Here is a 66,365-nt window from a genome sequence, read left to right as displayed (position 1 = left end):
TGTAAGGGGGCTGGTGATGGGACACTCTGATGTAAGGGGGCTGGTGATGGGACACTCTGATGTAAGGGGGCTGGTGATGGGACACTCTGATGTAAGGGGGCTGGTGATGGGACACTCTGATGTAAGGGGGCTGGTGATGGGACACTCTGATGTAAGGGGGCTGCTGATGGGACACTCTGATGTAAGTGGGTGCTGATGGGACACTCAAAATGTAAGTGGGCCGGTCTTGATGAAGTCCAGGGCCAAATTTCTATCCCAGTCCAGCCCTGTGTATGAAGAGCTGAACTTTGTTTGGCATTATTTGGTTTCCTGTTACTGATATCTCTACAGCACTTCTGCTTGCTTACCAGTAAAGCTGAAGACTAACAAATAAACTTGTTTCATACAACTGTTCTAAATGCTACGTATGAACTTCTCCTGAAGAAGCGCTGACTAAGCACGAAACATGTCGAGCTTTTTCGTCAATTAAAATAAAGCCTGGACCCATACGCCTTATCCCATTCCGGTGGAACTTTGAATAATCCTCTGCTACCGAATACCAAATTATTGGCTTTGTATCTTTAATTTTTGTATTAGATGTTATACAACAAGCCTCACTGGATAAAAATATTGATTAGGCAGTCTGGGTCACAGTGATATTAAAAAAATCTTTCATGTAAACAATTGTTGTACCATATCTATGTGAAAGTGTAATTATATTTATATTTGTAATAAAACTGTTTTATAGATAGAGTACTCATGTGCCTTACAAAGTCCATTCAATACTCATTTTCTTCTCCGTAATTCATATTGGGATGATGGCACATTAAATTAGGTGTGTTCGCAGTTGTCACCCTGCGATACATACGTCTTTCCAACACATTCTCTAATTTCCATATTTGAAAAGCAATCCTAATGTAATGACGGAACGACTGATCTCATTTCTTGCCAGGGCAGTGCAAGTACCCCCCAAAGGACCCTTTTTTTGTAGACAGTCCGATGTATTTAGTAAGAGGCATGGCAAGTTTTTTTGAAATTTTAACTTAATGTCACAATTTTTTAACCAAACTAGGCCACATGCCCTCAACATGGGGGGGGGGTGCTTTGCCCCCTTACCCCAAAGCACCTTGTCCCCTTGACAGGGACAAGGACCTCATCCCCACAGCCCTGGGCTGTAGTTGTGGGTGGTCTACAGGCAGAGGGTTTATCTAAATTTGGAAGACCCCTTTAAAAAGGGGGCCCCCAGATCCCGCCCCTCCCCCCATGAGAATGAGTATGGGGTACATAGGACTGCTACTCATTCATCCAAAAAGTGTCAAAAAGTAATAAAAACACAGAGACAGCTTTTGACAACTCCTATATTTAAAAAATAAAAAACAGTGTTCCCCTCGATGTAGCTCCATCATCAATCACGCCACCGACGCACCCGGAAAAAAAATTGCTCCATTCTCAACTAAGGCAAACCGCTGAAGGCCTGGCTTGCCGTTTGACAGTTCTTATATAGGTATGGGCGGGGGGGCACCTGGTGACATCACCAGGTGGCACCGCCAACCCAGCATCCCATCCACCGGTCTGCAACAGCACAAGGAGGGCAGTGCCACTACGTGACGTCGCCAGATGGCTCCGCTTCTTACCTATATAAGAAGTGTCAAACGGCAAGCCAGACATTCAGTGGCTTGCCTTAGTTGACAGCGGAGCAATTTTTTTTTCTTTTTTCAGGTCTGACGGAGGCAATGGCATCATGATTGACAATGGATCTACATTGGGGGACAATATATCTATATCTTTTTTTTAAATAAAGAAATTGTCGAAACTGTCTCTGTGTTTTTATTACTTTTTGGCACTTTTATGATGAATGTATACGGGTACTATGTACCGATCTGGGGGCCCCCTTCTTTAAGGGTACTTCCAGATTCTGCCTGAAGACCCCCACAACCCTGCGCTAGGTGGCCCTTGTCCCTATCAACAAGGTGCTTTGGGGCTCTTTCCCCCTGCCCCAAAGCGCACCCTACCTGTTGAGGGCATGTGGCCTGGTATGGTTCAGGAGAAGGGGCACTCGCTCATTGCCCCTGTTTCCTGGCCTGCTAGGCTGTGTGCTCGGATAAAGGTCTGGTATGGATCTTGTGTAGTGGTAGTGCTCTGCCCCCCCCCCCCCCCCCCCGAGCCCACCCACTTGTGACATTAGTAAATCAATATATGCATTATTGTCTTCTACCTTCTCCTCCTGACCAATCGGCACAAGTGGCAGGTCTTAAGACTGGATTGGCCGGGGGGAGACGCTGGGGAAGCTGTGACCTGGATGGGGTAAGTGCGGACCTGGCAGGGGGGTGTGGTTTGTTTGCCACTCTTTTCCCCAAAAATGGAGCATTAGCCACCATTACCTATGAGTAGGCTGACTAACTTAATATTGATTGGACCCTGGGCAAAACTTTTCTTGAGGGCCCCCCCCCCCCGTGCACTTTTTCTCTCCACCTGCTCTGAGACATACAATAAATAGCAGCTAGACTCAAAATAAGTTTACTGAATCAGATCAGGCAGCTATTGCAATTGGTTGCCAGAGGTTAGAGGGTATCATTACCGCTCACTGACTGGTTGCTAGAGGTTACAGCACACATTATGGCTCACTGATTAGTTGCTAAAGGTTACAGCACATGAATTCTGCTTGTTGATTGGTTGCTAGAGATTACTGTGGATATGACCCCAGGGCAGTGGCGGAACTACCGCCATAGCAACCCATGCAAGCGCTATGGGGCCCGCAGCCGAGTGGGGGCTGCGGGGCCCGGCAGTGGCATCTCTCTAATTAGACAATTAGGCTACTTGAAGAGCCGCCTCTGCTGAAAAATGTCGCCGCGGCGTGAAGCTCCGGCCAGCAGCAGGTTGCCTGTGATCTCCACAGCCAAGCAGTGGAGAGAGGGATCGGAGCGTGGCTGTCTTGGGGAGGAGGCGGGGCCAGCGCTGTGTTGTCTTAGGGAGGAGATTTCAGCAGTCTGGGCACAATTCCTTCACAGATCGCGCCCCCCCTCCCCAGCCATCAACCCCCACCACTGCAGGTGCTCAGCGGAGCGCTCCTCGCACACCCCGGAGGAGGCATCTGGCTGAAAAGGAGAGGAAGGTACCGCGCAGGGGGCCTCACGAGCGCTGTATGGAGCCGATCTGACAGAAGGGAAGGTAGGAAAGAAGAGACGTCTGGGCGGCCCCTCTCTGGGGCTGCCAATTAGTGCTGGTAGGGGGGGGGGGATAAGGGGCTCCAGCTGCAGAGAGCGGCAAAGCTACCACCATACCACAACCTTTTCTGCAGCCAGCGACCACCATTTTTTTTTATTAGAGAGAGCCACCCCCCCCATACATTTTCCTGCAGCATCCCTCAGCCACAGCCAGACTGATCTTTATATCCATCCCTGCCCCACCCCCCCCCCCCCCCCCCCCACTCCATTCCTCCTGATCATGTGTCATTAAAGCGGAGGTCCACCCTAAAATGGACCTCCGCTCATCGGAATCCCCCCCCTCCGGCGCCACAATCGGCACCTTTCAGGGGGGAGGGGGTGCAGTTACCTGGATAATCCAGGTAACTGCACCCACTTCCGGGCTAGCTCTCTGCGGAACGGGGCGTACGTTACGCCCCCGTTCCGCAAGCGCCCGCCCCCTTCAGCAAGTGCCCCGCTGCCTGCTGGGAAACACACAGCTCCCAGAGGCAGCGGGGACCGTCCGGATTGCGCCGCGCGGCTCGCGCATGCGCAGTAGGGAACCGGGAAATGAAGCCGAAAGGCTCCATTTCCTGATTCCCATACCCAAGATGGCGGCGGGACCCGGCAGCCGAGCGAGCGATCGGCTTCGGGTGCCGACATCGCGGGCGCGCTGGACAGGTAAGTGTCACTATTTAAAAGTCAGCAGCTGCAGTATTTGTAGCTGCTGGCTTTTAAAAAAAAAAAAAAAAAACGCGGAGTCCCGGTGGACTCCCGCTTTAACAGTAAGGACAGCTCAGTCTTGTGTCAGTGTCCCAGTATGTCCACCTGTGATTGGCAGCCCCTGACCCCTCCCTTCACCCTGCCTTTAACCATGCCCTTACCCCTGCCTATGCAAGACTCCACTGGGGGTGGATTGGGACGGATGCTCCGCATCCTGTGCTGGCACTGCCTGCTGATTGGCTTCTCCGCTGCTACCTCCCACACTGACACCAGCACCAAGATAGAGAGCACCAACACCAGCACTGAGATAGAGAGCACTGACACCAGCACCAAGATACAGAATGCTGTCACCAGCAAAAAGATAACTAGCCCTGACACCAGCACCGAGATACAGAGCATGGACACCAGCACCGAGATAGAGAACACCGGCACCAGCACTGAGATAGAGAGCACTGACACTAGCACTGAAATAGAGAGTACTGACACTAGCACTGAGATAGAGAGTACTGACACCAGCACCGAGATAGAGAGCACTGACCCCAGTACTGAGATAGAGGACACTGACACCAGCACTGAGATAGAGAGCACTGACACCAGCACTGAGAGAGTGCACTGACACCAGCACCGAGATAGAGTGCACTGTCACCAGCACCGAGATAGAGAGCACTGACCGCAGTACTGACATAGGGAGCACTGACACCAGCACTGAGATAGAGAGCACTGACACCAGCACTGAGATAGAGGGCACTGACACCAGCACTAAGATAAGGGAGCACTGACACCAGCTACGAGATAGAGAACACTGACACCAGCTACGAGATAGAGAACACTGACACCAGCACCGAGATAGAGAACACTGACACCAGCACCGAGATAGAGAACACTGACACCAGCACCGAGATAGAGAGCACCGACACCAGCACCGAGATAGAGAACACCAACACCAGTACCGAGATAGAGAGCACTGACACCAGCACCGAGATAGAGAGCACTGACTCCAGCATTGAGATAAGGGAGCTCTGACACCAGCACTTTAAAGCTCTTAATATATGTAATTTATACAGTTTTTTTTTTTTTTATCGCTTGAATTATTTTTCCCATTATGGACGTGAGTAGGGCCTCATGTCTAGGTTTTGCCTAAGGCCTCACAAAGCCTAGAGCCGCCTCTGGGGCCTGGTGAGGATGAGGAATGTAAATTTACTGTTAAGCCTCCTGGGCCCCGCGAGTCCAGCCGTGTCCCGACACACGCAGCCACATGCAGCAGAGAGCAGAGTGGGCGGGGCAGAATGCTCAAGTGCGCCTGTGAAGGGGCATCATTTTCGGCCCATGAGGAGGGTCTGGAGTCTGGAGAGGTGGTAGGAAGGGAGGGGGAGACTATATTTTTTCATTAGGATAATTTCGGCACAAAGAGAGGGGGAGCAATGCCAGGTTCAAGGGTGCAGAATTCTGAGACTTTTTTTTAGAGAGATTTAACATCACTTTCTGCCCTGCTGAAGAAATTTTTACAGACAGGAAGTGCAGGGAAATTATTTGAATGGAGCCTGGATTGACATACAAACCTAACCGAAGTTCTTATCCTTCCCTAATCCATGCAAAACTTTTTTGATTTTTTTTACACTACATTGTACTGAATGTAACCGGTAGATTTTATTGACAGTGTTTTTGTTTTGTTGTTCGAAATTAATATAAGCTGTTGCCTGGGTACTGTGCCACATGAGTGTGGTAATCTGTTGTTCAATGGCATTAGTTCATTTTTTTTGGGGGGGGGGGCCCATACAACATTTTGCTATGGGGCCCTGTGATTTCTAGTTACGCCCCTGCCCCAGGGGGCATGATATACATATCAATGCCGCCAGTCGCCCCTATTTACATATGAATGCCGGTAATTTACATGTAAACACAGGGTCTGAAGGTGAGTCATCTTTACACAACAATAAGGCAGAGCTGGGCAGCATTAGTAGCAGCACTTCACACTGAGATATCGGGACACAGCACAGGACTAAAACCTCAAGGGATGAGGGAATTTAAACCAGGATAGTTAGCAAGTACGAAGCAGCTGCTATGGGCCCCCCAACAATGACAGGGCCCAGGGCAGCTGCCCCTTTTGCCCTGCCTTAAAAACGGCCCTGATGGCACCCCACCGGTGCCAATGCTCTGGGCATGGTTAGAGGGGGATGATAGTCTCCTCACACCAGTTATATCAGCTGCCCAGGAACCAGAGATGTGGGATCACATGACCGCTACAAAAAAAGGTATTAACACTGCTATTTATTATAAACGTTCTGCATTATTATTAAAGTAGCAAACATTTTAATTGAAGCCACACTGCTAAGAGGTCAAGATACAACTGAATTTCAATAAAAGTCAGGGGGACAATCCAAAAAGCAGCCAATGCATTTTGGCGTCTAAAAGCGCCCCCCCCATAATCAAGGTTAGAGGGAACCTAAGACATCTCCATATCAACACAAAATCCTCTATATAAAACTAAATAGCCAATAGTATTGGAAGTATTGGGAGTTTCACAATTTTAATTCAAATGCAACATTTTAAGGACATGGCCTAAAACTACAATACTAACTTCAAAGATATTGAATGAAATATTAGTTATTGTTTGTGGTGGATGGCGAGCAGAGGTAGGGAGTCAGTCAGCAGTAGGAGAAATTAATCATGTCTGGGGCAAGCATGGATCTGTACTCATAAGGGTTAAAAAAAAAAAAAAAGGGGGAAGAGCCAATGTCACTTTCGTTTCTTTGTGCACGGAAGTAGCCAGACGACACATGCAGAGCATTTCTCAGTAAGTTTTTGCTTTAATATAAAAGTTTTCTTAGCTCTTAAAAGTTAAGCGATCAATATACAGAAGGCTGCATGATAGATCATATATGAAGTGTTATGCCCTGTACACGCAGTCGGACTTTCCGACGGAAAATGTGCGATCGGATCGTGTTGTCGGAAAATCCGTTCGTGTGTGGGGCTCCATTTGACTTTTTCTGTTGGAATTTCCGACAAACAAAGTTTGAGAGAAGGATCTAAAATTTTCTGATAACAAAATCCGATCGTTTAAATTCCGATCGTGTGTAGACAATTCCGACGGACAAAGTGCCACACATGCTCAGAATAAATTACGAGATGAAAGCTATTGGCTACTGCCCTCTTTATAGTCCCGTCGTACGTGTTCTACGACACCGCGTTCTGAACGATCTGATTTTCTGACAACTTTGTGCAGCTGTGTGTATGAGGCACAAGTTTGGGCGAAAATCCGTCAGAAAAAATCCAATGGATTTTTGTTGTCGGAATGTCCGACCGTGTGTATGGGGCATTAGAGTTAAGAAAGATTTGATGGGACAATACTTTTATGTAGAGCAGGGGCCTTCAAACTGCTCAGTACGAGGGCCACATTGTTTTTTATCTACAAATATTTGCAGGCCAAAAACAATCTCCATCAGACTACTTGCTTAAATCAGGGTCCTCATCAGAGTTTTCCTTCAATAAGGGGTCTCCATCAAAGTCCCTTTACATTAGGGCCCCCAACAAAGTACCTTTTTACATCAGGGTCCCCATCAGCGTCCCCTCACATCACAGCCCCCTGTATATCAGAGTCCCCCCTTACATCAGGGTCCCCCCCTACATTACCATCCCCATCAGAATCCAAGCTTACCCTAGATTTACGCTTATATCATGGTCCCCATCACAGTCCCTCTTACCTCAGAGACCCCCCTTAGATCAGGGTCGCCATGAGAGTCCACCTTGCATCAGCATATCCATCAGCGCCCCCTACATCAGGGTCCCCATCAGAGCCCCCTTACATCAGGATCCCCATCAGAGCCCCCTTACATCAGGATCCCCCCTTACATCAGAATCCCCATTAGAGCCCCCCTTACATCCAGATACCCATCAGAGCCCCCCTTACATCAGACTCCCCATTAGAGCCCTCCTTACATCCATATCCCCATCAGAGCCCCCCTTACATCAGGATCCCCCCTTACATTAGGATCCCCACCAGAGCCCTCCTTACATCCAGATCCCCATCAGAGCCCCCCTTACATCAGGATTCCCATCAGAGCCCCCCTTACATCAGGATTCCCATCAGAGCCCTCCTTACATCAGGATCCCCATCAGAGCCCCCCTTACATCAGGATCCTCATCAGAGCCCCCTTAAATAAAGCGACAATTCTCCCGCTCTACAAGACTCTGGTCCGGCCGCACCTGGAGTATGCTGTCCAGTTCTGGGCACCAGTCCTCAGGAAGGATGTGCTGGAAATGGAGCGAGTACAAAGAAGGGCAACAAAGCTAATAAAGGGTCTGGAGGATATTAGTTATGAGGAAAGGTTGTGAGCTCTGAACTTATTCTCTCTGGAGAAGAGACGCCTGAGAGGGGATATGATTTCATTATATAAATACCGTACTAGTGACCCCACAATGGGGATAAAACTTTTTCACAAAAGGGAGTTTAACAAGACTCGTGGCCACTCATTAAAATTAGAAGAAAAAAGGTTTAACCTTAAACAACGTAGAGGGTTCTTTACAGTAAGAGCGGCAAAGATGTGGAATTCCCTTCCACAGGCGGTGGTCTCAACGGGGAGCATCAATAGTTTCAAGAAACTATTAGATAAGCACCTGAACGACTGCAACATACAGGGATATACAATGTAATACTGACATATAATCACACACATAGGTTGGACTTGATGGACTTGTGTCTTTTTTCAACCTCACCCACTATGTAAATATGTAACATCATGATTACATAGTAGGTGAGGTTGAAATCAGGATCCCCATCAGAGCCCCCCGTACCTCAGGGTCCCCATCAGAGCCCCCTTTACATCAGGTTCCCCATCAGAGCCCCCTTTACATCAGGTTCCCCATCAGAGCCCCCTTTACATCAGGTTCCCCATCAGAACCCCCTTTACATCAGGGTCCCCATCAGAGCCCCCCTTTACATCAGGGTCCCCATCAGAGCCCCCCGTACATCAGGGTCACCATCAAAGCCCCCCGTATCCCCATCAGAGCCCCCCTTACATCAGGGCCCCCATCGGAATATCCCTCACATCAGGATCCCTATCAGAACCCCTCTTACTAAGTTACATAGATAGTGAGGTTGACTAAAGACACGTCACCAGTCCAGTTCAGATTGATTTAGCAAATAACACGAAATATGTGCTAGACAGCACTTGCAAAACAAAACAATTGCTGAAATATTAAATATTAAGGCTAGGTTCACCCAGCAGCTTTGTTCACCAGTGTGATTCAGGTGAAAATTATTACTTGAACCCTAAATCGCCCATGGCTCATTTAAAAAAACAGACTGCGGCCACCCCAGACATGTGTGAACAGCTCCATTTCAAGCCGATCCATTTCAAAACGCATTCCGATGCGCATATACGGTATGAGAACCAAGCTTAACAAAGATTGTGTAAATTACCACTTATAGACCACCCACCGTACATTAACTGCGGCAGGGTGGCCGCTCCGTTCCAGATCTCGTACCTAGTATGTGATCTGACATTTACGGTCTGGAGTGCTCGCCGCCACCGACCCACTCCCGCTATCATTATACATATTGGTAGCCCAGTGGCGGGTACCGCGGACTCGATGTCCGCTGGCGCCCACCAATCACACAGGATGCAGGCAGAGCGACAATCTGCCTATGTAAACAAGGCAGATTGTCGTTCTGTCAGAAGGGACTTCACTGATCCTGTGTTTCTGCTATGAAACACCCCCACACGCAGCGAGTAAGCGCAACTTATGCCGCGTACACACGACCGGACTTTCCGGCAGACTAGGATCGAAGGGATTAGTCCGTCGCAACAATCTGAACGTGTGTGGGCTAGTCCGATCGTTTTTTGAGGAAAAAAAAAAAATCAGACGGACCTAGAAATAGAACATGTTTCAAATCTATCTGACGGACTCAATTCCGACGGACTAAAATTGGAAAAAACGTTCGTCTGTGTGTTGGTCTGACGGACCAAATAAGACGCAAAGGGCAGCTATTGGCTACTGGCTATTGAACTTCCTTGTTTAGTCCCATTTACGTCATCACGTTCAAAATGAACGGACTTTCAAACGGACTTAGTCTGGTCGTGTGTGGCCAAGTCCGTCAGAAAGTCCGTCGGAACTCCGACGAAAGTCCGTCGGGAAGTCCGTCGGACCTAGTCTGCCGGAAAAGTCCTGGTCATGTGTACGCGGTATTAGGCATACATTCAACCCTTTGAGCGCCCGCCATGTTTACTCCCTTCACGGTCAGTGTCATTAGTACACACGTTGCGAAAATCGGACGGAAAAAATTTGTACGACGAGCTGTCTGACGATTTTCAGGATCGTTAGAGCGGTGCTTTCGACAGATGTGAACTCAACGTCCAATTTTTGTTTCATGGGTATGGTTTTTGTGCGACAAAAAAAAACGTAAAAAGCAAGACTACGCATGCTCAGAAACTAAAGAATACATACAAAATTATTCAACACATTACGTTAGGGGATGGATTTATGGCATTTTTATTAGTAATTTTTTTTATTAGTAATAGCGGATATCTGCGATTTTTTTTATCGTGACTGCGACATTATGGCGGACACATCTGACACTTTTGGCACCATTTTGGGACCACTGTCATTTATACAGCGATCAGTGCTATAAAAGTGCACTTATTACTGTGTAAATGACACTGACAGGGAAGGGGTTTAACACTAGGGGGCGATGAAGGGGTTAAGTGTGTCCTAGGGAGTGATTCCAACTGTAGAGGGGGCTGGGCTACAAGTGACACGACAGTGATCACTGCTCCCGATGACAGGGAGCAGTACATTACTATCCTGTCACTAGGCAGAACAGGCTAATGCCTTGTTTACATAGGCACCTCTCTGTTCTGCAGCTCCGTGACACGATCGCACCCCCCCCCCCCCAGGCTGACACAGAGCTTGCGGCAGGCACACGCGTCCACTAGGCATTGCCATTCTGCCAACCTATATGTATGTGAGGCAGACGGCAAGTGGTTAAGAACACCATCTGTAGCTGGTGTCTCGTGTCTTGATTGTATAGATCAAGATCTGTAGATCTACGTCACCTTGTTCAGAACGATCGGATTTTCCAACAAATTTGTGGAACCGTGTGTGTATGCAACACAAGTTTGGGCCAAAATCCGTCGGAAAAAAAAATTAGATGGATTTTGTCGTCGGAATGTCCGACTGTGTGTACGGGGCATTAGAAAGACCGCTGCACAAATACAGTGCGACATAAAATATTGCAACGACTGCCATTTAATTCTCTTGGGTCTCTGCTAAAAAATATATATATATATATATATATATATATATATATATATATATATATATATATATTAACAAGTGTCAGAAAAAGGCCTGGTCTTCAAGTGGTTAAACATTCCTGTGGCAAGCCTAGATCTCAGACAATAAGGTTCAAAGGGAGAAAAGTCCACTTTTCTACTTTTCTTTATACAAGGAAGTAGTTGTGACGCGGAGTGTCGTTTCTCGGTAAGTCTTTGCTTTAGTATTAAAGTTCTCTTAGCTCTTAAAAGACGAGAAATCAATATACAGAAAGGCTTGGTAACAGATCACATATTAAGGGCAGAGTTAGGAAAGGATTTGGTGGGACAAGACTTTACGTAGATGTTTCGTGTATATCAGGGGCCTTCAACCTTGTCACTACGAGGGCCATATTGTTTATTTTACAAATATTTTCATGCAGAAAACAATCTCCGTTATGGAGGCCCTACATCAGAGTCCCCCCTTACATAACGATCCCCATTAGAATACCCCTTACATCAGATTCCCGTTTACATCAGGGTCCCCATCAGAGTTCTCCCTTAAATTAGAGTTGCTATCAGAGTTCCCTTACATCACAACCCCCATACACCAGAATCTCCCCTTATTGTTATTGTCAGGGTCCCTATCAGAGTCATCTCTTACATCAGGATCCCCATCACAGTTTCCCCTACATCAGGATCCCCATCACAGTTTCCCCTACATCAGGATCCCCATCACAGTTTCCCCTACATCAGGGTCCCCATCACCGTTTCCCTTACATCAGGGTCCCCATCACAGTTTCCCCTACATCAGGGTCCCCATCACAGTTTCCCTTACATCAGGATCCCCATCACAGTTTCCCCTACATCAGGGTCCCATCACAGTTTCCCTTACATCAGGGTCCCCATCACAGTTTCCCCTACATCAGGGTCCCCATCACAGTTTCCCCTACATCAGGATCCCCATCACAGTTTTCCTTACATCAGGGTCCCCATCACCGTTTCCCTTACATCAGGTTCCCCATCACAGTTTCCCCTACATCAGGATCCCCATCACAGTTTTCCTTACATCAGGGTCCCCATCACCGTTTCCCTTACATCAGGATCCCCATCACAGTTTCCCCTACATCAGGGTCCCCATCACAGTTTCCCTTACATCAGGCTCCCCATCACAGTTTCCCCTACATCAGGGTCCCCATCAGAGCCCCCCTTATATCATGGTCTTGATTGAGAGCAGGTTCTCAATTTTTTGGTCGGAAAAGTTCAGATCGTTTGTACCAGTTCCGACATGCAAAATTCCTAGGCATGGTCGGAAAAAATTTGACGCATGCTCGGAAGCATTGAACTTCATATACTCGGCTCGTCGTAGTGTTGTACGTCACCGCGTTCTTGACAGTCAAAAGTTCAGAGAACTTTTGTGTGACCCGTGTGTATTCAAGTAAAATTGAGCGGAATTCCGTCAGAAGAACCATCCAAGATTTTTGCGACCGAAATTCCGCTCGTGTGTTTTTGCATTCAGCACAGCAGGCTGAATGAAAAAAACTAACAAAAAAAACTGACAGTCAGATTGCTGTACTAAGAAAAGTCATGTTAGTACAGCAATATGCTTGCTGTGCTATTGTGTTCTGATAAGGGATTCCCCCCCCCCCACCAGAACACACCGATCAGCGCTCGCATTGTCCATGCCAAATGGTTTCTGTTGAATTGGCCGATACCGGGGGATATTCGGCCCTGGTACAAGCTTTTAGATCCTCATTAGATTAACCCTAACAATAGAGTCCCCCTTACATCAGAGCCCCCCCTTTTATCGGGGGCCCCATCAGAGTCACACATCACACTTCCCCCTTTCATCAGAGTCCCACTACCCTGGGGGTACTGAAGCGAAGTCCATAGTCAGCCATCTGTGCACATGGAGGATACCCCACTGACCTTAGATGTGGCCCAGATAAAATACTAAAGTGGGTCGGATATGGCCCATGGGCCTTAGTTTGGAGACCCAGATGTAGAGGATATACTGTAAATGTTTTGCTCCATATTTCAGGATAAAACAATAATGATTTCATTCTGGCCATTAATTTGTTTCTAAATTATCCACATGCCGACCGGCTCTTGTAGATATACGTGGGCAGAATGGCACGGCTGGGCAAAGTAACGTATCCGTACATTACTTTGAATTTCCTGCCGTGCACGCGCACGCACGTGCGTCTGCCGTGAACTCCATGCCCGCAACACCCGCAGACTCGATGTCCGCGGGGATACCCACGATCGTGTCACGGAGCTGAAGAATGGGGAGATGCCGATGTAAACACAGCATCTCCCCATTCTGCCTAGTGACAGGACACCAGTCGTCTGCTCCCTGTCATCGGGAGCAGCGATCAGTGTCGTGTCACTGCTAGCCCATCCCCCAGACAGTTAGAATCACTCCCAAGGACACACTTAACCCCTCAACCACCTCCTTAGTGGTTAACCCCTTCACTGCCAGTACCATTTTTACAGTAATCAATGCAATTTTACAGCATTGATCGCTGTATAAATGACAATGGTCCCAAAAATGTGTCAAAATTGTCCGATGGGTCCAACGTAATGTCGCAGTCACGATAAAAATCGCTGATCGCTGCCATTACTAGTAAAAAAAATGCCACAAAACTATCCCCTATTTTGTAGACGCTTTAAACTTTTGCGCAAACCAATCAATAAAAGCTTATTGCATTTTTTTTTTAGTTTTTTTTACAAAAAATATGTAGAAGAATACGTATTGGCCTAAAATGAGGGAAAAAAATGTTTTTTTTTTTTATATATTTTTGGGGGATATTTATTATATCAAAAAGTAAAAATAATGTGTTTTTTTCAAAATTGACGCTTTTTTTTGTTTATAGCGCAAAAAATAAAAAGCACAGAGGTGATCAAATACCACCAAAAAAAAGCTCTATTTGTGGGGAAAAAAGGACGTCAATTTTCTTTGGGAGCCACGTCGCACGACCACCGCGCAATTGTCAGTTAAAGCGACGCAGTGCCGAATCGCAAAAAAAGTGCTCTTGTCTTTGGCCAGCAAAATGGTCCGGGGCTGAAGCGGCTAAATGGGTGCAGGCTGTTAAAGTGGAAATAAACAGTGAATACCTCCTAGTAAACTATAGGAAGACTAAGGCCGCGAACACACGGGCGGATTATCCGCCCAACTTAGTTCGTCAGACAGTCTGACAGACAGTCCGTCCAACTTTTGAATGAACGGACTTGACCACACACGATGAACGAACAGTCCGCTGAAAACTTGCGCGATGACGTGTACAGCACGTACGACGGGACTAGAAATTCGACGTCCAATACACTACAATGCAACCTTCGCCGTCGAAATCCTTTCTGAGCATGCGCCATACTTAGTCCGTCCAACTTGCCTACTGACGAGCAGGCTGTCCGCTGAAACCAAGTTTGGACGGACAATATTACGGAAATTCCGTAAGACTTTGTTCGTCAGACAGTCCTCTGAAAAAGTCCGCTGAAGCCCACACACCAGCGGATTGTCCGCTGAAACACGGTTCAGCGGACTAAGTTGGGCGGACAATCCTCTCGTGTGTACGCGGCCTATTGTGCAAAACCAAAGTGAACAGCTAAAGCAAATCCACGCAGACCGACAGAAGCTGCAAAACATAAAAAAGTGTTCCCACACAAAAAGCAATCAAATAAAAATAAATATGTGGCACTAAGGTAAGGTGAGTGGTCAAGCTGAATAAAATAAATAAACAAAAGAATCAGCAGTGTAACATCACCAGACTGACTAAATCCATATGATAAAAGAAACCAATAATCAAACATAACCAATATAGGCTGCTATGGCCATTTATACTCCAAAATTAAGGTGTGGTCTCATCATTTTAGAAGGGTAAGAAATGGGGATGTTGGAGTACAAGTGGTATAGCAGTAAGAGGCAGGTTGGGTACCTCTGAACTACACTGGTCATGTTTAGGAGATATTTACACAACATGCAGCCGGTGACGTACACGGTGCATGCACTCTGAAGGGTCGTCATACCACGCAAGCCCTGGAGTGACGTCATTGCAGCCCCAGCCACTCAGAAGGAAGATTGGGTGAAGATGGCAGTGCCAGGGATAGCGCTACACTGGGGGGCTCCATGTGCAGGTTTGTCTGTCATAATGTGCTAGTATGCGGTGCATACTAGTACATTAAGACTTAAACCTGCAGAAGGGCCCATTGTTTTTTTTGGGTTTTTTGGTTGTCTTCTGTAGGTTTACTACCGCTTTAATTGTTTTGTGAGTGTAATATTTCAACTAAAAAAAAAAATTATTTCTATTATGCGAATGGATGAATTATGAAGAAAGCTGCAGGAATTGTCTGACATATGAACTGCACGTTATCAGCAGCTCACTGTTATATTATTATATTGCTTAGGCAGCCCATACATTTAACATTTTTCCATTCAACCAGTGAGTTGAAGGTAAAAAAAAAAAAATATTTAATTTCCCACAATTTCCCACATTCACACATTTAATGGGGGTGGGGGTATCCTCCCTGCTGTGATATGCCCCATACACACGATCAGACATTCCGACAACAAAATCCATGGGATTTTTTCTGAAGGATGTTGGCTCAAACTTGTCTTGCATACATCTTGTCGGAAATTCTGAACGCGGTGACGTACAACACGTACGACGAGCCGAGAAAAATTAAAGTTCAATAGCCAGTGCAGCTCTTCTGCTTGATTCCGATCATGCGTGGAACTTTGTGGGTCGGAATTGTGTACACACGATCGGAATTTCCGACAACGGATTTTGTTGTGGGGAAAAATTGGAGATCCAGATCTCAAATTTTGTGCGACGGAAATTCCGATGGAAAATGTCCAATGGAGCCTACACACGGTTGGAATTTCCAACAACAAGCTCCCATCGAACATTTTCCGTCTGAAAATTCAACCGCGTGTACGCGGCATAATTGTGCTCTGATGGCAAGATGCCTTAGCCCTTGTACACACGGTCGGAGATTCCGACTACCAAATCCGTTGGAGTAATTCCGACGGATTAATTCCAGAAGAGGTCCGAAAGTGATGTTGCATACACACGGTCGGACTAAGTTGTCGGAAAATCCGATTGTACATAACGTGATGACGTTATTTTGTTAGACAGGACTACTTTCAGGCTAGTGGCCAATAGCTTTGGTCTAGGAATTTGATCTGAGCATGCTTGGCACTTTGTCCATCGGAGTAGGCTACACATGATCGGAGTATGTCCGATAGGAGCATTTTGTCGGAAAATTTTACCGGCAAGTTGAAAAACTTGGCCCGTCGGATATTCCGACGGAAACAGTTCGATGGAGACCACACACAGTCTGAATATCCGACAAAACGGTCCGATAGGACACATTCCGTCGGGATCTCCGACCGTGTGTACAAGGGCTAAGAATACTTTTGATCAGAGTTGCTGGCTATAGCCGGCAGCACTGATCGATCGGGAAAAACTTACCAGGCTAGTTGTAAAGAAGTCAAACCAGGGGGGGGCCTATACAGTGCATGGGTCGAAATTTGGCCAGTCCCTGCTGAACAGTCCAAATTTCAATGTATGGCCAGTTTAAAGGAATAGTGCCCCATCATTGGTATTATTTGGAGGATTAGTGCCCAACATTGGTATATAGTTGGAGGTATAGTGTCTGTCACTGGTAGTAGTTGGAAGTATAGTGCCCATCATTGGTATGAGTTGGAGGAATAGTGGCCCAAAATTGGTATTAGTTGGGGGAATAGCGCCTCATCAGTAGTATCAGCTGCAGGAATTATGCTCCACTGTTGGTGCCCAGTGGGAGGAATAGTATCCCAAGGGCCAGATTAGGGCAATCAAAGGGCCATAGTTTGGAGCCCTTTGATTGGAGGACTAGTGCCCCATCATTGATATTAGTTGGGAGAATAGTGTCCCATTGATGCTATCAATAGAAAAGTGCCCCATCAGTAGTATCAGCTGCAGGAATTATGCTCCACTGTTGGTGCCCAGTGGGAGGAATGGTATCCCAAGAGCCAGATTAGGGCAATCAAAGGGCCATAGTTTGGAGCCCACTGTTATATAGGAATAAGCATGAACTCTCCACCCTAAACTCTGTACAACAAATGTGCTGCATTATTTAATGTTGAGCAATTTTTTTCCAGTGCTTCAAATTATAGATTTTTTTTTTTTTTTGTGAGTTCCCCTAACACCAGACTCTCTATCGGGTCTAATCAGTATGCTCCAGCTCCACTGTTGGAAGGAATTGGGCCTTGTAGCAGTGGGAGGAATGGTGTCCCAAGGGCCAGATAGGGGCAATCAAAGGGCCGAAGTTTGGAGACCACTGCAATATAGGAACAATCATGAACTCTCCACTGTAAATTTTGTAGAATGAGCACCCTTACATTTGTACAATGTGCTGCATCTTTTAATGTTGGGCCTCTTTTTCCAGTGCTTTATAATTATAGATTGTTTCTGGGGCTTTTTTTCTTTCAGTGATGGCGGCTGCTGAACTGAAGCCCGAGGTGAGGTGTTCCATCTGTACGGACATTTTTACAGATCCCGTCACCCTGATATGTGGACACAGCTTCTGCCAAGTTTGCATCGCAAGGACATTTGACTCTCAACAGGACGGGGAATACTTCTGTCCAGAATGCATAAAGAAATTTGGGAGACGTCCAGAATTAGAGAAGAATCCGAGATTATCCAACATCGCCAACTATTTCCATTCGGTGGAACCAAAGGGAGACCAACCTGAGAATGTCTGCAATTATTGTGTTGACTGTCCTGTACCCGCTGTTACATTGTGTCTACCCTGTGAAGCTTTTCTTTGTGATGTGCATCAACAGGAACACAGCAAGTCACCAGAACACGTCCTCGTCAATCCCACCACTTCCCTGGAGGACAGAAAGTGTCCCGTCCACAAGAAGGTCCTGGAGTATTGCTGCATTGATGATGGTACGTGTATCTGTGCTCACTGCATGACCACAGACCACGATGGGCACAAAGTGAACACAATAAGTGAATTTTTGCAGCAACAAATAAAAAATCTAAACCCGATTCTGGAGAAATTGTCCTCTAAGCAAGAGGAAAGTGAAGCAATGCTCCAGAGTCTGCAGGATCACAAGATGAAGATAGATAAAGAGGCAGATGGCGTAGTTGGGAAAGTCAATGCCATAATGAAAGACATCAGGATAAAAGAAGAGGATCTAGAGAAGAGAGTACTGACTGAGGTCTCCAAGCAACAAAAACAGATTTCCCTCTCAGTCTCCAATGATATCCAGCAACTAGAAAACGAAAAGTTTAAAATAGAAGAGAAGATCACTCAAATTGAGGAGCTGAGTAGAAATACCAACCCAATATCTGCCTTACGGACTGCAGGAGTTTTGCTTTGTGTCTCAGAGGAGGAATATAATTTGGACGCAGGGATGGGTAGAGAGATGGTCCATGAAGCAGGTGATCTGGATGAGCATGTGATCTTAGAGACTTTGCATTCTGGGCTATCAAACATTGTGGTGGGAGCTGGAAAAGATGTCCACATGAAGGATGTTCTGAAAGTTTTACACATAGGAAGTAGTAGTGATTCCAATGAGCGTCAGATAGAAGTGCCACTCGTTTTGGGCCAAGGAAACAAAGCTAGTACCCCTTTGCTCATCTTTGATTACATGGATAATCACTATGATAATGATTATGATGATGATAATGATTATGATAACGACTATGATAGAGATGATGATTATGATAATGACTATGATAATGATTACAATAATGACTATGATAGAGATGATGATTATGATAACGACTATGATAATGATTACGATAATGACTATGATAGAGATGATGATTATGATAATGATAACGACTATGATAATGATTATGATAATGACTATGATAGAGATGATGACTATGATAGAGATGATGATTATGATAATGATTACGATAATGACTATGATAGAGATAATGATTATGATAATGACTATGATAATGATAATTACTTTAATAATGACATTGATAATAACATTGCTAATAACTTGGGTAATAACATGGCTAATGACATTCATAATGACATTGATATGACTTGGAAAATTACATTGATAACGACATTGATAATAACGTTGATTATGACATTCGTGATGACATTCATGACGAGATAGAAAATGACATCTATGGTGACGTTGCCTGGTGATTACGGTGTATGCATTCTAGATTTTTAGTAATTAAAAACATTGAGAAAAAAAAAAAGATAATCCACAATCCTTCTGAGAGAATAAAAATGGAATTGGGGGAGACTTGTTCATTCATTCATTCATTCATTCACTGGTAGCCTTCATTTTTACGGCAGCCAGAATAGCAATTCCCAAATCATGGAAGACACCCGCAATCCCTTTCGACTTGGTTAGAAATAAGTTGACATGGATCATGGTAAATGAACGCCTTTCGGCGATCCTACAGGACAAACAAGCTCAATTTGACAAAGTGTGGGAACCCTGGATAAGATATTTGTCAGACCCCCTGTGAGATATCAGGGATTCCCTAAACCAGGGTTTCTCAACCAGAGTTCCCTTGGGTTCCTCTAGAGGTTGCTAGGGGTTCCCTGAGCAATGGTTAATTCCTGCCTCTCAGGTAAGTTCTCAAGGACACCATTGATCTTTTTAGTAATTCTTCCCAATAACCGCAAGTGTAAGAAACATCCTTTGCATTGATCATCACACTAATGTATGATGAGTTGTAGATTTTCCATTTTTAGCAGGGGTTCCCCAGGACCGGGGAATTATTTCCAGGGTTCCTCTGTGTTGAAAAGGTTGAGAAAGGCTGCCCTAAACCAACCTAAGGGAGTAAACTTCTCTTTTCTCTCTAAAATTTCTTTTTTCTTACTTCTATTCTTTCCCTTTTTCTTCCTCTGGAATTATTTATGGTCTTGGCAATCCCCCCCCCCCCACTGGGGTGAGGGGAAATTGGGGGACCGGGTGATAATTACCTCCTAGATTACAGAAATGTTAATTGGTTGCTTTATGCCCCGTACACACGGTCCGACATCAAAATCCATCAGATTTTTTTCCGACTGATTTTGTCCCAAACTTGTCTTACATAGTTTAGTAAGGTTGAATAAAGACACCAGTCCATCCAGTTCAACCTGAGTGAGTGTCTACAATTGTCCCTATCCCTGTACATTGCACACTCACATCGGTCCCTGCCCTCAATGAGCCCACAATCCAAGGTCCCCATTCATATCCTAGGGCCAATTTTGGACAGAAGCCAATTAACCTACCTGCATGTCTTTGGAGTGTGGGAGGAAACCGGAGTACCCGGAGGAAACCCATGCAGGCACAGGGAGAACATGCAAACTGCAGGCAGGTGGTGTCATGGTTGGGATTCGAACCAGCGACCCTTTTTGCTGATGGGCGAGAGTGCTAACCACCACACCACTGTGCCGCCCCGTCTTGCATACACATGGTCGGACAAAGTTGTCGGAAAATCCGATCGTTCTTAACGAGGTGACATACCACACGTACTTCGGGACTATAAACGGGCCAGTAGCCAATAGCTGTGGTCTCTTAATTTATTCTGAGCATGCACGGCACTTTGTCTGTCGGAAATTGTCTACACACGGTCAGAATTTAAATGATCGGATTTTGTTGTCGGAAAATTTAAGATCCAGCCCTCAAATTCCAAAGTAAAAAAGTCCGATGGAGCCCACACACGATCGGACTTTCCGACAACACGATCCGATCGCACATTTTCCGTCGGAAAGTCAGACCGTGTGTACATGGGCATTAGTGTTTAGTTCTTTCCGGAATTGCAATAATATAATAACAGATGTGCTAGCCGGAAATAAATAATTCACTTTTCTGTAACGATTTTGTTGTATACTTATACTGAGATATGGCAAACAATTTATGCCAACATGTCAAACATGTTTTGCAACTTTCAATAAAAACCATTGAAATATAAAAATGGAATTGGATTATAAAGTGGGGCAGTTGAACATCTATGATATAGGTGTCCCCATACAACACTAACACACTTTCACTCAGCCCCTGCATCTTATAATCAAATGTAAAATTTAAACTGGGTCTTAAAAATCCCTTCACAGGATTTATTTTACCCCGGCCCGATTGGCAGGGATATTTTCATCTTGCTCTGCAGAGTACTGATGTGTACATTCCCCTGCCAATTTTGACCATGTTTTCTTGCGCTGCCCACGTTGAACCATGACTTTTGGATGGAAGTCAGGAAGTCATTATTATTAATGATTTATATAGCGCCAACAGTTTACACAGCGCTTTACAATGTATAGGGGAGACAACACAATTACAGTACAATACAAAAGGTACAGGAGGAGGAGAAGTCATGAAATGTATTGCATAGTTCTTAGCCCCCCCCCCCCCGTTCCAATTACAGTTTCTGTATGCCTACTCGGCCTAGTAGAGGAGGTGGTTCCGACCAATGCCCATAGAACCCTACTCAACATATTATTGTTTTATGCTATTAACCCCCCCTAGCGGTAATCCCGAGTCTGGCTCGGGTTGGAAATTTACTGACAGGAGCGGTAACCCCGAGCCAGACTCGGGATCGCTTCGCTCGATGCAGGGGAGGACACAGGGAGAGTTACTTACCTTGTCCCCTGGATCCAGAGATGTCCTCCACGCTGTGTGATCGAGTTGTCCTCCGCTCGATTCACAGTGCCGAATGCCGCCGAGCTCAGTTCCCTGCGACGTTACGGCAAATTCAAAAAAGTAAAAACACACAAAACACACACAGTACTGTAATCTTACAGATTATAGTGCTGTATTACAAAATACACAACCCCTTTGTCCCTAGTGGTCTGTGCAGTGCCCTGCATGCACTTTTATATTATAAATACTGTTTTTTCTGCCTGGAATTTGGAGATTGTCCATAGCAAACAAAACGTGTCCCTTTTTCAGTGTTTTAGGATTTGATTACATTATTGAATAATTTTTATTATTAGTTATTATATTATAAACTTTATCATACCCGGGATGTTTGCTAGACTCTGGTTTGAAGAGATTTAAGAGCGTTATTCCTAAGAATTACAGGACTACAAAATAAAACGCCAGATTTCCATGCAAAATAATTGTACCCCTTTCAGCACCTAATTCCAGACTGAATCATACCGCCAGGGAGGTTAAAGCTTTTATTTTACAGTGGAAGAAACCCACCGCCCCACGTGGTCCTTCTGGAAAGGCCTAGTAAACTCCATGATACTGTTCTATAGGGCCACCTATCTTTCCAGAGGGGGTGAAAAGAAGTTTTAATTTTAGTAGGTTTAGTTGGTCTGTGTTATTATTACCAGATTTTAGCTCAGATATAAGCAGGTTATTTATTAAAGGAAAATACACTTTGCACTGCAAGTGCACTTGGAAGTGGAGTCGCTGTAGATCCGAGGGGGACATGCCAGAAAAAGCTTGCACATGATTGGATGGTAACATCAGCAGAGCTTCCACTCATTTCAGATACTCCCCTTATGCCACGTACACACGAGCGGACTTTCCGGTGGACTTGGTCCGGTGGACCAGAGTCCGTCGGACAATTCGATCATGTGTGGGCTCCAGCGGACTTTTTCTTCCCAAAAGCCTGGCGGACCTAGAAATAAGACTGGCTTCAAATTCGTCCGCCGAACTTGGCTTTTAGCGGACAATCCGTTCGTCTGTGTGCTAGTCCAACGGACTAAAACCAACGCTAGGGTAGCTATTGGCTACTGGCTATGAACTTCCTTATTCTACGTTATCACGTTCAGATCCGTCTGACTTTTGCAGTGATCGTGTGTGGCCAAGTCCATTCGTTTTGAAAGTCCGGCGGACCTCAGCTGCAAAGTCCGTCGAAAAGTCCGGTTGTGTGTACGCGGCATAAGATTTAGAGCTGCTGAACTTCCAAGTGCACTTTCAGTGCAAAGTGGATTTGCCTTTCGTAAATAACCCCCCCAATGTATATCTTTGTCCGGCCCTGCGTGGCCTTAATTTTTCATGGCAGCGCTCTGTGATGTGCTGTCTGTCTGTGTACTTGTACTTGTGGAAAATGTGTACTAAAAATAATTTCTAAAAATAACTTAAACTGAGTTAAAATTGTAAAGCAGACCTTATATTTAAATTCAAAAGTCCCTTTTGTGTAAAATAAAATACATCTCCTGAGTTCCCTCATTTGGCCTTAAGTCTAGAAAAAAAATGAACACATGATCTGCCGGTGTTCTGCCAAAAACTGTCCTCCCCTCGGATAGTGTCTGCCTCGTACTGCACAGGCGCAGTTCTTGCGCAGTACAGAGGACAAGGAGATTCCGAAAGTCTCCGAAGATGAACAGTGCCTGCGCACTGAGTCCAGGCTGAAGCCCCACCATTCAAGTGGACATACGGTAGCACTTAGTAACAGGGCCCCTCGCGGGCACGCTTCGCTCGCCACGCTTTGGGCACGCTTCGCTCGCCACGCTTTGGGCACGCCCTCGCTTCGCTCGGCAATTTTTTATTCTAACTCTATGTCCACTTGGATGGTGGCGCTTGAACCTGGACGCAGTGCGCAGGCACCGTTCATCTTCGGAGACTTTCGGCGTCTCCTTGTCTTCCGTACTGCACAAGCGCAGTACAGGGCGGACACTATCTGATAGAACACCGGCAGCATTGTGGATGCCTCCATTGACATACACACAATTACACAATATACATCAAACCAAGAAATGTTACACATCAGCACACACTGATAGGATGACTTACATTACCCTGATCTATTTGAAATATACTGTATATCTAAAAATCATTAGGAAGGCTGTAGCCATAGTTCGATTAGTAATGGGTTCCTGCAGATGTTCTATACAGCAAGGTAGTGTGTGGAAGGTAGGAATTAGCAGAAGGAATGGGGGCAGGGGCGGACTGACAACTCATGGAGCCCACAGGCAATAGGATATTATGGGGCCCCCGGGCAAAAGGAAAAGATTATGGGGCTCCCAGGCAATAGGAGATTATGGGGCCCCCAGGCAATAGATTACGGGGCCACACAGTATACACACACACAAACATACAGTATACACACACAGACACACAATATACACACACAGTATACACACACAGAATAGGTACTGGAGAGGCGGGGCAGCTATAATCTTGGAATTTTTTTTTAAAACACAGATTTTTACATACTGTCCCTGTTTTTTTTAAGCTGGCAACCCTGATGGGGTCCCTTAGTGGCGTGGGGCCCTCGGGCAGTGCCTGAGTGCCCCAATGGTCAGTCTGCCCCTGAATGGGGGGCTATTTGTTGAACCTTATCAAGTTGACTTCAACAACAACATGAGCCTGCTGGCTGTTTGGAACAAATCTACCCGGATTTCGGGACAGCTATATCGAAGGCACATCCCAATACCGGTGCATACAAATGCAATTATCCATGTTCCATCCAATTGGATACCGGTTTGTTTGTAACCTGTTACACTATTTCTAAATAAGTCGTACCAATACAAAGATTTCTGTTTTTGGTCTCTAGATCTCCCATTCAGGAATTATTTATCTTTGTGTGCCTACTGATTGAGATTCTTGTTAACTTGATCCCTGGTGTGGGTTCTTTTGTTGGGTCGGGTTTTCCTCCCCCCCCCCCTTTCGGTCATTTGTGGGGTGGCCGCTCTCGTCTACAATCCTTCTGAACCCTTCAGGGTCAGCATAGCCATATCTCCTAGCTTTTAATTATTGATGTGACATAGCAAGACACCTGCTCTTGGATGAAATCATAGATACCTCTACCACTTGCCACGGATGAAGAGGAATATCGCATGACCTCGAAACGCTTTGGGTATTACTCTATCAGTACGAGAGTGTTTCAAAATAGTGGTTGTGATCTTGTGATTATTATGCAACACATCTTTCATGTATTTTTGTATTTTGTTTGACAGTCAATTCTGTGTCTCTTTCTTTTTTTTTTTTCCAATAACAGTTTTATTGATAAATTTTGACAGGCGCACATGCAGTACAGTACACGATGGTTACTAAAACATGAAGGCAGCAACCTTCGCATACATCCTAATCTGTTACACTATCATGCAATGTCTTACATACAAGCGACAGTGATCTCTCATCTCATGCTATTAGAACATTGTGATTGCATGGAAAATGACAGCAACTAAATATAGCAACTTACTGAAATAAAGACAGGAGTCACTAGGGGACACATAGTGAAAGAAAAGGAAAGAGAAAGGGAGAGAAGAAGGTGAGAAGTCATCGGATTGGCTTAATTACCGAATCAGGGTGGGTCCTCCCGGCGGTGCCACAGCTCCCAGACCTTGTCATGGGCCTCCAATCTGTCCTGTATTCTAGCAGACATTTTCTCCATCAATTCCACATCTTTGATCCTGGCATACAGGGTCTCAGGGGAGGGAGGGGAGCGACGTTTCCAATTAAACGCCACCAGACAGCGCGCTGCTGTGAGGATATGTCGGGTCAGTTTCTTATAGGGGACAGGGATTTTCAGTGGTGATAAACCCAGTAGTAACATTCTTGGATTCAAGGATTACAGTCTTGCCAGCTCTTCTTGCTATTGTATACAAGCTGTAAACTCACTAATTTACATTGTAGCAAAAGTGTAATTTCTTCAGTGTTGTCACATGAAAAGATAGAATAAAATATTTACAAGTGAGACGTGTACTCACTTTTGTGAGATACTGTATATAACCCTTGAGAGGAGGAATGTAGAGAGTAATGAACGAGTTCTGCTGTTCTATATGTTGGACAGCAATTGGTTCTGGTGAGTTTACACTCTTTATGTTTGGTGGAGGCAAGAACACCAAGGTGGAAGTTCCCACACTGCTGATCATCTTTGTTTTCTTATAAACTTTATTACTTGTCAACGTTTTAAAAGATATTTTTTCTTGCACTATTTACAGGCATACCCCAATTTTAAGTACACAATGGGATTTAGTTACTAAAGCTGGAAAGTTCAAAATCTGTCTCACTTCTGCATAGAAACCAATGAGCTTCCAGGTTTTATTACCAAAGCTTAATTGAACAAGCTGGGGGTAGAAGCTCATTGGTTTCTATGCAGAAGTGACCCTGATTTTGCACTTTCTAGCTTTAGTAAGTAAACCCCATTGTGTACTTAAAAGTGGGGTATGCCTGTACAACAGTTCCTCTAACATGGGTCATTTTTACATCTATGCATTTTATGGAGAGGCCCAGAAACTTTTTTCAGTTTTTTGGTTCCATAGACTTCAATGGATCAAAAACGTGTATTGAAAAATGCGAAATGCACATGGAATATGCAAACTGCAACCTGCATAGGTGTGAACAAGGCCTTATGCCACGTACGCATGACCAGACTTTTCGAGGGACTAGGTCCGATGGTCTTCCCGACGGACTTTCGGCGGAGTTCCGACTGACTTTCCGAATGAACGGACTTGGCCACACACAATCACACCAAAGCCTGATGGATTCGAACGTGATGACGTACGACCGGACTAGAATAAGGAAGTTTATAGCCAGTAGCCAATAGCTGCCCCAGGGTCGGTTTTTGTCCATCGGACCAGCATACACACAAATGGATTTCTCGGTGCGGCGGAGTTCCGGTGGAAAAATTTAAAACATGTTCTATTTCTAAAGTCCACCGGATTTTTGGCAAGCAAAGGTCTGATGGAGCCCACACAAGATCGAATTGTCCAACAGACTCGTTCCGTCTGACCTTTGCTGTCAAAAAGACCGGTCGTGTGTAAGCGGCATTAGGCCTAAATCCACTATGCCATCCATTCATAAAAATGTTTTCCTTTATAAATGTATGGCCTACTAGAGCTGTTGGAAGTGTTCTTTACTAGATTGTTCTGTTTTTTGGCCCAATTCTGTGCTGATGTCTATGAAAATATTGTGGAAACTGATGAAAACGTGACTATATATATATTTTTTTTGTTTCTTTTTCAAAGATTTCATTCAGATTTTTTCAAATAAAGAATGATATAAATATTGAAATTCATTGAATATTACAGCAAGGGTACAATATCTAATAGTTTATACAAATATGTTGTAAACACTAAAATAAATAAATAAATGTTTTCAAAATTTGCAAGTAACATAATATATTGTAACATGTAAATCTAATATATATAAAATATACGTTTTCAAACTCTGTTAAAGAAAAGTACCCTTAAATGTACATGACGTCTAATAAGCTTGTGTAAACCAATGAGGATGAGTTTGTCATCTTTTCTTAACCACTTCAATACTGAGCCTATTCTGGCACTCCTCTCCTACACGTAAAAATCATAATTTGTTTGCTAGAAGATGACTCAGAACCCCAAAACATTATTTTTTTTTTTTTTAAGCAGACACCCTAGGGAATAAAATGGCGGTCATTGCAACTTTTTATCTCGCACAGTATTTGCGCAACAATTTTTCAAACGCATTTTTTCAGAAAAAAAAAGGTTTCATGAGTTAAAAAATAACAAAACGGTAAAGTTAGCCCATTTTTTTCTATATAATGTGAAAGATGATGTTACGCCGAGTAAATAGATACCTAACATGGTCACGCTTTAAAATTGCGCACATTAACGGAATGACGCCGAACTTCAGTACTTAAAAATCTCCATAGGAGACGCTTTAAGTTACATATTAAGAGTTACAGAGGAGGTCTAGAGCTAGAATTGTTGCTTGCGCTCTAACGCACGTGGCGATACCTCACATGTGTTTACATATGTGGGCTGGACTAACGTGTGCGTTCGCTTATGAGCGCGAGCTACCGGGGACAGGGGCGTTTTAAAAAACTAATTTTTTTATTTTATTTTTTATTTTACTTTATTTTATTTATTTTTTTTACAACTTTTTTTTTTTATCACTTTTATTCCTATTACAAGGAATGTAAACATCCCTTGTAATAGGAATCATTCATGACAGGTCCTCTTTATGGAGAGATGCGGGATCAATAAGACCCCACATTTCTCCTCCAGGCTGGAAAGCATGAGATCGTGAAAAAAAATTCACCGATCTCATGCTGACAGCCGCGATCGTGGCTTTGTTTACTTCCAGGAACCCGGGCGTGACATCATAACTATGCTCCCGGGCCTTCCGACGGTCATAGAGACCATCTGGTCACCGGAAATCTCTATCGTCATCATCCTGCGCTGGACGATTCTTTCTCCGGGTCCCCAATGGCACGGGAGAGCCCGGAGAAGCACCGCATGGTGGCGGGGGGGGGGATGTCCCCTCCCACCGCCTGTAAGAACGATCAAGCAGTGGAAGCAGTGGAACTGCCGTTATGATCGTTCTTATGATGCACAGAATCGCCGGCTGAAAACAAGGATATCTGAATGATGCCTGTGGCTGCTGCCATCATTCAGATATTCCCACTCAAAGTCCAGGACGTCATATGACAGCCTTGGGCAGGAAGTGGTTAATATCGTAGGTGAATATTACAGTAGGTCCAACAGAGACCTTATGGGGCCAAAATAAAAAAAAACAGGAAGGAAAAAGAGAAAAAAGATAAGAAAGGAGAAAGGTTAAAGATATAAGGTATCTTGTGCCGACATTTCTATTTTTTAAGTAATTTCAAGTGCAAACAGTTCTAAAACCATCAATTTGATAATGTTGTCCACGGATCCCAGGATTTCTCAAATAATTGAACCTTATCATTTAATATGGCTGAAAGATGTTCATTAATCATAATCCAGGACAGTTTTACTGTGGGGCATAGCCACCATATGGTAAACATTGTTCCGTCGTGTTCACAATCTCTAAAACATAATGGAGAAGCTCCTGTGATATAAGAAGTTATCCCTTTCGGGGCAAGATACCATCTTAGCATAACTTTGTAGTTAGCTTCTACGATAGAAGTGTTGATCGTGAATCTCGAGGCATGATAAGATAACGTATACCAATCTTTCATCTCTAGAGTTTCATTCCAATCCCTCTCCCAACGTTCCATATAACCGAGTTTTGCAGGAATCGATGTTAAGATGGAATATTAGTTTGAAATGTGTCCTTTAAGCCCCGGAACCAATTTGCAGCCAAAGGACCAGGCCCCTTTTTGCGATTCGGCACTGCGTCGCTTTAACTGACAATTGTACGGTCGTGCGACGTGGCCCCAAAATTGGCAAAATTGACATCCTTTTTTTCCCACAAATAGAGCTTTCTTTTGGAGGTACTTGATCACCCCTGCGCTTTTTGATTTTTTTTTTGCGCTATAAACAAAAATAGAGAGTAAATTTTGAAAAAAACGCATTATTTTTTACTTTTTTGCTATAATAAATATTGCCCAAAAATGTATAAAAAAAACATTTTTTTCCCCTAGTTTAGGCCAATACGTATTCTTCTACATATTTTTGGTAAAAAAAAAATCGAAATAAGCATTTATTGATTGGTTTGCGCAAAAAAAAAATATATATATACATATATATATATATATATATATATATATATATATATATATATATATATATATTATAAAAAAATTATTAATAAAAATGACATAAAACTATCCCCTATTTTGTAAACGCTATAATATATATATATATATATATATATATATATATATATATATATATATATATATATATATATATATAATAGCGTTTACAAAATAGGGGATAGTTTTATGTCATTTTTATTAATAATTTTTTTTTAACTAGTAATGGCAGCGAACAGCGATTTTTATTGTGCCTGCGACATTATGGCGGACACATCGGACATTTTTGACACATTTTTGGGACCATTGTCATTTTTACAGCAATCAGTGCTATACAAATGCCCTGATTCCTGTGTAAATGACACTGGCAGTGAAGGAGTTACCAGGGGGTGGCAGTGTAGGGGTTAAGTGTTCCTAGGGGCGTGTTACTAACTGTGGGGGGCTGGGCTGTGTGTTAGTGAATACTGATCTCTGCTCCAATCACATGGAGCAGAGATCAGTGTTACTTGTTGCTAGGCAGAACGGGAGATCACAGGGATCCCGACCGGCACACGCACGCGCTGGCGGCGGCGCGCACGCGTTGGCAGGGCGGCAAATACAAATGGACATATCTATACGCCAATTTGCCTGCCCGTGCCATTGTGCCAACGTATATTGTTGCGCGCTGGTCGGGAAGTGGTTAAGCGGGATAGCAGGCATGTGCCTGCCGCTGGAGGTGCGTGCACGCACCTGTTGCACTGCGGGAATGCCTATGTGCGTGACCGCCGGTCACGATGACCACAGGCTACGCACAATCGCAGGCACGAGAGCCAGAACAGGGATGTGTGTGTGTAAATACACACATCCCAGTTCTGTGAGGAGAGGAGATGCAGATCGTGAGTTCCTGCTAGCTAGGAACATCTATCTGTCATCTCCTCTAGTCAGTCCCATCCCCCTACAGTTAGAACAAACACGAGGGAACACAGTTAACCCCTTGATCGCCCCCCTAGTGTTAACCCCTTCCTTGCCAGTGACATTTACACAGTAATCAGTGTATTTTTATAGCACTGATCGCTGTATAATTGTAAATGGTCCCAAAAATGTGTCAAACATGTCTGATGTGTCCGCCATAATGTCGCAGTCACAATAAAAATTCCAGTTCACCACCATTACTAGTAAAAAAAAAAAACATTAATAAAAATGCCACAAATTTATCCCCTATTTTGTAGACGCTATAGCTTTTGCGCAAACCAATCAATATACGCTTATTGCGATTTTTATTACCAAAAATATAGAAGGATACATATCAGCCTAAACTGGGGAAACAATTTCCTTAAAAAATAAAAATAAAATTGTGGATATTTATTATAGCATAAAGTACAAAATATTGGGAGTTCCAAAAGGCAAATCCACTTTGCACTGAAGGTGCACTTGGAAGTGCAGTCGCTCTAAATCTAAGAGGTAGATCTGAAATGAGGGGAAGCTCTGCTGATTTTATCATCCAATCATGTGCAAGCTAAAATGCTGTTTATTTATTTTCCTTGCATGTCCCCCTCAGATCTACAGCGACTGCACTTCCAAGTGCACTTGTAGTGCAAAGTGGATTTACCAATAATCCCCATTGTGTTTTTTCAAAATTGTCACTCTTTTTTTGTTTATAGCGCAAAACCTGAAAACCGCAAAGGTGATCAAATACCACCAAAGGAAAGCTCTATTTGTGGGGGGTATAACATTGCACGACCACGCAATGGTCAATTAAATCAATGCAGTGGCGTATCGCAAAAAATGGCCTGGTCATTGAGCAGCCAAATCTTCTGGGGCTGAAGTGGTTAAACAAAATATATTATTGTACATGTGTATTTATGGGGGGAGTTAAAAAAAAATATTTTATTTTGGGGGGGGGGGGGGGAGTTTTATGTGCTTGGGTGTAACTTTCATTTTTTTAAATGTATATTACTTTTATTAAGTTCCCTATGCAATGTTTTTTTGGTGACAGGTTCTCTTTGATGAGATGTCCACGGTCTAAAAGACCCCCAATGTCTCCCCTGTGTGCCACTGAATGTAATGCAATGCACATTGCCCTGCGTCGCATTGTTCCCTGGCCATGCTAGCCGGAGACACAGAGACGTGAAGTGATATCAAACACGTCACTTCTCGGGTCAGCAACAAGGAGGGGAGGAAATCAGACGTGTGTCCACTCTTCTCCTCTACCTGCCGGCAACCGCTGTGTCATCCTGGGCCTGCATATGGTCAAGCAGAGCCTGGGATACATCATAACTCCCAACTGTCCCTGATTTCGAGAGACTGTCCCTGATTTGGAGCAATGTCCCCCTGCCCCTGATTTGTCCCTCATTTTGGTCTGTTATATATAGATGTATATAAAATGCACTTTTTATCTTTCAAAATGTGTTTTCCGGCGCTAAACCTTTCACCCGATTTCTAAATTACTGCATTTGTAAATTCCAAAAGCCAATATAAAGGAATAAATACTCGTGGGTTTAACCAATCATTTATATTATATAATTCTCCTTTAAGGGGCCGTGGCAGGGGGTGTGTCCTATGTTTACATACTTTTGCTAATAGGTGTCCCTCATTCCCATTTCAAAAAGTTGGGAGATATGATAGATGGTGGTGGGGGGCAGGGCCGGGCTTACCATTGGGCTTGACTGGGCTCCACCGAGATACATAGCCAAGTGTACTCGGCTCAGCTCTGCTCAGTCCCGCCCTATGATGCACATAACACAGGGACTGGGCATGACTGCGAGCCCCGCCAAGTACACTCGGCTACTCTTGGCTCCTCTCAGGACTGCGAGAGGACCCGAGAGCCTCCGAGAGGACCCAAGAGCCACTGAGAGGATCCAAGAACCACTGAGAGGACCCGAGAGATGCTGAGACCCGTCAAGAGGACCCAAGAGCTGCCAAGAGGACCCAAGAGTACCCAAGAGCCACTGAGAGGACCTGGGAGGACCCAAGAACCACTGAGAGGACCCGAGAGCCTCCGAGAGAACCCAAGAGGACCCAAGAGCCACTGAGAGGACCCAAGAACCACAGAGAGGACCTGAGAGACGCCGAAACCTGTCAAGAGGACCCGAGAGCTGCTGAGAGGACCCAAGAGCCACTGAGAGGACCAGGGAGGACCCAAGACCCACTGAGAGGACCCAAGAACCACAGAGAGGACCTGGGAGACGCCGAGACCTGTCAAGAGGACCCAAGAGCCACTGAGAGGATCTAGGAGGACCCAAGAACCACTGAGAGGACACAAGACTGTATCTCGGCGGCGCTATTTTTAAACTTCAAGACTGCAATGACAAGGAAGCAAATGACACTGGGGCAAGGCTCAACTGACGAGGCTGCAATGACACTGGACAAGGCTGCAGATGGATGGACAAGGCTGCAGAAGGACACTGATAAGGCTGCATTGATGGGCATTTAAATGTAAGTTTTTTCCTTAAACTTCCCTCCTAAAAGTTTTTTCCTTAAAATTCTCTCCTAAACTTGGAGTGTGTGTTATACGCCGATAAATACGGTAATGTATAGAAGGTAGGGCCCGAAAGTGACTCAAGCCCAGGGGCCCCCACCACTCTAACTCCTGCCCTGGTGGGGGGCCATTACTGGGGCTGTGTGGAAGCACAATGGAAAAAAAGAAAGAGGAGAAAGATCAACCGCTAGGATCAAGACAATACAATTTATTCAAGTGCAATGTAAACAAATGCATACATAAAACCATAAATAAAGTTGCTACGTTTTCATAAAAGCTGGGTTACAAAATATACACATTAAAAGTTTAAAAATGCTGTCAGATCCATACAACATAAGGACCTGGAAGCAAAAGGGTTAAAGAGTAGTTGTTTGAAGGGATCGCCAGCAGAGGCAGTGAATGTGTCAGGAGTAGGAGAATTGAAACAATCCTGCTGCAAAAATCAATCTATCCTTAGGCAGAAGGGTTAAAAAAGGGGAGGAGTCAACAACACTTTTCTACTGTCTTTATACAAGGAAGTAGTTGCAACACGGAGCGTCATCATTCCTCGGTAAGTCTTTGCTTTACTAACTAATTCAAGATTTCCTAGCTCTTAAAAGCTGAGCAATCAATATGCAGAAGGTTTCGTGATCACATATTAAGAGCAGAGTTAGGAAAGGATTTGGTCGGACAAGACTTCATGTAGATCAGGGGCCTTGTTTATCTTACAAATATTTGCATGCATCAGAGTCCCTGCTTTCATTAGGATCCCCATCAGAATACCCCTTATACAGGGGCGGATCCAGGGTCTAATCTCGGGAGGGGCACGGCTAGAAAATATGTTTGGTTTTTTTTTAGGGCAATTTATCAGGGAAATGGCCGGTGTTGGCGCTTCAATCATCCCGGCACCAGGGTTGTTATGGTGTCCGAATGATTGAAGCGCATAATTTCTATTATTACATTGTTATATAAATTTAAATGGTTCAACTCACCATAATGCAGAATCAGTGGGAGCCCTGAGGGTGTCACCTCCCACGTCGCATGCCACCAAATGCGGATTGTCACTTGCCACCTCACTTGCCACACATTGCAGATTGTCACTTGCCACATCAACTGTCATCAGATGCCACGTCACCTGCCACACATTGCGGATTGTCACTTGCCACGTCACCTGCCACACATTGCGGATTGTCACTTGCCACGTCACCTGCCACACATTGCGGATTGTCACTTGCCAAGTCACCTGCCATATATTGCGGATTGTCACTTGCCATGTAGCCTGCCACACATTACAGATTGTCACTTGCCACGTCACCTGCCATATATTGTGGATTGTCACTTGCCACCTCACTTGCCACACACTGCGGATTGTCACTTGCCACATCACCTGTCATCAGATGCCACGTCACCTGCCACACATTGCGGATTGTCACTTGCCACATCACCTGCCACACATTGCGGATTGTCACTTGCCACCTCACTTGCCACACATTGCGGATTGTCACTTGCCACATCACCTGTCATCAGATGTCACGTCACCTGCCACACATTGCGGATTGTCACTTGCCACGTCACCTGCCACACATTGCGGATTGTCACTTGCCAAGTCACCTGCCACACATTGCGGATTGTCACTTGCCAAGTCACCTGCCATATATTGCGGATTGTCACTTGCCATGTAGCCTGCCACACATTACAGATTGTCACTTGCCACGTCACCTGCCATATATTGTGGATTGTCACTTGCCACCTCACTTGCCACACATTGCGGATTGTCACTTGCCACATCACCTGTCATCAGATGCCACGTCACCTGCCACACATTGCGGATTGTCGCTTGCCACGTCACCTGCCACACATTGCGGATTGTCCCTTGCCACCTCACCTGCCACACATTGCGGATTGTCACTTGCCAAGTCACCTGCCACACATTGCGGATTGTCACTTGCCAAGTCACCTGCCATATATTGCGGATTGTCACTTGCCATGTAGCCTGCCACACATTACAAATTGTCACTTGCCACGTCACCTGCCATATATTGCGGATTGTCACTTGCCATGTAGCCTGCCACACATTACAAATTGTCACTTGCCACGTCACCTGCCATATATTGCGGATTGTCACTTGCCACATCACTCTCCACACATTGCCGATTGTCACTTGTCACGTCACTTGCCACGTCACCTGCCACATCACCTGTCATACATTTCGGATTGTCACTTGCCACGTAGCCTGCCACACATTACGGATTGTCACTTGCCACGTCACCTGCCACACATTGCGGATTGTCACTTGCCACGTCAATCTGCATCTGCTATGCAGATTGTCACTTGCCACTTTGCCTGTCAGCACTTGCCATGTCCCCTGCCACCCATTACAGATTGTCACTTGCCACCAGGGTTGCCACCTGCCACATGTTGCGGATTGTCACCTACTGTGTCACTTTCCTGCTAAAGTGGTCTTTTGCTGTGTCCCAGAGTGAAATTAAGCAGCAGAGAGATGATGTAATCTCTCTGCTGCCCACAGCTTCCCGCACAGTGAGGGCGGAACTGCAGGGATGCAGGGCGGTGAGAGATGATGTCATCTCCCTGCTCCCCTGCCCATCGGCTTTCTGATTGGCCAGCAACCCACTCAAACACTGAGCTGCCCAGCTGCCCCCACCTGCCCACTCTCCGACCGAGCCGCCCGCACTGTCAGCCACGGAGCCGCCCGCCCACGATATCACCCCCGGATCCGCCCCTTCCCTTACGTCCTATTTACATCAGGGTCCTAATCAGAGCTCCCCTTATATCAGGGTTCCCATTAAAGTCATCCTTACATTAGAGTTCCTATCAGAGTACCCTTATGCCACAGCCCCCCATACATCAGAATTCCCCTTGCATCAGGGTCAGAGTCCCTTCTTACTTCAGGATACCTATGAGAGTTGCCTCCCTTATATCCGGGTTCCAATCAGAATCCCCCTTATGTCAGGGTCCCCTCTTACATCAGAGTCCCTGCTTACATTAGGATCCCCATCAGAGCAATCACTCTCTTTCCTTCACATTTGTCCCTCATTTTGGGCTACTCTGCGTAGCTGTATATAAAATGCACTTTTTATCTTTCAAAAAGTGTTTCAATTTCTAAATTGCTACGTTTGTAAATCTTAAAAGCCAATATAAAGGAATAGTAGTGGTAAAAAAAAAGCCCTTGTGGATTTAATGAACTTTTTTTTTTTTTCGTTAATTCTCCTTTAACCTGGCGGTACGATTATTTCAGATTATTGATGCTTAATGCGGTACAATTATTTTGCATGGAAATTTGGCGTTTTATATTGTAGGCCTGTAATTCTTAGGAATAACTCACGTAAAGTGGTGTTGCACAGAAAAAAAAAAGAAATTCATCAAAATTCCTAAAAAAAAAAAAAAAAAAAATTTGGAAAAAAAATGTTTTTAACTCACCTCTAAATGCCTGTTGCTAGGGGGTCCCTCATAGTCTGCCCCCTTCAGTGCCCGGGCTGGTGTCATCACTTCACCTCGGCGCAGGAAGGGCTCAGCTCCGCCGCCTCCCTCCTGTCAGTCATCTGGAACACGTGACAGGTCCCAGATGACTGTGCGGCCAATCACGGCGCGCGGCACCGCTCGCGCATGAGCAGGGGCTTCATTCCCCTACATCACTGGGCCCTGGGACGGGTAAGTGTCTGATTATTAAAAGTCAACAGCTGCAGTATTTGTAGCTGCTGACTTTTCTTTCTTTTTTTTTTTTTTTTTTAGGGAATCTACTCTTTAAATCTGTCCAAACCAGAGTCTAGTAGATAGCCCGGGTATGATAAAATTTGAAAAACAAAATCATAATTTATAATATAATAAATAACTATAAATAATTCTAACAAATAATAATATAATAAAAATGATGCAATAATGTAATCAAATCAAAAACACTGAAATTTGCTCAGTTGCAGAATTGTCACTGTCATTACTTTTCAGTGTTTGATGACGGATCTCCCCACAAATCGCTATTGCTTAATTCTGCAGGTGATTCTAATTTATTATCGCTGTTTTCTAGCTGGTCTAAAACCACTTTTGATGTAAAGGGACGGTTTTGGTTGCTATTGATAATCTCCCGTTACAAAATAAAACTACATGCAGGACACTGGGCAGACCACTAGGGACAAAGGGGATGTGAAATTATTACATATAGCAATGTAATCTGTAAGATTACATTATACTGTATGTATTGTGTGTGTTTCACTTTTTGAATTTGGAGCCGTTCTCCGTCCCTGTGCGTCGCAACGCTCGCAGGGAACGGAGCTTGGCTCCATGATACATCGAGCAGAGGACGGGCCACTCACACAGCAGGGGGGGGACATCACTGGATCCAGGGGATAAGGTAAGCACACTCTTCTTGGATCCTGCGATGTGATCCTGAGTCTGGCTCGAGGTTACCGCTTTTGGTTCTGAAATTCCACCCCAAGCCAGACTCGGGAATACCGCCAGGGAGGTTAAGGAGGTGTGGCAGGGTGTGTGTCCTATGCCTACATACATTTGCTAGTAGGTGTTCCTCATTCCCGTCTCAAAAAGTTGGGGGGTATGCATCAAGGTCCCCATCAGAGTCCTCTCTTACATCATTGTCCATATCAGAGCCCCCTTATAGCCGGATTCCCATCAGAACCCCCCCCTTATGTCAGGGTCCCCACCAGTGTCCCCTCTTACTGCAGAGTCCCTATCAGAGGGTACCCTTACATCAGAGTCCTCTCTACATCAGGATCCCCATAAGTGGTGGTCCGTCCATATGGGGTGCAGGGGTGAGGCCCCCTGAATCCATGCACCCAGCCCCTAATCTACATGCAGGATGCCAGATGCATGGATTTCAATGGGTTTTTTTTTTTAAGCACATGATTAGAGCCTGAGGCTGTAATTAGCTTAAAAAAAGGGTTGGCTTTGGCCCCAGAGCACTGCGCCCTAAGCCCACCCAGTTGTATGGCTATAGCAAATTAACATTCGCTAATGTCTTCCTGCCTCTCTTCCTGGGCAATCAGGAAGCGGGTCCCGAGACCCGATTGGCCAGGGAGTTTTGGCCAATTGAGTCTCAGGACCCACTTCATGTTTTTGCCGTGAGGAGAAACAATGGCTCCTTGGCACTGATTGCCGCCTTCCTGTCTCCATTGAGGCCATCCCATCCTCCTAGCCGAGCCCATAGCAGAAGCCAGGAGCTTGAATCAAACAGTGTGAGTGCCGAGGCCAGCCTTCTGGGGGGGTGGGTGGTGGTTGCGTTATGTGCGAGTAGGGGGGCAGGGTTGTTTACCGCCCGCCAAAAATATTGAGCACTAGCCGCCACTGATCCCCATCAGAGCCTCCCTTATATCTGGGTTCCCATCATAATCTCCCCTTATGTCTGGGTCTCCATCAGAGGCCCCTCTTACATCAGAGTCCCTCTTACATTCCCATCTCAAAATGTTGGGGGTTATGCATCAAGGTCCCCATCAGAGTCCTCTCTTACATCAGGGTCACTATTAGAGCCCCCTTATATCTGGGTTCTCATCAGAATCCCTCCTTATCTCAGGGTCCCCATCAGAATGTCCCTTACATCAGGGTCCCTATCAGAGTCCTCTCCTACATCAAAGTCTCCCCTGTCATTAGGGTTCCCATCAGAACCCCCCTTATATCACGGTCTCAATCAGAGTCCCCTCTTACGTCAGAGACCCTGCTTACATCAGGATCCCCATCAGAGTGCCCCCTTACGCCATATTTTTGCTTATATCCGGGTTCCCATCAGACCCTCCCCAATCAGAATACATCTTATATCATATTCCTGTTTACATCAGGGTCCCCATCAGAGCCCCACTTATATAAGAGTCCCCCTTACATCAGGAACCCCACCAGAGTTTCCTCCCTTATATCTGGGTTCCCATCAGAATCCCCCTTATGTCAGGGTCCCCATCAAAGTCCTCTCTTCAGGTTCCCTGCTGACATTAGGATCCCCATCAGAGTGCCTCCTTACATCAAGGTGTCCATCAGAGTCATTCCTTACATCAGGGTCCCTATCAGAGCCCCTTCATGAAAGGGGCCCCAACAGAGTCCCCTCCTACATCAGAGTTCCTGCTTACATCAGGATCCCCATCAGAGTGCCCCCTTACATCAGTATCCCATCCGAGTGCCCCTTACATCAGGGTTCCCTTCAGAGTCCACTCTAACATCAGAGTCCCCCTTTGTCTCAGGACCTCCATAAGAGTTTCCCCTACATCAGTGCCCCCCCCCCCATATCAGAGTTCCCATCAGAGTCATCCTTACATTAGAGTCGCTGTCAGAGTCCCCTTACATCACAGCCCCCCATACATCAGAATTCCCTTTTACATCAGGGTCCCCATCAGAGTCCCCATCGGAGCCCCCCCTTTCATAAATGCAGGGTGCACACACTAGTTTTTTTTTTTTCTAAGCCCGGCATGCTGAATGTAAAAAAACTGACAGATCTCCCCCTATTGCGCTATTGTGCTCTGACTAGGGGACAACCACCCCAGCTGCCTGGTAGAACACACCAGTAAGCCCTTGCAGCCACTAGCTGGGAGCACTGATTGGATGCTGATTGGCTGGTGGTTTTCCAGCATGCATGTTCGACAGAAGCTGAACATTCAGCCGGCTTCTGTCGGACAGGCTTCTGTACACACTGGCTGAGATTTCTCCTAACAATAGAGTCCCCACCCCCCCTTACATCAGGGTCCCCATCAGAGTTCCCCTCACACCAGGCTCTCTATCGGATCCAATCAGTAGTGTCAGTGGCAGGAATTATGCTCCAGCTCCACTGTTGGCATCCAGTGGAAGGAATTGTGCCTTGTAGCAGTGGGAGGAATAGTGTCCCAAGGGCCAGATAGGGGCAATCAAAGGGCCGAAGTTTGGAGACCACTGCAATATAGGAACAATCATGAACTCTCCACTCTAAATTTTGTAGAATGAGCACCCTTACATTTGTACAATGTGCTGCATCTTTTAATGTTGGGCCATTTTTTCCAGTGCTTTATAACTATAGATTGTTTTTGGGGCTTTTTCTTTCAGTGATGGCGACTGATGATCTGAAGGTTGAGGTGACGTGCTCTATCTGTACAGAAATTTTTACAGATCCCGTCACCCTGAAATGTGGACACAGCTTCTGCCAAGTTTGCATCACAAGAACATTTGACAACAAACACGACAGGGAATGCTTCTGTCCAGAATGCATGCAGGAGTTCGGGAAACGTCCAGAATTAAAGAAGAATCAAAGATTATCCAACATTGCCAAATTTTTGTATTCTGCGGAACCAAAGAGAGACAAACCCGAGCATGTCTGCAGTTATTGTGTTGAATTTGATGTACCCGCTGTTATATTGTGTCTACACTGTGAAGCTTTTCTCTGTGACGTGCATCAACAGGAACACAGCAAGTCACCAGAACACGTCCTCACCGATCCCACCACTTCCCTGGAGGACAGAAAGTGTCCCGTGCACAAGAAGATCCTGGAGTATTACTGCATTGATGATGGTACGTGTATCTGTGCTCACTGCATGACCACAGACCACAATGGGCACAAAGTGAACACAATAAGTGAATTTTTGCAGCAACAAATAAAAAATCTGAACCCGATTCTGGAGAAATTGTCCTCTAAAAAAATAGAAACTGAAGCAATGCTCCAGAGTCTGCAGAATCACAAGAGGAAGATAGATAAAGAGGCAGATGGTGTAGTTGGGAAAGTCAATGCCATAATGAAAGACATCAGGATAAAACAAGAGGATCTAGAGATGAAAGTACTGACTGAGGTCTCCAAGCGACAAAAACAGATTTCCCTCTCAGTCTCCAATGATATCCAGCAACTAGAATACGAAAAGTCTGAAAGAGAAAAGAAGATCACTCAAATTGAGGAGCTGAGTAGAAATACCAACCCAATATCTGCCTTACAGACTGCAGAATTGTTGCTTTGTGTCTCAATGGATGAGTGTAATTTGGACGCAGGGATGGGTAGAGAAATTATCCATAAAGCAGGTGATCTGAATGAGCATGTGATCTTAGAGACTTTGCATTCTGGGCTATCAAATATTGTGGTGGGAGCTGGAAAAGATGTCCACATGAAGGATGTTCTGAAAGTTTCACTCTCTTCAGCTGATGATAATATACACATAGGAAGTAGTAGTAGTAGTGTTTCCAATGAGCCTCAGATACAAGTGCCGATCTTTATACATGAACCAAATGCCCCTGTTCAATCGTACACCCCATCAAAAACTCAAACTAGGGCAATCACAACTAAACCTCAAAACGTCTTACTCATCACAGCCGAATCTCAAAATAATCCACTTGTTGCAGCTGAACCTCCGAAAGTTACACCAGATGAAGCGGAACCTCAAAACAGTCAACTCATTGCAGCTGAACCTCAAAACATTCAACTCATTGCAGATGAACCTCAAAACATTCAACTCATTGCAGCTGAACCTCAAAACATTCAACTCATTGCAGCTGAACCTCAAAACGTCTTACTCATCACAGCCGAATCTCAAAATAATCCACTTGTTGCAGCTGAACCTCCAAAAGTTACACCAGTTGAAGCGGAATCTCAAAACATTCAACTCATTGAGGCTGAACCTCAAAACATTCTATTCATTGCAGCTGAACCTCAAAACATTCAACTCATTGCAGCTGAACCTCGGATTGTTCCACTCATTGCAGTGGAACCTCAAAACATTCCACTTTTTGAAGCTAAATCTCAAAACATTCCACTAATTCTTGGCAATAGGCTTACTACCCAAGAAATGTTACCTGGTGTAAACAAAGCTAGTAACTGCTTGCTCAACTATGATGCCATTGATAATGACATGGATAATGATGTGGATAATGACATTGATAACGACATTGATAAGGACATTGATAAGGACATTGATAATGACGTGAATAATGACGTTGATAACGACGTGGATAACGACATTGATAACGACATTGATTATGACATTGATAATGACGTGGATAATGACATTGATAATGACATGGATAATAACGTTGATAATGACGTTGATAACGACATTGATAACGACATTGATTACGACATTGATAAGGACATTGATAATGACGTGAATAATGACGTTGATAACGACATTGATAACGACATTGATTACGACATTGATAAGGACATTGATAATGACGTGAATAATGACGTTGATATCGACGTGGATAATGACATTGATAACGACATTGATTATGACATTGATAACAACATTGATTACGACATTGATTAGGACATTGATAATGACATGGATAATAATGTTGATAATGACGTGGATAATAATATTCATATTGACACTTATGATGACGTTCATAATGACATTCGTGATGACATCGAAAATAACTTCAATGATGACATCGAAAATGACTATGATGACGTTGCCTGGTGATTACGGTGTATGTGTTCTAGATTAAAAAAATTAAAAACAGTAAGAAAATTAGATACTCCACAATCCTTCTGATGCCGCGTACACACAATCGGAATTCTCAACGGAAAAAGCTCTGATGGTTTTCCCGACGGAATTCCGATGGAATTCGGCTCAAGCTGTCTTGCCTACACACCAAATTCTGATCGTTTATAACGTGGTGACGTCCAACACGTACAACGGGACTAGAAAAAGGAAGTTCAATAGCCAGTAGCCAATAGCTTCCGTCTTGTAGTTGAATCTGAGCATGCATGATTTTTTTGCGTGTCGGATTTGCGCACACACGATCTGAATCACCGATAGAACGTTTTTCCGTCGGGAAAATTGAGAACATGCTATCAATTTTTGGCTGGCGGGAATTCGGATAGCTAAATTCCGATGGAGCATACACACGGTCGCCTTTTCCGATGAAAAGCTCTCATCTGTCTTTTTCTGTCCGGAATTCCTATCGTGTGTACGCGGCATTTGAGAATAAAAATGGAACTGGATTACAAAGTGGGGCAATTGACCATCTACTAACACTAACACACCTTCACTCAACCCTTGCATCTTATAATCAATTTTAAAATTTAAACTGGGTCTTTAAATTGGCTCACAGGATTTATTTTACCGGGCCCGATTGGCAGGGATATATTTATTTTGCTCTGCGGAGTGCTGGAGATGTGTACATTCCCCTGCCAATTTCGACCATGTTTTCTGGCACAGCTGGTTAATCCATGGCTTTTGGATGGAAGTCAGGAAGTCACGAAATGTATTGCAGAGTTCTTGGCCTCCCCTGTTCCAATGACAGTTTCTGTATGACTACTCGGCCTAGTAGAGCAGGTGGTTCTGACCAATGCCTATAGGAAGGAAAGCATATGCCCTAGTTAAATAGGGGAACAAAAAAGATGGGAGAATACACAGATTAGTTTAACATCTGTCCTAATTTGTTACTCTTTTCCAACCTGTCCCTAGTATAGGAATGTCCGGTTGATGATGACTATCTACAAGAAAACAATTTGACTGGCCAATTATTGTGTTGTCTTGCATTCAAGCCACTCATTGGTCTTATGCCCTGTACACACAGTTGGAAATTCCGACGGAAAAGGTCCGATCGGATTATGTTGTCAGAAAATCCGATCATGCGTGGGCTCTATCGGACTTTTTCTGTCGTAAATTCAGACACAAAAAGTTTGAGAGCTGGATCAAAAAATTTTCCGACAACAAAATCCGATCTGACTTTTTCCGATCGTTTGTAGAGTATTCCGATGGACAAAGTGCCACGCATGCTCAGAATAAATTACGAGAAGAAAGCTATTGGCTACTGGCCTCTACGTAGTCCCGTCGTACGCAACTAACACCACCTCATTCCGACCACAAAATCCGTCGGATTTACCAACAACTTTGTCCGACCGTGTGTATGCAACACAAGTTTCGGCCAAAATCCGTCGGAAAAGATCCGAAGGATTTTGTGGTCGGACTGTCCGACCGTGTGTACAGGGCATAAGGCAAAACAGTATATAACAACTCTCATATCTCCATTGTAAACAACTAGGCAATTTTGACTGGCCAATTACCGTGGTATGGTGTCTTGCAACCAAGCCACTCCTTGGTCTCAGTCAAAAAAAGCTCTCATAACTTCCTTGTAAACGTTTTGTTCACTATCCTAGTAAACCATATGACCAATGTGACACCTCAAAATAAAGGTGAAAAGATAAGGTGCAAACATATCTTAACTCTACATGTTTCGCTCACAAAATTCATCAGGAGTACCAAAAAGTGGACCAAATCAATAAAGTAAAAATGAGTCAAACAATTACATAAGGTCCATGGTAATGAAAGGAAATAAAATGGCATCCGATTGTTTAGTCACCCTGCATTTTTAACACTATGAGCATAATGGCCGCCATGCGCCCATGTGCAATGACATCATCACGCACATGTTAGTGCTCTGTAATGTGCTGTTTGTTTGTGTACTTGTGAAAAATGTTTTATAAAAAGAATAATAATAAAAAAAAACATTAAACTGAGTTAAAAATTTAAAGTAGACCTTATATTTAAATTCAAAGGTCACTTTTTTGTGGATGCCTCCATTTACATACACACATATACATAGAACCAAGAAATGTTACACATCAGCACACACACTGATAGGATGACTTACATTACACTACCTTGCGTAGTGTGTTCCGTCAGCGGAGAGAGAGATAGACAGAGAGACAGTGTCTTTACATTTAATTTGAAGCTGGTGCAATTACAGTCCATGTATTGTGCCACCTGCACAGTGTACCCCAATTGCTGGTGTTGTTCTCGTCCTATACCACAGGCAGCTGCAGTAATTACAGTCTGTGTACTGTGTCATCTGCACAGTGTACAGCTAAAGCTACCCCAATTGCTGGTGTTCTTCAGATCCTATACCACAGGCAGGCAGCTGCAGTAATTACAGTCGGTGTATTGTGTCATCTGCACAGTGTACGCCTAAAGCTACCCCAATTGCTGGTGTTCTGCTGATCCTATCCGCAGGCAACTGTAGCAATTACAGTCGGTGTACTGTGTCATCTGCACAGTGTACACCTAAAGCTACCCCAATTGCTGGTGTTCTGCTGATCCTATACCATAGGCAGGCAGCTGCAGTAATTACAGTCGGTGTATTGTGTCATCTGCACAGTGTGCACCTAAAGCTACCCCAATTGCTGATGTTCTCATAGTAATATTACTACAGGCAGGCAGTTGATTCTTCTAGCTGCAGTATAATCAGTATATACGACCCAGCTTTGTGCAGCTACATCTCCCTGCAGGCCATTAGTATGTCTGGAAGGCCAACAAGGAGAGGCAGACAGTCAATAAAACAGCCAATAAAACAGGGCAAGCAGGCTCTGTGTCTAGTGCTGGTCATGGACACGGTGCATCCTCATCAGCACGTGGCCATGGGACACGCTTGTCCTTATTTTCGGCATCTGGACGTGTTGAGCCGCAACATGCCGAAGACTTGGCAGAGTGGATGACCAAGCCCTCCTCATCCTCCTCATCCTCTCTCACCCAGGCTCAGGGTACTGGCAAAGCAGCTGCCAATGCAGCCTCTTCCCTTGTCTCAATGTCATCAGTCACTCCTTCCCTAGACCCACCATGTCCTCCTGAGGAGTCCCCCGAAATGTTTGAGCACAGTGTTGGGTACATGCTCCATGAGAATGCCCAGCGTTTTGAAGGCTCTGATGATGATACCCAGCTAGAGGAAGGCAGTAACGTGAGCCCAGAGAGAGGGGATGCCCAAGAAGGATAGCAATCTGGCAGTCATGTTCCCCCAGCTGCAGCATACTGCCAGGTTTGCTCCAGTGATGAGGAGGGAGGGGATGATGAGGTCACTGACTCCACGTGGGTGCCTAATAGGATAGAGGAGGAGGAGGCACATGTCCAACAAGGCAGGATTCCCTCCAGGGGCCAGCTTAAGGGCATCACACCGACTGCATCACACCGCAGACCTCTGCATGTGCAGGGCGCTGCCTCTGCAAGTTATTCCAAAAGTTCTTTGGTGTGGGTCTTTTTTGAGACGAGTGCATCAGATCGTACTGCTGCTATTTGCAACATATGTCTCATGTGGCCAAAACATCAGTCGCTTGGGTGCCACATGCTTGACCAGACATATGTTGACCTGCTCTGCAGTTCGTTGGCAAGCGTACCTAAAATACCGACACCAAAGAACAAAGCAGACCTCTCCTTGCTCCTTGCTTGGATCTCCAAACCCACTAGACCTTCAGTCCTCTCTGAAACCTGCACTGAGAGGAATGAATGTGTAGAATTAGGTGTGTCACAGCCAAGTACTTGCGGGCAATCTGCTATCGGTACACCGACGTCTGATTGTACCAGGCAAATTTCCCTGCCCCAGCTGCTGCACCGTCGAAAGAAGTTCACTCCCAGCCATTCACATGCCCAGCAGTTAAATGCTAGCTTAGCTAAATTGCTAGCACTTCAACTGCTGCCTTTTCAGTTGGTAGACTCTGCCCCCTTCCCTGAGTTTGTGCAATGTGTGGTTCCTCAGTGGCAGGTTCCCAAACGCCACTTTTTCTCACGGAAGGCGATTCTAGCTCTCTACCGGCATGTGGAAGGCAATGTCCATGCCTCAATGGACAGGGCGGTCAGTGGTAATGTGCATATTACCGCAGACTCATGGTCCAGCAGGCATGGACAGGGATGTTACCTATCTTTCACGGCGCATTAGGTGACTCTTCTGGCAGCTAGGAAGGAGGTGCAGTAGGGTTGAAGGTTGTTCTGCCACCATGCCTCCAAAATGCTACTACTGATGATTGTGACACACCTCTCCCCTCCACCCCCTCCTCTTCTTTTTCCTCCATGGCCTCTTCCTGTGCTTTGTCCTCGAAACCTGCAGTGCTTCATAGGCGTTCAAGGGGCTACACGAGTACGTAGGCAAAAAGATGACATGCTGTGCTGGTGCTGGTGTGCTTGGGGGAAAGGAGCCATACTGGGGCAGATATTCTGTCAGCTCTGCAGGGGCAGGCTGAGAGGTGGTTGACGCCACGCCAGCTTAAGCCAGGAATGGTGGTTTGCAACAATGGCACCAACCTCCTCTCTGCCCTCCGACAGGGACAACTGACCCATGTGCCCTGTGTGGCTCACGTCCTTAACTTGGTGGTGCAGTGGTTCTTGGGCAGGTACCCAGGATTACAGGATGTCCTGAGGCAGGCCAGGAAAGTCTGTGTGCATTTCTGCCGGTCATATAATGCCAGTGCTTGGCTGGCTGACCTCCAAAAGGAATTGAACCTGCCCAAGAGCCGCTTAATCTGTGACATGCCCACCAGGTGGAACTCAACGTTGGCCATGCTGCAGTGGCTGCATATGCAGCAGAGGGCCATCAATGAGTACCTGTGTGACTATGGCACCAGGACAGGGTCAGATGAGCTTGTTTTTTTCCCCACACCAGTGGGCCATGATCAGGGATGCATGCACTGTCCTATCACCATTTGAGGAGGCCACGAAGATTGTGAGCAGTGACAGTGCATGCATCAGTGACACTGTCCCTCTTGTCCACCTGTTGGAGCACATGCTGCATGGAATAATGGACAGGGCATTTGAGGCAGAACAGAGCCAGGAAGAGGAGGACTTCCTTGCCTCTCAAGGCCCCCTTTATCCAGACAGTGTTCCTGCTGGCCCGCCGATCACACAGGAAGAGGAGGAGGAGGATTGTGTCAGCATGGAGGTGGAGCCTGGCACTCAGCATCAGCAGCCGTCTTTTAGGGATCATTTACAGTCCCAAGAAACCCGTGGACTTGTACGTGGCTAGGAGGAGGTGACTGCTCATCATGTCGTCCTTAGTGACCCAGAGGACTCCGGACCGAATGCCTCAGCTAACCTACGCTGCGTGGCCTCCCTGATCCTGCAAAGGATCCTCGTATTCAGCAGATCAAGGAGAGGGATCATTACTGGCTAGCAACTCTCCTTGATCCACGTTACAAGGGTAAGGTTGCAGAACTTATCTTGCCGTCGCATAGGGAACAGAGGATGAGACATCTTCGGGAGGCCTTGCAGAAAGGTCTGTGAAATGCGTTCCCAGAGACTGGGAGGTTACAAATTCCTGGTCCTGGACAACGTGTTGCTGAGGCTTTGGTCAGTCACAGAAGGAGCAGTGGAGAAGGTTTTTGTCTGACCGATGCGTTCAGACAATTTTTTAGTCCACAGCCCCAAGCTGATTGACATGGTGCAGGAATACCTAGGGACCAGATCAGACTTGGACACCTTTCCCACCGAAAATCCTCTGGGTTACTGGGTCTTGAGGATGAATCACTGGCCAGAGCTTGTACAGTATGCAATTGAGCTACTGGCCTGTCCTGCATCCAGCGTTCTATTGGAACGTACATTTAGTGCTGCTGGAGGCTTTGTAACCAGTCACAGGATGCGCCTGTCCACCGACTCGGTTGATCGACTGACCTTCATAAAAATGAATCAGTCTTGGATCACCACCAGCTACCAAGCACCTGAAGCTGATGTAACCGAATAATTTTTTTTGAAATGTCAGATCCTTTCAAGACTGCCTATGCTGATGCTGAGTAACTATCCTGTTATGCCGAGTGACTATCCTCTTCCTCCTCAATGATCCTGCTGATAGCTTTGAAGAATATTTTTGGTTCTGGGTGGCACTACCAGTGGCTAAGGCCCAATTTCTCAGCCCCTGTTTAACAGGGGCGTGTAATTACAATTTTTGATGCAATACTTTGCAGCAGGGCTCAAACCTGTGCTCCAACTAGAGTATCTGTGAGAGGGTGCAGTGTCGTGGCACCAGCACCAGTGCCTAAGGCCCAATTTTTCAGCCCCTGTTTAACAGGGGCGTATAATTACAATTTTTGATGCAATACTTTGCACCAGGGCTCATTCCTGCACTCCAACTAGAGTATCTGTAAGGGGTTGCAGTGTCGTGGCACCAGAACCACTGCTCTTTTATTTACACATAAACAGGAAGCCACACCCTGGAGAGTTTGCCTCCAACAGCTAAACCCCTCCTACATAGTTTGTGACCTCAAAGGAAAATGAGCACAGGATGTTAATGACCATATAAGGACATGACCATACGGGGTGTAGACAACACAGGACATTACCAAATAAATACATGACACAGAATAAATAAATTTATACAATAACCAATGAATGATGACTACAATTAGGGATGAGCCGAACACCCCCCTGGTCGGTTCGCACCAGAACCTGCGAACAGACCTAAACTTCGTGTGAACTTTAGAACCCTATTAAAGTCTATGGGACTCGAACGTTCACAATCTAAAGTGCTAATTTTAAAGGGTAATATGCAAGTTACTGTCCTAAAAAGTGTTTGGGGACCTGGGTCCTGCCCCAGGGGACATGGATGAATGCAAAAAAAAGTTTTTAAAATGGCCTATTTTCAGGAGCAGTGATTTTAATAATGATTAAAGTGAAACAATAAAAGTGTAATATTCCTTTAAATTTCGTAGCTGGGGGGTATCTATAGTATGCCTGTGAAGGGGCGCAAATTGACGTGGGGGTCCCCCCAAATATCCATACCAGACCATCAGGTCTGATATGGATATTAAGGGGAACCCCGCATCAAATTAAAAAAAAAAATTGATGTGGGGGTCCACCTAAAAATCCATATCAGACCCTTTATCCGAGCACGCAACCTGGCAGGCCGCAGGAAAAGAGGGGGGGACGAGAGAGCAGCCCCCTCCCTCCTGAACTGTACCAGGCAACATACCGTCAACATTGGAAAGGATGCTTTGGGGGTCTGTGACCCTTCAAAGCACCTTGTCCCCATGTTGATAAGGACAAGGGCCTCATCCTCACAACCCTGGCCGGTGGTTGTGAGGGTCTGCGGGCGGGGGGCTTATCAGAATCTGGAAGCCCCCTTTAACAAGGGGACCCCCAGATCCCCCCCCCGTTTGAAATGGTAAGGGGGTACAAAAGTACCCCTACCATTTCACAAAGAAAGTGTAAAAATGGTTAAATAAGACAACACACTTTTGAAAAATTCCTTTATTAAAAATAAAAAAATAAAAAAAGATCCCAGCGGTGCTAATCCACTCTTGCTATCCAGCGATGAATCTCAGGGGTCCAGCGATGGATGATCATATCCAGCGTCAGGGGATCTCTCAGTCCAGCGCTGTCCATACATCCGTCTTCTGTCTCCACTGCGGAGACACTGCGGAGATCCCAGCGCTGACGTTTCTTACATTAGGAGGGCGGGACCACCCGTCTCCTGACCCCGCCCCTCTGATCCTGGAGAGGGAAGCCAGGGGTTCCCCAGTGATGTGTGGGTGACCCCGCCCCCTCTGATGTAACGCAGGTTTCCGTTACATCAGAGGGGGCGGGGCAACCCATACGTCACTGGGTGGCCGGCCAGGCTGGCTGCCTGGCTCCCTTCACCAGCGTCAGAGGGGGCGGGGTCAGGTGACGGGTGGCCCCGCCCTCCTAATATAAGAAACATCAGCGCTGGGATCTCCGCAGTGTCTCCGTAGTGGAGACAGAAGACAGATGTATGGACAGCGCTGGACTGAGAGATCCCCCGTCGCTGGATATGATCATCCATCGCTGGACCCCGGAGATTCGTCGCTGGATAGCAAGAGTGGATTAGCACCGCTGGAATCTTTTTTTTATTTTTAATAAAGGAATTTTTCAAAAGTGTGTTTGTCTTATTTAACCATTTTTACACTTTCTTTGTGAAATGGTAGGGGTACTTTTGTACCCCCTTACCATTTCAAACAGGGGGGGGGGGCGGGATCTGGGGGTCCCCTTGTTAAAGGGGGCTTCCAGATTCTGATAAGCCCCCCGCCCGCAGATGCTCACAACCACCGGCCAGGGTTGTGAGGATGAGGCCCTTGTCCTCATCAACATGGGGACAAGGTGCTTTGAGGGGTCACAGACCCCCAAAGCATCCTCCCAATGTTGAGGGTATGTGGCCTGGTACAGTTCAGGAGGGAGGGGGGCGCTCTCTCGCCCCCCCTCTTTTCCTGCCGCCTGCCAGGTTGCGTGCTCGGATAAAGGGTCTGATATGGATTTTTAGGGGGACCCCCACGTCAATTTTTTTTTTAAATTTGATGCGGGGTTCCCCTTAATATCCATTTCAGACCTGATGGTCTGGTATGGATATTTAGGGGGACCCCTACGTAAAAAATTTTTTTAAAATTTGACACGGGGTTCCCCTTAATATCCATATCAGACCTGAAGGGCCTGGTAATTGAATTTAGGGGAACCCCCACGCTTTTTTTTTTTTTTATCAATGAATGAATGAATTGTCGGCTAATACAGATGTATTACGGGACGCGACAATATAGCCGCAAGTGATTTTAAAAGACTTTTTTTCCTGCACAAATGACACTTTGTGCAGGGACAGTTCTAAGCACCAGAAACATGCGCCCCTTCACAGGCATACTATAGATACCCCCCAGCTACGAAATTTAAAGGAATATTACACTTTATTGTTTCACTTTAATCATTATTAAAATCACTGCTCCTGAAAAAACTGCAGTTTTTAAAACTTTTTTTTGCATTGATCCATGTCCCCTGGGGCAGGACTCGGGTCCCCAAACACTTTTTAGGACAGTGACCTGCATATTACCCTTTAAAATTAGCACTTTAGATTTCTCCCATAGACTTGTATAGGGTGTTCCATGGCTTTTCGAATTTGCTGCAAACAGCCCAAATTGTTCACTGTTCGCTGAACAGGCGAACAGGCAATGTTCGAGTCGAACATGAGTTCGACTCGAACTCGAAGCTCATCTCTAACTACAGTTCCACTGATAGAAATCCTTAATATACATTGTTCTAGAGAACGATGTACAGTGGTGTGAAAAAGTGTTTGCCCCCCTTCCTCATTTCCTGTTCCTTTGCATGTTTGTCACACTTAAGTGTTTCGGAACATCAAACCAATTTAAACAATAGTCAAGGACAACACAAGTAAACACAAAATGCAATTTGTAAATGAAGGTGTTTATTATTAAAGGTGAAAAAAAATCCAAACCATCATGGCCCTGTGTGAAAAAGTGATTGCCCCCTAAACCTAATAACTGGTTGGGCCACCCTTAGCAGCAACAACTGCAACCAAGCGTTTGCGATAACGTGCAATGAGGCTTTTACAGCGTCCTGGAGGAATTTTGGCCCACTCATCTTTGCAGAATTGTCCTAATTCAGTTACATTAGAGGGTTTTCGAGCATGAACGGCCTTTTTAAGGTCATACCACAACATCTCAATAGGAATCAGGTCAGGACTTTGGCTAGGCCACTCCAAAGTCTTAATTTTGCTTTTCTTCAGCCATTCGGTGGTGGACTTGCTGGTGTGTTTAGGATCATTGTCCTGCTGCAGAACCCAAGTTCGTTTCAGCTTGAGTACACGAACAGATGGTCGGACATTCTCCTTCAGGATCTCTTGGTAGACAGCAGAATTCATAGTTCCTTTTATCACGGCAAGTCTTCCAGGTCCTGAAGCAGCAAAACAGCCCCAGACCATCACACTACCACCACCATATTTTACTGTTGGTATAATGTTCTTTTTATGAAATGCAGTGTTCCTTCTACGCCAGATATACTTGGACACACACCTTCCAAAGAGTTCCACTTTTGTCTCATCGGTCCACAGAATGTTGTCCCAAAAGTCTTGGGGATCATCAAGATGTGTTGTGGAGAAATTGAGACGAGCTTTGATGTTCTTTTTGCTCAGCAGTTGTTTTCTCCTTGGAACTCTGCCATGCAGGCCATTTTTGCCCAGTCTTTTCCTGATGGTGGAGGCATGAACGCTGACCTTAACTGAGGCAAGTGAGGCCTGCAGTTCCTTGGACGTTGTTGTGGGGTCTTTTGTGACCTCTTGGATGAGTCGTCGCTGCGCTCTTGGGGTAATTTTGGGCGGCCGGCCACTCCTGGGAAGGTTCACCACTGTTCCATGTCTTCGCCATTTGTGGATAATGGCTCTCACTGTGGTTCGCTGGATTCCCAAAGCTTTGGAAATGGCTTTATAACCCTTTCCAGACTGATAGATCTCAATTACTTTCTTTCACAATTGTTCCTGAATTTCTTTGGGTCTCGGCATGATGTGTAGCTTTTAAGGATCTTCTGGTGGACCTTACTGTGTCAAGCAGCTCCTATTTAAGTGATGCCTTGATTGTGAACAGGTGTGGCAATAATCAGGCCTGGGTTTGGCTAGAGAAATTGAACTCAGGTGTGGACAACCACAGTTATAGTATGTTTTAACAAGGGGGGCAATCACTTTTTCACACAGGGCCATGATGGTTTGGATTTTTTTTCACCTTTAATAATAAACACCTTCATTTACAAATTGCATTTTGTGTTTACTTGTGTTGTCCTTGACTATTGTTTAAATTGGTTTGATGTTCCGAAACACTTAAGTGTGACAAACATGCAAAGGAACAGGAAATGAGGAAGGGGGCAAACACTTTTTCACACCACTGTATACTTGGATTATGCTACCCTTCTGTCAGGAAACGTTCCCTCCGCTGGTAATATCAATCATTTGGCATGCAGTACTGCGATCCACCAGCAGGTGTCTCCTGCTGGAATTATGTCATTTTGGTCCGCAGTACTGGTGTCCACCAGCGGAGGGATCCTGGCAGTATGGAGCAGGTATTGCCCTCTGCAGTCAGGCGTCACATGACTGACAGCAGCCATTATAAATACCCAGCAAGTTCATATACACTTCGCCTTGGTATTGTCCTTGAGCCCTGACCTGCAGCCTGTTAGTTACCTGATCCCTGTTAGTTACCTGATCCCTGTTAGTTACCTGATCCCTGTTAGTTACCTGATCCCTGTTAGTTACCTGATCCCTGTTAGTTACCTGATCCCTGTTAGTTACCTGATCCCTGTTAGTTACCTGATCCCTGTTAGTTACCTGATCCCTGTTACCTGATCCCTGTTACCTGATCCCTGTTACCTGATCCCTGTTACCTGATCCCTGCATCCTGCCTCCTGTACCTGTTCCCTTTCTCCTTGTCCCCCTATTCTGCTACCTCCTATTTTATGGCCCCGGCCTGGCTTGACTACGATTCCGGTACTCCCTTTTGTTACATATACTGGTTTATTTACTGTTTGGTTGTTTGGTTGTTCACTTGGTTGTATTGGTGGTGTGTTCACATTTATATGCGTTTGCTTAATAAATTTACCTTCACTTATTTGTGTATGGTTCACTTTGTCGCAGTCACACAGTTCTGGTCACATCTGGTTCATGACAGAATACCAAGGCCATTCCTGACCAGAAGTGGCTGCACAGGGGAACCATTTGCTTCAGTTTGGTTGCAAACATGAATGCTGATGAGATCATTTATCTTTCTCTGCTGGCATCTGAGAGTGGTGATTATTGCCGCCAGGCTTTGAAAGGATGGTCTAGTGACCAGTTGTTTGCAGCTATGCGTTTGGCTCACTCCCTGGTTGATCAGGGTTATATATTGTTTGGGGAGGTGCAGCCTTTGATAAAGATCTGTACTGAGCTAGCCCTGCCCTGTATCCCAGATGGCCGTGATGATTTCACTCCTCCTTTTGATATGAATCAGGTTGTATCTTTAGTATGGCTTTTTGAAGATGATCCTTCTGATTTTTGTGAACACTACTCAGCCTGTTCCCCACAGGTGATTGCTGAGTGCATTGTATCTGCTCAGTCTTTTGTTAGACAGGGAGGCTTAAAACTTCAGTTTGTACAACCCTTACTTTCAGCATGGTCTGACATGGTGCAATCAGCCCCAGCCAAACAATCCACCTCTGCCATCAGGTATGAGCCTACCCAAAAGTATGTTTCCCCATCAGCCATGTCAACCTCAGTTGCAGCCCAGTACACGCTGCTCCCAACCAAATACTCCTATCCAGTCTCTGCTCCCTGTACTTACCCTGCATTCAACCCACCTGCTTCCTCTCCGCTGTCTACAAACCCACAAGTTCTTTCCCCAGCTACTGGTACCTCTTCTCTGCCATATCACAATCCTCCTTTCCAGTCTGCTGCACCCCTTATTTACAGTCCTGCAGTCACCTACAGAGCTTCAGTAGCTAAGCCAAAGAAAAAGCGAAAGTTTTTCCCAACCAAAATGATCTTACCATTAACCCAACCTGCCTCCACACCTACCAATCTGTCCCAGCCCGGAGTGCCAGAGCCGGAGTTCCAGCCTGATGTCCCGGCCTTCCAGCCTGACGCCTTCCAGCCTGATGTCCCGGCCTTCCAGCCTGACGCCTTCCAGCCTGATGTCCCGGCCTTCCAGCCTGACGCCTTCCAGCCTGATGTCCCGGCCTTCCAGCCTGACGCCTTCCAGCCTGATGTCCCGGCCTTCCAGCCAGACGCCTTCCAGCCTGATGTCCCGGCCTTCCAGCCAGACGCCTCCCAGCCTGATGTCCCGGCCTTCCAGCCAGACGCCTTCCAGCCTGATGTCCCGGCCTTCCAGCCAGACGCCTTCCAGCCTGATGTCCCGGCCTTCCAGCCAGACGCCTTCCAGCCTGATGTCCCGGCCTTCCAGCCAGACGCCTTCCAGCCTGATGTCCCGGCCTTCCAGCCAGACGCCTTCCAGCCTGATGTCCCGGCCTTCCAGCCAGACGCCTTCCAGCCTGATGTCCCGGCCTTCCAGCCAGACGCCTTCCAGCCTGATGTCCCGGCCTTCCAGCCAGACGCCTTCCAGCCTGATGTCCCGGCCTTCCAGCCAGACGCCTTCCAGCCTGATGTCCCGGCCTTCCAGCCAGACGCCTTCCAGCCTGATGTCCCGGCCTTCCAGCCAGACGCCTTCCAGCCTGATGTCCCGGCCTTCCAGCCAGACGCCTTCCAGCCTGATGTCCCGGCCTTCCAGCCAGACGCCTTCCAGCCTGATGTCCCGGCCTTCCAGCCAGACGCCTTCCAGCCTGATGTCCCGGCCTTCCAGCCAGACGCCTTCCAGCCTGATGTCCCGGCCTTCCAGCCAGACGCCTTCCAGCCTGATGTCCCGGCCTTCCAGCCAGACGCCTTCCAGCCTGATGTCCCGGCCTTCCAGCCAGACGCCTTCCAGCCTGATGTCCCGGCCTTCCAGCCAGACGCCTTCCAGCCTGATGTCCCGGCCTTCCAGCCAGACGCCTTCCAGCCTGATGTCCCGGCCTTCCAGCCAGACGCCTTCCAGCCTGATGTCCCGGCCTTCCAGCCAGACGCCTTCCAGCCTGATGTCCCGGCCTTCCAGCCAGACGCCTTCCAGCCTGATGTCCCGGCCTTCCAGCCAGACGCCTTCCAGCCTGATGTCCCGGCCTTCCAGCCAGACGCCTTCCAGCCTGATGTCCCGGCCTTCCAGCCAGACGCCTTCCAGCCTGATGTCCCGGCCTTCCAGCCAGACGCCTTCCAGCCTGATGTCCCGGCCTTCCAGCCAGACGCCTTCCAGCCTGATGTCCCGGCCTTCCAGCCAGACGCCTTCCAGTTTGATGTCTCGGCCTTCCAGTCTGATGCCTTCCAGTCTGATGCCCCGGCCTTCCAGTCTGATGCCCCGGCCTTCCAGTCTGATGCCTTCCAGTCTGATGCCCCGGCCTTCCAGTCTGATGCCTTCCAGTCTGATGCCCCGGCCTTCCAGTCTGATGCCTTCCAGTCTGATGTCCCGGCCTCGCGGTCCGACGCCTTCCAGTCTGATGTCCCGGCCTCGCGGTCCGACGCCTTCCAGTCTGATGTCCCGGCCTTGCAGTCCGATGCCTTCCAGCCTGATGTGCCTGCTGTCCAGCCTGACGTGCCGCTGCCCGCCTTCCAGCCTGACGTGCCGCTGCCCGCCTTCCAGCCCGATGTGCCAGATTCCCGGTCTGATGTGGTTCTGTCTGCTGCCCTGCTTGAAGTGTCCATTACCCAACCTAATGTGACTGTACCCATAGCCCAGCTTGACGCAGTGGACTTTCCCCAGCAACTGCTAGTTGGAGCGTCCGGAGGTCGCTCCTTTGAGGGGGGGTACTGTCAGGAAACGTTCCCTCCGCTGGTAATATCAATCATTTGGCATGCAGTACTGCGATCCACCAGCAGGTGTCTCCTGCTGGAATTATGTCATCTTTGGTCCGCAGTACTGGTGTCCACCAGCGGAGGGATCCTGGCAGTATGGAGCAGGTATTGCCCTCTGCAGTCAGGCGTCACATGACTGACAGCAGCCATTATAAATACCCGGCAAGTTCATATACACTTCGCCTTGGTATTGTCCTTGAGCCCTGACCTGCAGCCTGTTTGATACCTGATCCCTGTTACCTGATCCCTGTTACCTGATCCCTGCATCCTGCCTCCTGTACCTGTTCCCTTTCTCCTTGTCCCCCTATTCTGCTACCTCCTATTTTATGACCCCGGCCTGGCTTGACTACGATTCCTGTACTCCCTTTTGTTACATATACTGGTTTATTTACTGTTTGGTTGTTTGGTTGTTCACTTGGTTTGTATTGGTGGTGTGTTCACATTTATATGCGTTTGCTTAATAAATTTACCTTCACTTATTTGTGTCTGGTTCACTTGTCGCAGTCACACAGTTCTGGTCACATCTGGTTCATGACACCTTCCTTGTGGATGGAAGGTTATCTGCAGATGCACGCTGCAAATCTCGACATGTGCTGATCAGACACAGCAAAGACAAGGAGCGTACATCTGCCCATAACTGATCTTTGCAGAGCAAACATATCCCTTCAGACGATCGTCTGCCCAATGCACAGGGGCCCTTTCGCCGGCGGACATACCCCCACTCTGCAAACACCTCTCTCCAAACAACAGGAAGTTTATCACTGCCTAACAGGTCTCAATCAGCGTCAGTCTGCCCCAGTCAGCTCTTTAGAGCGGGCTGAGGGAGAACGAAAACTGGGGGGACTCTTATGACAATACATATTAAAATACATCAAATACATCTTCATAAAATTTTCCACAACATATATAAATTTTTTTCTTCAGGGTTCACTCAACAAAGTTATAATTTTCCCTGATGTCACCAATCTGCTTAGAAATTGTTAGACCGACATCGCCATCTATAGGTAAACAAATAAAATTGTCTAAAAATGTCATGAGACTAATTCAAGTGTAGAAAAAATAATAATAATAATTTGTTGGATGTCATCATACTGCCTTTTCTGACTGGCTCAGCAAGAACAAATTGCAATTTGCAGATATCACTTTCCAATAATTATGAAGGATTAGTACACAAAGCAGGGATGAACTTTCAATTTGCACTTTGGACTCTTTAAGTGAAATTTACTTGAAAACAACAACAATTAACTAGTTAAAGTGGAACTTCACTCTCCCAATTAACATTGATTTTTATTTTTATTTTGAATCCTCATGCTGCTAACATTAGTAAATAGATAGGAAATCATATTTACTTTTTTTTAAATAGGGTATTACCATTTATATGTGGTATATATCCATATGCATGCTCAGTTGTGTCATTAACTGCTGTACATGACATGTGCCTGCCATGAGCCTAAGGACATACCCCCTAGGGGGATTGAATGGTTGGCTACCCAAGTTCCTGCTCAGGTCACTAACTGGAGTTAGGATCGTATATCCACCTAGTAGGACAAAATATATTATCTTGCGGTACATTGCTATTTCTAAAGATATGTATAGGTGACATTTTAATAGTATTGACCCATGCACCCCTAAAGATGCGGACAGTTATCGTCCCAGAAATGTGTTAAGTTCAAGATTGCCTATCCAATACCGTCGATAGCAACTGTACAATTGTACCGAGCAGGCTACGCATTTATTAAATCAATCTAAGTTACCCTGATGGGGAATAGAGCAAAAAACGTACAAATTGGTTTACATAATTCATTTATGTCATTTAATATATTACTTTTAATTTTGATTTGTAAGAATAAAATATAATGTGATTATAAAGAATAAAATATCATGTGATTATAAAGAGTTAGATTGCTTATTTGGACTAGTATTGTTACATTGGCAGATAGATACCGACTTCCAATTTCTAAGATGGCATAATGGGCACTTCCAGTTCCAGTCTAACGTCAGACTGGAACCGGAAGTGTCCATCCCATCATCTTGGAAATCTCACCAGACTTGTCACCTAAAACAGGGTTAGCTGGACTTGCTTAAAATATCCAGTATTCCAGGCAGATCACTTTCCCATGGTAGCTAGCATAAGGACAGAAAGAAGAGAAGCCAAAAAGTGCAGAAAATTCCACTAAAAATCACTAATTTAATATTTGGATCAGTATTGCTTACATTGGCAAATAGGTACAAACTTCCAATTTTCAAGATGGCGGAATGGGCACTTCCAGTTCCCATTTGACGTCAGACTGGATCTGGAAGTACCCATTCCACTATCTTGAAAACCGGAACCTCGTACTTATCTACCAATATTAAATGATTTATTTAGACAAGTATTGCTTACATTGGCAGATAGGTACAAACTTGCAAATTTCAAGATGGCAGAATGGGCACTTCCTGTTCCAGTCTAACATCAGACTGGGACCGGAAGTGCCCATTCCACCATCTTGGAAATCTCACCAGACCCAAAAACACAGGGTTAGGTGGACTTGCTCAAAATATCCAGTATTCCAGGCAGATCACTTTCCCATCATGGTAGGTAGCATAAGGACATGTAGAAAGAAGAAACGCCAAAAAATGTAGAAAATTCCACTATAAATCACTTATTTACCATTTGGACCAGTATTGCTTACATTGGCAAATAGGTACAACCTTCCAATTTTCAAGATGGCACTTCCAGTTCCGGTTTGACATCAGACTGCATCTGGAAGTACCCATTCCACTATCTTGAAAAGTGAAAGCTCGTACCTATCTACCAATGTTAAATCACTTATTTAGACAAGTATTGCTTACATTGGCAGATAGGCACAAACTTTCCAAATTTCAAGATGGCAGAATGGGCACTTCCAGTTTCAGTCTGACATCAGACTGGATCCGGAAGTGCCCATTCCACCATCCTGGAAACTGTCATTTTTTACCTATCTGTAAATGTTAAAGATTTTATTTAGACTAGCATTGCTTACATTGGCAGATAGACACAAACTTCCAATTTCTAGGATGACATATTGGGCACTTTCTTTTAATCTGACTTCATACCATTGTTCTGTCAAAAAAGTCAGCTCATCAAAATCTCCAATTAGGTCACTTCCAATGACTCTCCAGCAGCAGTAATTGCAGATTTCAACAATTTGACTATTTTCACAGAACACCGGCACTGCATACACTACGGTACATGAGATAGTGAGTGGACATTGTTAGTTCGCCTTCTTGTAACCAACAACATGGCCGCCTCCAAAGTGGAAACAACTTTTTTACTTCTTAACTGGTGTTCTGTCAAAACAGGCAATTCGTCGTGTAGCTCTTTTGACAGAACACCATAACCGGAAGTGTCCATTCTGACATCTTGCATTTCTAACCAGACTAGTCCCCTAAAACACAGGGTTCGGTGGATTTACATCAAAATATCTGGTATTCCAGGCTGATCATTTTCCCATGGTAGGTAGCATAAGGACATGTAGGAAGAAGAGAAGCCAAATAATGCAGAGAGTGCCACTACAAAGTGTTTATTTAGACCAGTATTGCTTAGATTGGCAGATAGGTACAAATGTCCAATTTTCAAGATGGCGAAATGGGTTACCTCCAGTTCCAGCTTGACATCAGATTGGATCTGGAAGTGCCTATCCACCATCTTGGAAACTGGAAGTTTGGACCCATCTGCCAATGTTAAATAATTTATTTAAACAAGTATTGCTTACATTGGCAGATAGATACAAACTTTCAATTTCCAAGATGGTGGAACTGGCACTTGCGGTTCAGGTCTAACGTCAGACTGGATCCGGAAGTGCCCATTCTACCATCTTGGAAACTGGAAGTGTGTACCTATCTGCCAATGTTAAATTGTTTATTGAGACTATTGCTCACATTGGCAGATAGGTACAAACTTCCATTTTCCAAGATGGCAGAATGAGCACTTCTAGTTCCAGTCTGATGTCAGACCAGAACCAGAAGTGTCCATTCCACCATTTGGTACCAGACTTGCGCCCTAAAACACAGGGTTAGCTGGACTTGCTCAAAATATCTGGTATTACAGGCAGATCACTTTCCCACGGTAGGTAGCATAAGGACATGTAGGAAGAAGAAAAGCCAAATAGAGTAGAAAATGCCTTTAAAAATTGTTTATTTAGACCATTATTGCTTACATTGGCAGATACTGTAGGTACAAAATTCCAATTTCCAAGATGGTGGAATGGGCACCTTCTGTTTCAGCTTGAAGTCAGACTGGATCTGGAAGTGCCCATTCCACCATCTTGGAAGCTGGAAGTTTGTACCTATCTGTCAATGTTAAATCATTTATTTAGACCAGTATTGCTTACAGTATTGCTTACCCACCTAACCCTGCGTATTAGGGGCAAGCCTGGTAGGGTGTTTTGTGCATAGGGGAAGGATCATAATGATGTGTCTCTCTGTGCAGCAGCAGTACGCTCTTGTCTCCACTTCCCCTGGCCTCAGTATTCGGCAGACTCTGACAGCTGATTCCAGCCCTCCCCTGGTCCTCCTCCAGAGCCTTGATTGTCTCTTCCTAAGAGTGAATACATTCTGTTCAGTTAACGTTCCTTTGTTGCTGAATTCTTCAATATACCTGATAAGATAGTAGTACTTTTTTTGTTCACCAGCATACATAACTTCCCTCAGACGGTAGCTCGCCTTCATCAGCTTCCAGTAATGATCAACAGACCCTACAAAATGGTGGATGGCTGAAATGAAATATGGATGATCAAAACCTTAACACGTATTTGCAAATGTGTGCATGCATGTACAATTTATAACTTTCTCTGCCTTAAAGTAGAGCTTTAGGCAAATTTTCTTTTCATTTTGGACAGAGTAGTAAGGGAGTGGTTATTACTCCTGTACGTTTTATTTTTGCCCTCTTTGTCCCAATTGGGAGATTCCCCTTCACTTAATGTCCAATAGACAAAACAGGAAGTGAGAGGAAACCCCTGCAAACTTGGAGAATCTCCTGGGGAATCCCAAGCCACCACAACTAGTGTCCACATTGAAAGATGTCCCCTCTATTACATTCAAGGGAACAATGCAAAATGTGGGATTTTCTTTTACTTTCACTTTTAATGATAATGGCAAACAGGACAAATAGAGAAGGTGAATCTCCCCAAATGGGGACACAGACAGCAATAAAAATGGACAGGGGTTATAATTGGGGGTCGACCGATTATCGCTGCTCACTTTTTTGGAAGAATCTGTATTGGTAACAAACTTACCGATATTACCGATATTGCTTCAAGTGGTTGTACCGGGGTGGTGCCGGTCGGCTTTCTTGTAATAACAACTGATGCAGCTAAGCAGCCACTCGGCCGTTATCACAACCAGTGGGAGGGGACGTTCTCTCCCCTCCCGCCGCCTTCTGCCACTCTGCCCGGGTCTCCAGTCCCAGCGGGAGGCCTGAGCGACTAGCCGGAAGACCAGAACAGGGCCAATTGCTTTGTTCGGGTCTTGGATCTAGTAACCCGGAAGCGATGTCATGACATCACTTCCGGATTACTAGCATCCTAAAGGCTCCAGTTTTAAAAAATAGAAAGTATTCAAAAACGCCGATCTTGGCATTTTGAATACTTTTAAGTGCAGTGTTAAGTCCAGATCCCACCATAAAGATTACTTGTCACCCCCTATTACTGTCACAAGGAATGTTTACATCAATAAAAGTGATAAAAAAATGTTTTTAAAAGGACAGTGTAAAAATAAAAAAAGTAAAATCTACAGAATCTCCACTGTTTAACCACTTCGCCCCCGGCCAATGTACATATACGACCGGGTGGGAGCTCTCTACTTCTGAGTGGACGTTCCTGAACGTCCATCAGAATTAGGGGGATCGCGCGCGCGCGCGTGCCCACGCAGCGGCGTGATCCCGATGCGCCCGTGTCACCCGGACACGGCGCATCTCGGATCGGCAGGAGGGCTCTGTGATTGGCCCTCCTGATCACATGACGGCCATGATGTAAACAAACAGCCAGTTGCCAGGCAATCGGCTCCTCCTCTCCTCACACAGAAGTCATCGCTGAGGAGAGGAGAGCAGATTGCTGCAGCCGGCTGATGATCAGTGAGTATGAGCTGTTTTTTACAGCTTTTTACTCACTGATCACCAGTCTAGTGTAATACACACAACACACCACACAGTGTAAACACAATGTCCCCACATATGTCCCCAAAACACACATGTCCCCAAATAATAAAAACACATGTCCCTAATAATAAAAACACGCCCACCACATATGTCCAACTAAAATCACATGTCCCAACCATTTATCTGTACACATATGTCCGTGATCACCTGCACACATATGTACATGATCATTTGCGTACATATGTCCGTGATCACACAAACCAATTATTATATACTTAACCAAATTTTTTTTTACCAAAGACATGTAGCAGAATACATTTTGGCTTAAATTTATGACAAAATTCGATTTTATTGGATTTCTTTTAAAATAGAAAGAAGAAAATATTGTTTTTTTTTCCAAATTTACACTTTTTTTTCGCTTATATCACAAAAAATAAAAAAAAGGAGTCGTTAATAAATAACACCAAAATAAAGTTCTATTTGTGCAAACAAAATGATAACAATTTAATCTGGGTACAGTGTAGCATGACTGCGCAATTGTCATTGAAATTGCGAGAGCGATGAAAGCTGAAAATTGGGCTGGGAAGGAAGGGGGTGAAAGTGCCCTGTATTGTAGTGGTTAAAAAAAAAATCTAAACTAAACTAAACTAACCTTTAGTCACACTTTAAGCTTATGGATCTCTTCTCTTTCTTCCCTGGAATTTCAAAGGATATCACAAGGCTGAAATTATTTCACCAATGTGCATAGTTCAAAGAATGGACCTCAGTAAAAACATATATCTTCTATTTTCTTTAGATTTGTACTACCCCTTGCCATATTTTATATTGTTAGGACAAGGTTCATTAAAGATAAGATTAAATATAAGATAAGACATGCTAAGAGGCAAGGTCCACCTTATATTTTTTTCTCTTTAGTTTTCCTTAACTAGATTGCTTTAATCTTGTTTTGTCTTCAGCACTGGCAACTACTCAGCCGAGATCTGAGGTAACAAGTTCTACCTGTGCGGACATTTATAGAGATCCCGTCACCCGGATATGTCAACACAACTGCCATTAATGCAATGGTAAGACATCAGACAATCAAAATGACGGGAACAATTTGTGTCCAGAATGCAAAGAAAAGTTTAGGAGGCATCCAAAATTAAAGAAGAATCCAAGATTATCCAACATGGCGGACCAGTTCCATCCCGAGCAACCAAAGGTAGACAATCCTGATAAATTTTGCACCTATTGTGTCAATTCTCCTGTACCTGCTGTTACATTATGTCTACACTGTGAAGCTTATCTTTGTGAAGTTCATAAACGGACACACAACAAGTCACCAGAACACGTCCTCACAGATCCCACCACTTCCCTGGAGGACAGAAAGTGTCCCGTCCACAAAAAGATTGTGGAGTATTATTGCACTGTGGATAATTTTTGTATATGTTTACACTGCTTGACCTCAGATCACAATGGACACAGAGTGAGCACAATGAGCGAATTTTTGCAGCAAAAGACCGACAATATGAAACCAATTTTGAAGAAACTGTCCTCAAAGGTGGAAAAAACAGAAGCAACGCTTCAGAGTCTGCAGGGTCAAGAGAGAAAGGTACAAGAAACAGCATCTGGTATAACAGAGAAAGTGAGTGCCATACTGATGGACGTCAAGAGACGACTGGAGGATCTAGAGAAGAGAGTGATGATTGAGATCTCCTGGTGGGAACAACAAATCTTATCCCCAGTCTCCAACCATATCCAACAACTCGAAAATAAAAAGACTCAACTGCTTAAAAAGATTCTTCAAATTGAGACGCTGGATAAAAATACCATCCTGACATTTGCCTTAGAGCCACCAGATGTTTTCTTGGATATCTCAGATGATGATAATGATTTGATAAGCGGGGCAAGTGGCAAAACCATCTACGATGTAGGTGATCTGAAACTGGATGAGATCTTCGAGACTTTGTATTCAGGACTATCTAATATTGTAACCGGTGCTGAGAAAAAAGTCAGTTTGAAGGATATTCCAAAACCATTACCCTCTGCAGCCCATGATAATATAAGCCTTAGAAATGGAAATGCTACTAGTGAGTCAAATATTGTGCTGGAAGTTGGGAGAAACAAAAATGTTCCATTCTCGGCAGCCTACAACAATGCAAACTTAGAAAATAGCAATGTTTCCAATGAGGCAAAGGTTCTTGAGTATGGAAAGTCTACCCAAGCTGAGACAACCACAGCTAAAACTCAAGATGTTACATTCATTTCTGGTAATCAGAAGACTACCTTAGAAGTTTTACTGGATGTCAACACGGCCAGTAACTATTTGCTTATCTCAGATGACCTGAAAACTGTCTCCAGGTCAGAGGTTTATCTAGGCCGACCAGAAACCCCGGAGAGATTTCAAAGTCCCCAGGTATTAAGCACCAGAGGAATTTCCTCCGGAAAGCATGCACTGGAGATGGAGGTCAGTAACATAGAGGAACGTAGCGGTGATTCTCTGTTTATAGGGATGGGTTACGCCAGTATCGATCGAAGAGGATCCCAGGCTTTGACTGGAGACAATAACAATACCTGGGGAATATGGATTAATGATATTCATCACTCAGTCATTAAAAACAATAAAATCAAATGGTTATCAAGCCCGTTTTCAAAGAGAAAAAAAATTTACTTGGATTATGAGGCTGGGCGGTTGTCCTTTTATGATCTCTGTGATCCCATAGGGCACTTGCACACCTTCACCACCGCCTTTACTCAGCCCCTCCATCTTTTAATCAGTATACAAGGTAGTTGTTGGGTGAAAATCTTAACGTGCATTGAAGAAGGTAGAACATAGTTGTTTTCTATTTTATTTATTTTTTTAAAGCAGAATGACTTTGAAGTGGGAAATAAGGTAGAGCTTTTATTTGTAGCTATAAAACGGGTTCAATGAGTACAGCAGCTATTTGTGTACAAAAAGGAAATAGAAAATGAAGCAGGCATAGTAGTCTCTTTTATTATTGATATACCCTGATTCCCTGAAAATAAGACCTAGTTTGATTGTCAATATAAGCCCTACCCCCCCCAAATAAGCCCTACCCTGTTTCCCCCGAAAATAAGCCCTACAAGGACTTTAACTAGGGCTTATTTGGTGGGTAGGGCTTATATTGCAGCCATCACCGACAATCACGCTAGGTCTTATTTTCAGGGAAACAGGGTAGTAGCTATGGATCTATTCCACTCCTTCATCTAAGGAGACTTACCTCCTGTTTCCCCCGCACTCAGAAAAGAGACAAGATGTTGGTCATGTGACTACTGAATGAAATCAATGAATATGGTATATAATGTATTTGGAATAATAATACTGGTTACTAGAGTTGGAGAAACTATATTATGCTATGATATTTTACAGTCGACTTCACAAATACTTAAACCTCCTTAATGCCCACATATTACACCCCCTTCCCTTTCAGGCCATTTATTAGTTTTCATAATAGTTTGACTGACCACTACTTG

At 45.2% G+C, this 66,365-nt stretch overlaps 3 protein-coding genes across 4 annotated transcripts; all 3 read left to right on the top strand.

Annotated features, from left to right (window-relative positions):
• Positions 1-6,621: 6,621 nt before the first annotated feature.
• LOC143933540 (uncharacterized) lies at positions 6,622-19,400 on the top strand. 2 transcript variants are annotated; one of them, XM_077456454.1, is made up of 2 exons: positions 6,622-6,678; positions 17,608-19,400. In XM_077456454.1, coding segments are annotated over exons 1-2 (1,659 nt in total). In that variant the 5' UTR covers positions 6,622-6,677; the 3' UTR covers positions 19,266-19,400. The 2 variants fall into 2 exon arrangements, with proteins under 2 accessions (XP_077312580.1, XP_077312581.1); XM_077456455.1 differs by lacking the exon at positions 6,622-6,678 and adding an exon at positions 11,328-11,363.
• A 13,990-nt stretch (positions 19,401-33,390) lies between these two features.
• Positions 33,391-44,365, top strand: LOC143933539 (uncharacterized). The gene is made up of 2 exons (XM_077456453.1): positions 33,391-33,494; positions 39,950-44,365. The coding sequence occupies exon 2, from the start codon at positions 39,952-39,954 to the stop codon at positions 42,148-42,150; it is 2,199 nt and encodes a 732-aa protein (XP_077312579.1). The 5' UTR covers positions 33,391-33,494; positions 39,950-39,951; the 3' UTR covers positions 42,151-44,365.
• A 19,694-nt stretch (positions 44,366-64,059) lies between these two features.
• Positions 64,060-65,706, top strand: LOC143933359 (E3 ubiquitin/ISG15 ligase TRIM25-like). The gene has a single exon (XM_077456226.1). The coding sequence runs from the start codon at positions 64,060-64,062 to the stop codon at positions 65,704-65,706; it is 1,647 nt and encodes a 548-aa protein (XP_077312352.1).
• Positions 65,707-66,365: the final 659 nt, after the last annotated feature.

Source organism: Lithobates pipiens, unplaced genomic scaffold, assembly GCF_037356315.1.
Source record: "Lithobates pipiens isolate NorthernLeopardFrog02 unplaced genomic scaffold, aLitPip1_a1.2 Scaffold_27, whole genome shotgun sequence".
Taxonomy (NCBI): domain Eukaryota; kingdom Metazoa; phylum Chordata; class Amphibia; order Anura; family Ranidae; genus Lithobates; species Lithobates pipiens.
The sequence above is the reverse complement of the archived record's forward strand: the minus strand, read 5'-3'. Positions and strand labels throughout refer to the sequence as shown.

Bases quoted from the DNA above. Each gene is read 5' to 3' on its own strand.
- LOC143933539 (XM_077456453.1), top strand. From the start codon at position 39,952: ATGGCGACTGATGATCTGAAGGTTGAGGTGACGTGCTCTATCTGTACA.
- LOC143933359 (XM_077456226.1), top strand. From the start codon at position 64,060: ATGGCGGACCAGTTCCATCCCGAGCAACCAAAGGTAGACAATCCTGAT.